The sequence below is a fragment of the Apus apus genome, chromosome 3 (genome assembly GCF_020740795.1).
Source record: "Apus apus isolate bApuApu2 chromosome 3, bApuApu2.pri.cur, whole genome shotgun sequence".
Taxonomy (NCBI): domain Eukaryota; kingdom Metazoa; phylum Chordata; class Aves; order Apodiformes; family Apodidae; genus Apus; species Apus apus.
This window is the reverse complement of record NC_067284.1, coordinates 62,681,132-62,747,342: the sequence shown is the minus strand read 5'-3', so window position 1 is coordinate 62,747,342 and position 66,211 is coordinate 62,681,132. Positions and strand designations below refer to the sequence as shown.

Here is a 66,211-nt window from a genome sequence, read left to right as displayed (position 1 = left end):
GCCTTTAAGTAGAACCAGTATTTATCCTTCAAAAGCTTCCTGAAGTGGTAGTGGCAGCAGCAGAATTTTAATGTACCTCTCATTCATCACTTGAAGCCTACAACAAGCAATGGATTTTTTATGAACCTTGTCAAGCTTCCTTCAAATTGTAACAGCAGTTTTCTAAGTTTTGAAGAAGTTTAGAAACAGTTTGTTATGACTGTATCTACTTTTTTTTCTCTTTGAGCACTCAGCCCAATGCTGAGCACTGATACTTCACTGCATTAGGAGGTCTTGTCCCCATGTTTCTAGTGCAAATGAAAACCTAGCAAACATTAGAGGAGTATTTTCCAGAGTAAATAAGCCAATAAGGCTGCCAGACTACAGGAATCCTTTAAAAGATTATTTTTTTCTTACATTGTGGTTGCAAATGTAATGGATCAATTGACCACGTCTAGGGGCAATCTCTTAACTCTGTGCAGTGGGAGAAATTATGGTGATTTTTTTTTCATGCATTTGTTGGACTCTTGTTTTCTCTCTGCAACACGTTTTAACATCCATGAAACACATTTCTTATCTCCTGCAGATAGCTTGCTCCCAGAGGTTGGTACAAATTTTGTCAGGAATAAATAGTATGCTCTCAAATGAGATGATTACTGTTGTCATTTCTTGGTTTGATACCTTGTTTTTGTGCCTCACCTTGCTAGAGACTAATCTACTTCACACAAGCACCGAGAACTGAAAGAGCTAGCAATGTGTTTATTGTTTGCACAACCTTTGCAGTCACCAACATTCGTGGCTACAAAAACAACCTGCCCTTTTAAAAGTTTGCCCTGGAACTCTGACTTGCAGAAAATCTGGATAGTTTCCCACTTGTATTAAGGCATCTCTGTATGACTGCCTTGTGTCAAGGCTTTCATAAAGACAGAACAAGCGGTCAACAAAAGATTCTTAACATCTTGCAAAGCTCAAATGGAGCAGAGGTGCATTGCCATTTCCTTGCTGATGATCAGGAACGATGGGCTCCTACTAGGACTCTGTTCTACCTTGCTGATTCTGACTGCTGGAGTGGTCCTTGGGAACACTAAGATCAGCTTTCTTATTATGTTCAATGATGGGCTAACTCTGCCAGTTCCAGCTTCATTTCTCTAGTGCTTCAGTTCAGCAGTCCACTAAAGTGACGCAATAACCCTGGAGAGATGGAGCAAAAATATAGAAGTTGTTCAGAGGCCTTCTGCCAATTGGTGGGGAGGCTACAGACTCCTGTCAGGGTCAACAGGCACTTCTCAATTTGTATATGAAAATTTCAGTTTCAGTCACTGATGACTTAATGTGTAGCCTAAACGTGCAGAGGTGAATTCATCAGGACCGCTTCTTCAGCTTCTGGCAAAAGAGGTTACCACATGATATTGGAAGTGATATGTTCTGCTCTTTTAAGCTTGATTACTGAGTCTGTGTTTTCTCCTGTACATTCAGAAAACTCTCATAATATTAGTTGGTGTCATTCACTTGCCTGTGACTAGTGACTGACCCTCACAGAGTGATCCAATTCACTGGTTGGATTTTTGATTCACCTAGAGCAGTTATGCTGGTTGAACTTCTAGCTGTCTCTCCATGTTCCTTCTTGGAAGGCCTCCTCCATTGCCTGTCTTCTCAGTTTCTGCCAAGTGGTGTCGGGAGCTACAACTATTCACAAAAATGGGAAGTCTGTGTATTTACATGAGGTGTCCATGCAGGGCTCAGACAGCAGCATCCTGGGAAACTAGAGTATGGATGAAGTGGCTGATCTTTGTCTTCTTGTGGTTTAAGTGACCCTGGCAAGATGTTTGACACCTATAAGAGGAACTAGAGAGAAGGTCCTTAAAACACACCCTGAGGGACCCAGGAGGGTTGGAACAGGGAGGGGTTGGTATTCCCCCCACTTCCAGCCATCCTCTGTAAAAGCCAGGAGACCCAGCAGCTCAGCCCCCCTTTTTTTTTTTCTTTCTGCACTTTCTCCCTTGCTGCTGCTCAGAGGTTCTTCAGCTCACCACGTGCTCTCCAGAATCCAGCTCCATCAGGTCCTGTGAGGAGCCCAGGACCCCTCTCTTGAGGCGGCCTTGCCACAAGGGGCGCTCACCCACCTACTCCTGCGATCATTGGGATCGGTTTGGGATGTATTTGTGTGCGAGTGTGTGGATCTGTTCTTTCCCCCACGTGTCACTCCCTTTTCTGTATCACAGCAAATGGGTTCTGTTTCACTTTCCAACCCGCCCGTAAGTCTTTCTTCCTTATTCCCCTTCTATCTTCCCTTGAGGAGGTGAAGGGGGGGTGTGGGGAGGTGGTAATAGGGAGCAATTCTGCCTTCTGGTTTGCAGCTCACCCTTGCTATTTAAACCAGGGCATTCTTCACTGCAGGCAAAGGAGGCTGACCTCATCCTGTGATAGATAACAATCTGTGGTAACTCTAAACCCTGCAATCTGCAGAAATAAAAGGATGAAAGTAATGTAGAACTGGATTATGCTACCATTATTTCTTTCACCTGAGTTTTATGGTTGCTATTAAGGATTCACAGCAATGAGTAAAGGGGCTGGTGGGGCTGGTTGCAGCTAGGGGACAGTTGAAAACCAGACCCAAGTCTGTAGGCAAGTGTTATTTCCCTGTGACTCTTAGGTTATTCTTAGGCACTTTATTTTAGGCTGCTGAATCCCCTGGAGCTGCAAGGATCTAGTGGAGAAGTGTTGACATTGCCTGGTTTTCTTTTTGCACATATTTCCATCAGGGAGAGAGATAAGGCTGCTCTGTGTAGCATGCTGGAGGTGTTGATGTGTCTGCCAACTGAAACCTCAGCAAAGTGTTGAAAGTTTGCTGAGATAAATCCAGGCCTGAATTTCCGTCTTGATCTTCTGGTGTAGATTCAGAAGCACACTGGCAATACTTGTGTTACCACTGTCATCACTGCAGATGTGACCAGAAGTTTCTGGCCCCTTGGGCTCTTCATCTGCTGTTGACTTCAGCTCTGACTTCTGTTGAAATGTGAGGTGAGAGCTGGTGTGTCTGTACTTAGGCATGCAAGGAGTTTGGTTTTGGAAAGATGAATGCCATCCATAAAAATGTTCCCTAGGAGTTTTTTGGGGTTTTTTTAACTGATCAAAATCGACTACAGAAAATCAGGTTCCACATCTCTTTAGAACAAACAGGTATAAATCCAGCTGTAAAATGATGGTTTGTTCCAAATGTTGTTCTCCATGGGGCAAGATTGCTATAGCCCATAACTACATAGCCAGGGTCTGCTGTAAATTCCCTTGCCACACAGATATATGGCAGCTGGGAAAATGCAGCATGAGTTGAATATTCCTGAAAAATTTAGTCTTGCAGAGGCAAGTCTTAAAGGGGGACTTTCTCCATGTCAACTGCTTTGCCAGCTCAATGTATTTGCTGCCTTTCTGTGTTGTAAGCATAGGGTTGTTCCTGATCATACAGTAGGGAGAAGGGTTTGAGCCCTGTACTGCTGTTCACCCTTACTCATTTTTTGTGATGCCTGGGAGAATGTTAGGGAAAAGCTGCAGAATCCTCTAACAGAGGATGTGGAAAACTGATCCCTTCAGAGTTTTGTCCGGAGCTTTCTGTCATTCCCCTCTTCCCAGTTCTGAGTGAGCACATCTTGCCCCATTGCTCTGCTGAGTCTCAAATTGGAAGCAGAAATAAAATTTAAAAATGGGGAGGTATCAAATTCAACTTCTGAAGCTAAATATGTTGAAGCAGCTGCTTTGTTATTGCAGGACATGAACTGTGGTACTAAGAAAATTCCTTTGGAAGTGGACCTTGCTGTAATTCTTATTGTACGGGCAGAAGTCCCTGGGAAGTCGAAGACAGCTGAACCTGTAAGCATTGATCTCAAACCAGAAACAGGTCAAGTAAGAATTAAGCAATATCCTCTAAAATAAGAAAGTAGACAAGGGTTGGTACCCTTTATTCAAAAATGTTTAAAATATAATTTATTGGTCAAATGTGAGTCTAAATATAGTACTCCTATCCTGACAGTAAAAAAGGTAACAGCAAAGACTGTTGGTTACTCCAGGATTTAAGGGCAATAAATCAAATAGTTCAAGACATTCATCCTGTGTTAGCAATTCCCTATACACTATTGGCCACTTTCACAGAAGAACAAGGTTAGTTCACAGTACTAGATATAAAAGATGCTTTCTTTTGCATTCCTCTTCATCCTAAAAGCCAAGAACTGTTTGCTTTTTAATGGGAAAATCCTGAAACACAGGATTTGGCACAGTAGCTGGGGCCACAGTGAAGAGCTGTTGCCTATTTCTTGAAGCAGTAGGACAATGTGAGTCTGGGATGACTGGGTTGTGTGAAAGCTGTGGCAGCAACCGTGTTATTAATCCTGGAGGCCTGCAAATTTACCTTAGGATAAAAGATTACAGTTTATGTCCTACATATGGTAGTCACTGTGCTGGAACAAAAGGGAGGATGTTGGCCGTCTCCCAGCAGAATGTTTAATATCAGGTGGTGCTTTAGGAACAAGATGATTAACAAGATGTTGTTAACCCTGTTGTGTTTTTATCCTCTGAACAAGTTAAAGGGACACCAGAACATGATCGTTTACAAACTTAAGGATACCCTGCTAGAGGATCCAGACTGGGAGCTATACACAGATGGAAGCAGCTTTGTTTGGGAAGGAAAACAAGTGTCTGGATATGCTGTAACCACTACTGATAAAGTGATTGATTTGTGGCAGATAAAGCTGCAAGAGAGGCTGCAGAAAAAGACATCCTAGCATTGATACCTGAGAAATAAATAGTTTTGCCAAATATGCCTCCAAGGTATGACGAAAAAGATAAGAAATCCATAATTAATTTACAAGCTAAAGAGTAAATTAAGGGGTGGGCAGTCATGCCCACAGGACAGGTAATTGTTCCAGCCTCAATAATGAGAGAGATTGCTAGGAAGGAACACAGCAAGATACATTGGGGAACAGAAAATCTGGTAAAACATCTTCAAGAGATGATTATAAGCAGAAGTATGACAGGAATAATTTCATCCATTACAAAAAAATGTAAATCTTGTCTAAACATTAATCCAAATACCAGGAATAGAGTGGGTTTTGGAGTTACTGAAAGTGGACACTCCTCTGGAGATTATTACCAAATAAATTTTACTGAATTACCTAGAAAAGAGGGGTATTGATACATTTTGGTTTTGGTATATACCTTTACCAGGTGGCCTGAGGCCTTCCCTTGCCACACCAACAAAGCAAAAGAGGTAACCTAGAGTCTTGTTGAAATAACTCTGTTCATGTATCCATGTACCTTGGGGGGATGTCATCAGATAACGGGCCTCATTTTATTGCTAAGGTAGTAAAAAATTAAGTAAAAATTAAGTAAAGCTCTTTCTTCTATAACTTGAGATTATCATACTCCTTACAGACCTTAGTCTAGTGGTGAAGTGGAACAAATTAATTATACCCTTAAGCAGCAACTGGGCAAGATTTGTCAAGAAACATCCATGACATGGGTACAGGCTTTGCCCATAGCATTGCTGCGAATCAGAATTCAGCCTCATGGAAAAGGTAACTGGAGCCCCTATGAAATATTATACGAGTAACAATATCAAATTCCACATGTGCTATGTACCACCCATATTATGGGAGAATTAGATTTTAAAATGTATTTAATGAAACTAGGAGATACTTTGCAGGAACTTCAGAAATATGTCACAACAAGCAAATCACTGGAACTTGACGCACCAGCTCATCCTTATTAGCCTGGTGATTGGGTGCACATCAAATGCTGGGACAAGTACCTTCTCACTGAAAAGTGGAAAGGACTCTTGCAAGTACTGCTGACCACATACACTGCACTCAAGGTGTGGGGTAAAGGTCCTTGGATTCATTTTCTAGAGTCAAGAAGGCACCTGCTCTGTGGACTGTAGATCAAAAAGCTCCACAAACTTTGAAATTTTCCAGGAAACAAGAAACGTAAATGTACCGGTACTTAATTGCCATCTTAGTAGTTGTATCAGTAATAGCAGTTGTCTGTGTAGTATTTTGTTGTCGCTCCAAAAATAAGTGCTTTGTACCATTTTTATTGTGATTTGATTTAACCAGTAATTATGAAGCCTGTTTTAAACTTGTTTACTCTGTCTCCAGGAGTGGCATAATTTTTGTTTCTCCAATGGCGATCGTAATCAAAACATATGGGAACTTAAAGCTCGAGAAGTGAGTAATTCATCTTCTTTTTGTGTGGCAACAGGAAATTCAGTTGGAAAAATGTACAGCTCTTGCTTGATAGGGGTTCCCACCCCTATATAGCTGCTCCAGAATTATTAAATGTTTAAATATTGCAGTCCACATTTTTCATTTTCTTATGTACAAATATATAGCCTAGGGAAAGTAGTAAATACAAAGGAATGCTAAAAATACGAGTTAGATTTTGCTTCCCTGCACAAAAAAATATAAAGTTTGAAAATTGTTCCAAGAATTCTGTGGATCTCTCGCAGTTTACACTGCCCCTGAAATGTAACCAAACTGAAGCGATTAGTTACGCATGGGCACATACTAAGCTGCCATTAGGCTGGTTTCTTTTATGCAGAGGAGTAGCTCCTACGTTATTTAATACAATGCTTTTAGACATGAAGCAGCCACTAGAGAAATTCACCAAATTCCAGAAAATTGTGAATCTGAAGTAACCCTACATAGTGGAAGCTAGATGGCAGTGGCAGCCTTCCTAACCCCAGGGACAGGCGTGGCAATGAATTACGATAAAGCGACTAGCTTGTGCTCTGAAGACATCAATTACACCTCTCAGGCTTTAACAGCCTCAGAACAGAAATTACTCAGATAAAAGAAAGCGACTTTAGAAAATCGACCTGGTATTGATTACTTACTTCTCTGCCATAATCACAAGTGTGCAGAATTTTAAGGGGATGTGTTCTTTCAACCTTAGTGGTAATTCACAACTATTGGAAAACAAGATACAACACTTGAAAGAATTAGCCTCAAAATCTGGAGAATGAGAAGGAATAGATTTTTCTTAGTTAACTTCATAGCTTCATAATTTGAATTGGTTAAAGCAACTTTTTGTGATGATAATTTTAATAGTAGCTGTTATCACAATCACTTGTGTCTTAACACAATGCTTGCCTTTGTGCAAAACATCAAAATCGTAAGTTCATGCATTGAAGACAACGAACTCTCAAGAAAAGGGGGGATTTGATACCACGTAGATGATACTGACTAGGTAGTGAGTGCTTGCAACGTGCAGAGATAAGATGTTGAAATAATGCAGAGCTAAGGAGTAGAAATAACTGTGTGCTCAACTCAGTTCCGTATGAGCTTGCTTCTTGGCAGGGTGTCATAACCTTACATATATCTACTAGTTGATCAAGAAACAATAGTGGACCCATGTGGGAAACTGTTCATTTCTTCCCCACACAAGTCTAAACAAAATGCCTTTTAAGCCAGCGAAGGCCTCTCCTGATTATCCCCAGCTAACGAACTAAGACAGACTTGCTTCTCAAGGACAACTGAACCCAAAACAACAGCTGTGGTCCGGGACAGAAAGGATGGGCGACAAGCCATCCTGTGCCCCTGGCAGTCACCGCCCTAACCTGGGGCTCACGGACGCTCATTGGCTCTGGGCAGTGACACTGACTGGACAGGTGGGTCAGGGGGTATCAAAGGGGCGAGGGCAGCAGGTGGGCCCTTCCCTCCTCCCTGAGGCCCGTTCGGACGCTTTCTGCGTGGGACACCCCCCTGCTGCGGACACTGGTGCTGGGACCCTGCCTGCCTGCCTGCCCCGGGTCCAGCCTGAGCCTCAGCGCCGAGCGAGCCGGGGTCCCGAGCCCTGGGGTCGGGGCCGGAGCCCCCCCGTGTTGAGGGGAAACCAGCGGCCGCTGCACCCGCTGCCGAGAGGCCGCCCCTCCGACACCACGGACCTGCCGTCCTGCCTGGCGAGACGGGGCCACCGACCAACGCTGCCGCTGGGAACGGAGCCGTCGGGGACAAGCCGCCGGAGGGTAACATCGCCTCACACAGGCACAGACACACGCACACGCTCTGCTCTCCTCATACTCGCACACACAGCGCGACCTCTTAAGGAGGACTGACGTCGGGCTTCCTTCCCTCCTCCCCTCCTCCCTTCGGTCCTTAACCCTCTCCCTCAAAAGCACCGGACCTTTTGCATTGCCTCCCTAAAGGACACTTTCTCACTATATACATATTTACATCCCTGGTAGCCGTTTACATTTGCATTGTCCCTAAACACCATCCCTGAGTTTGTGTTAACCCTTCATAAACCGATTAGTTTGTGGTGCAAACCTTGGCTTTAGAGGCAATTTCTGAGCGTAGTGGGGTGGGGGTGCTTTCTAGCTACCCCCCTGAAATACGGTCCCGCGGTGGCTGCTCCTCCGTGAGAGGCAGCGCCGCGTGTGACCCTCGGGCTCATTCACAAACCCCTCCACATCGGGAGGGGAGTCGCAAAAGCACCTGACAGCCGGGAGCCCCCCGGTACTGGCTTGCGACGTCTAGTGTCAGAAGCGGGATAACCGGGGTCGTTAGAAGCCCCCCACGCCCCGAAATAGCTTAATTTGTGAAGTGAAGTAAAAAAAAAAAAAAAAAAGAGAGAGAGAGAAAATGTCTACCAAGGGGTATATAGGTGATACAGATGCTGTAAGTGCTGGTGCAGAAAATGAAATTTGTGAGGAAAGCACTGAAGTTCAGGAGACACCATTTTCATCTCCCTCTAGTTTTGAGGAGGAATTGCAAAAATGTGCATTTGTGCGTCCCTTCTGGGAGCACCTGAAGAGGCGCGGGTACGCCATACAGAGGAGGCAGTACAAAGTGATTTACGATGCCTACGTGGGGGGAGACCTCAGTAGACTCGCAAATTACATCATGACTTTGGAAGATGGTACTTCCCTGTCTAAAGAGTTGAAAAAGGAGATTAAGAAATACGGACTTGATTTCATCAATGCCCAAAATTTCTTTGTCCTGGCCATGGTTGTGTGGCAAGCAAAGGAGGGATTACAGCAAAAGGTTGCAGAGCTACAGCAAAAGAATGAAGGGTTGCAGCGAGAGAATGAAGGGCTAAGAAAGCAGGTTGGTAGGAGGAAAGTTGTGGTAGTTAAGGAAGTATCTTACACACCACTAGAATTGGTAAAAATTAAAAAAAAATACAGCAGGCTTCCATCAGAGACGGAAGCTGAATATGTAATGAGAGTGTCCCTCACAGGAGGAGACGATATCATGTTAAGTGAACAAGAAGCTAGAGGGTTCTGGGGATCCAGAATTATCCTAATGACTGGAGATAAGGGGCACCCCTGGTCCCTAACCCAGCGAGCAGCTTTTTGTGTTGGCTCAAGTGATCCCCTTAGCAGAGGAGAGCCGAGGGCCCTGCGAGGGGCCTATTCTAACCTTTTGGACAATGTCCAAAAGGCTGCTGTAATTCAAATGATTTATGACCATGATTTAATACCAGGTCAAGAAAGTCCTATGAATCTTCGAGTGAAACCAGAAAGAATGAAGGTTTTAATCAGGGGGCTCCCTTGGTCATGTAAAGCTGTAGCCATGCAAATCAAATATAAACTCGAAAATGGAGATCTGCGAGGATTTACATGGTCTGATTTGGCCAAAGAATTGGTAAAATACGGCAAGGAATATGAGGATACATCTGATTCTGAAGATGTTCCCAAGCCTTCTGCAGCCAGACAGGACACTCGACCCTCCTGTGCTGACGTGGCTGCCAGGCCACCCCAGGATCCTCCCAAGCACTGGGAGAAAACACGGGGTGACTGGACAGTCGTGGGTAGATCTAAAAACAACAGAAAGCCAAGCAGCACACGTAAAAGCCAGTACCCTGAAAACAAAAGTGCTTCATTCCAAGGTGATAACATGGGGCCCTATGCTAGGCTTAAGGAGGAAGCCAGGAGTATGGGTATCCCATCTGAGCTTTTGTCTCAGAATTATACCTACCATCACCTAAAAACACTAATAGAAAATTGGCCTAAAAAACCCAGCTCAAGGTCTAATTCAAGAGAGAGATCCAGGGAAAAACCCAACAAGTTGGGAAACTAAATAGCCCTCCTTCTGCCAAGAAAAAGAAATCAAAAAGGACAAAAAGACGGGGTGGGGGGGAGAGAAAAAACAAAATCTTGATACAGAAAATGAAAATGATTGACAGGAAAATGACAGACAATCAGGCCCTAAAGCTTCCAATCCTCCAAAAGATTGGCAGAATGTACTAAGATTAGTTCAAAACAAAAATGGGGACTTGGAGCTTACATGTGCTGTTGGGCCAAGACGATATCCTGTGACATTTGTGGTAGACACAGGAGCACAAATTTCCACACTGAAAGCTGATGTAGCTAAACAATGTGGTATTAAACCAGCTAAAAAGCCAATATATGTAAGTGGAGCATTTGGTACCTCTGTTTTTACAAAAAACAGCTAAAGTCACTTTAAATCTACCAGGAGAGGAAGAACCGATTTGGACGGAAATGATTGTGGGTGACATTCCTTACAATTTGTTAGGAACGGATGTTCTTGTGGGCCGAGCATGGAGAGATAACAAGGGTCGCTACTGGAATTTTGGCACACCCACACTAAAGCTGAGGTTGCTACAACGTGCTCCCCGTCTGCCACAAAGCAGGATCACAAATGTGAAACAATATTCCATTCCTGTTGCTGCTAAGGAAGGCATAAAATAAGTAATTTCTGATTTAAAACAAAAGAGCATTATTGTGCCCTGTCATTCACCATTTCACTCCCCAGTTTGGCCTGTAAGAAAACCCAATGGTAAATGGAGAATGACAGTCGACTACAGGAAATTGAATGCCAATACAGATGCACTCACAGCTGCTGTACCTGACATTGCTGACTTGGTGTTAGAAATCCAGGAAGCAGCACATCCAGTGCTGGCCTCCCTGGACATACAAGATATGTTCTTCCAAATCCCTATTGATCCTGAGGACCAAAAGTATTTTGCCTTTACTTGGGATGGGGTGCAGTACACTTTCACAAGGTTGCCCCAGGGATATAAACACTCGCCCACACTAGCTCATCACACCCTTGCGTGTGAACTGGAAAACATTCCAGAAATCAAAAATAATTCTAAGGTAAAAGTCTATCAGTACATAGATGATGTGCTGGTAGGGGGCCAGAGTGAGGGGGAGGTAAAAGCAGTTTATGATGCCATAATTAATCATTTAATGGGCATGCAAATAGAAATCCCTGAAGAGAAAAGGCAACCCCCACCCCAAGAGGCAAAATTTCTGGGAATAAGGTGGAAGGGGGGGACCTGGAATATTCCTTCCGATACTTTATCTTACCTAGGAGAGATAAAGGCACCCACCAATAAGAAAGAACTACAGGGAATAACAGGAACCCTTCAGTATTGGAGAAAGCATCTCCCAGATCTATCCATCATAGCACATAATCTTTTTGATCTATTAAAGAAGAATAGTTGCTGGGAATGGGAACAGTCTCATGATGAGGCCCTTGAACTATTATTATTATTGGGGGCGCAGACATACCCTTCACCCAGAGGCTCCAATAATAATAGAGTGGGGGTTTTCAGCCAGTGCCTTATCATATCATTTTTGGCAACAGGGACCTACTGGGAGTACTCAACCAATTGGCTTTTACTCTCAGTCATTGAAGGATTCAGAAAAACTATATTCTATGCTGGAAAAGGGATTGCTAACTAAAAGAAATTGGCAAGATCATTAAAAAACAAAAAGTAATTCTTTGAGGCCCTTTCAAGGTAGTTAACCAAGTACTATCTGGAAAGGCCCCTCCAGAAGGAATATCCCAAAAGGGGACAATCAGAAAATGGTGTAGTCAAATTGAGTACTATTCTGCACTGTTCCAACTTGAAGAAGGTCCAAATAAACAATTAAAAATTCAGGAACAAATTGAATTTACAAATGAAAAGGTTTTGATAATGAAAGCTCCCAGTCCTATCAAAGAAGCCCCAGAATATAGAAGTGAACTGGTTAATGCTTGGTTCACAGATGCTTCATCCCAAAGAGAAGGGAAAACTTGGTTGTTCAAATCTGCTGCAGTTAAACCTGCCACAGGCGAACAAATCATAAACCAAGATAAGGACAGTGCCCAGGTGGGAGAATTGGATGCTGTTCTTAATGTTTTCCTAAAAGAAAAGGCCTCCAAGGACACTGTGTACATTTACACAGATTCCTTTGTGGTTTTTAAAGGCTGTGTGGAATGGATTACTTTCTGGGAAAGTAATAATTGGGAAATTAACGGAGTGCCTGTCTGACATAAAGAGAAGTGGCAATAAATTCTGAAAATTGCCAAAAAGAATCCTAATTTTCATGTAGGATGGATACCTTCACACCAAGCTGCTCTAAAGGATGAAGCCAGTAAGTGGAATAACTATGTTGATGAGCTAGCTAGGACTGATGTGAAGGAAATCCAATTAGCTATCACAGAAGAAGGAAATCAGGAATGGAAAAGATTGCTCGAATGGCTTCACTGTAAGAGGGGCTGTGGGTGGCCTGTCACCCGTGAGCAGTGCAAAACAGTCATCTCCTCATGTGATCTTTGCAAAATTAGACTTGGGGAACATCCCGTAACAGCTGACACTCTGCGTATCAGGGAAGGAAAACACTTGTGGTCCACATAGCAGGTGGACTACATCGGTCCCTTCCGAAGATCAGGAAACAAACAATATGTCATTGTGATTGTGGAAGTGGTGTCAGGATTGACCTGTGCCAAAGCTGTTTCTAAGGCGAATGGTGAAAACACGATTTGCTTCTTAGAAAAGGTCTTTGGAATTCTACCTAAACCCACAAATATCCAGTCTGACAATGGAACTCACTTCATCTCACGCCTTGTACAACGGTGGGCTAAGAGGGAAGGTATTAAATGGACATTTCATGTCCCATACTACCCACAAGCTAATGGGATAGTGGAACACACTAATGGGTTAATTAAAAGCCTTATTCACCCACAGGACTCAAAATGGGATGAAAGGTTAAGGTATGCAGTCACTACTATAAACAATAGGTGGGGAGTGAATGGGTGCCCCCACCTGAATGACTTTTTCCCTGAATTACCCACTCAAGATCACAGAGAAAATAAAAGGTCTTTTAAGCAATCTAAAACTCCTCTCCATCCTGGACAAATTGTCCTGGCAAATTTGCTGCACATTGGTAAGGTCAAGCTCACCTTACAAACACCGGTGAATTCAAATACAAGGGTTGCATCCAATTTCAATGACAACATAAAATCAGTACAAAATGGATAATTCATGTTGAGTAAATTCGGTGTTTCATTTTTGTGTGTATGTTTGCATTTCTGTGTATTTATGTCTAGTGATGTTAGTTAATATATTGCAAATCATGACAGCTTAAAGAGCCAGAGACATCCTGGTGACAGTACCAGGCCTGATCAACCTGCTACTGGACTCCAGAGGAGTTACTTTGTGACCTCTGTGGGACTGATCACCCCATGGCCTAAACAAGGTGCTCTGTGACATTGTCTCCTTCTATACTTGCCTTTGAGTTGTTGTTTGCAATATATTATATTGAATGGAAATAAGTAAGAACATTATTACAGAACTCACTGAAGTGACAAGAACTTGGTTCAAATTTGGGAGTTCCCTAAATGATCAATTTTTTCTTTTCTTCTTCCTTGAAAACTGAGTTTGTGTTATAATAACTGCAATTATTCTATTCCTAATCTTATATCCATGTATAGCCAGCGTATGACCTTCGTGAATGAACTGTGCTCGAGTAAGACGACTTCACTAAAGATTCCCACTAGAACAAGCACCTCAGGATCCAAGGGTGAATGATAGTATAAATGCTCTCGTCTGGTTCAAGAATAACAATTGAGCAATCTAATAACTGTCAGAAGTAATAAGAGTCTGCTATGTTAGTAAGAAGGTGATTTAGACTAGATGATTGGTAAATTTGAATGTTTACAATGTTTTATTAATACTGTGTATTACTTGTTTGTTAAAAATAGTAATAATTAGTAGTCCTGGAGCTTTCGAAGATATGTTAGATTGTTAGACATATCATTGTATACACTGTATGGGAATTGTTCCCTTGTTCCTGCATATATATTCCAGCTAACACCCAAGGAGGGGAAGGACCAAATGAGGAGGAAAAGGATTTGGGCAGGAATCCAGATATAGTATATATTAATGCACATAAAACTTCACAACTTGCTGCCTTAAAAGCCACGGGGTGAGATGTGGGAAACTGTTTATTTCTTCCCCACACAAGTCTAAACAAAATGCCTTTTAAGCCAGCGAAGGCCTCTCCTGATTATCCCCAGCTAACGAACTAAAACAGACTTGCTTCTCAAGGACAACTGGACCCAAAACAACAGCTGTGGTCCGGGACAGAAAGGATGGGCGACAAGCCATCCTGTGCCCCTGGCAGTCACTGCCCTAACGTGGGGCTCACGGACGCTCATTGGCTCTGGACAGTGACACTGGCTGGACAGGTGGGTCAGGGGGTATCAAAGGCGGCGAGTGCAGCAGGTGGGCCCTTCCCTCCTCCCTGAGGCCCGTTCGGACGCTTTCTGCGTGGGACACCCCCCTGGTGCGGACACTGGTGCTGGGACCCTGCCTGCCTGCCTGCCCCGGGTCCAGCCTGAGCCTCAGCGCCGAGCGAGCCGGGGTCCCGAGCCCTGGGGTCGGGGCCGGAGCCCCTTCCCCGTGTTGAGGGGAAACCCGCGGCCGCTGCACCCGCTGCCGAGAGGCCGCCCCTCCGACACCACGGACCTGCCGTCCTGCCTGGCGAGACGGGGCCACCGACCAACGCTGCCGCTGGGAACGGAGCCGTCGGGGACAAGCCGCCGGAGGGTAACATCGCCTCACACAGGCACAGACACACGCACACACACACGCGCACACACTCCTCTCATACGCGCACACACAGCGCGACCTCTTAAGGACTGACGTCGGGTTTCCATCCCTCCTTCCCTCCTCCCTTTGGTCCTTAACCCTCTCCCTCAAAAGCATCGGACCTTTTGCATTGCCTCCCTAAAGGACACTTTCTCACTATATACATATTTACATCCCTGGTAGCCATTTAGATTTGCATTGTCCCTAAACATCATCCCTGAGTTTGTGTTAACCCTTAATAAACCGATTAGTTTGTGGTGCAAACCTTGGTTTTAGAGGCAATTTCTGAGCGGGGTGGGGTGGGGGTGCTTTCTAACTACCCCCCTGAAATACGGTCCCGCGGTGGCTGTTCCTCCGCGAGAGGCAGCGCCGCGTGTGACCCTCGGGCTCATTCACAAACCCCTCCACATCGGGAGGGGGAGTCGCAAAAGCACCTGACAGCCGGGAGCCCCCCGGTACTGGCTCGCAACAACCCATGACTAAAATTAATTAAACCCAGGATGCACATCCTACTAGATCAGCGGACCATATATTTGGTTGGAAGCCAGTGGCTTAAAGGAGTTCTGAAATGAAGCCATGCCATATAAGGGAAATTCAAGGGAGGGCATGGTCCACAACCAACCACCCAAGACCACTGACCCAGCCAACAGAGCATGCGTTGCAGGGAGGAGACTATGTTAATGATTTCCTGGAATTAATTGTAATACGTATGATTATTCTTGGAAATGTAATACAAATGTATGAGTTAGTAAGATAAAAGTGTTGTATCTCTGTTGCATCAGCATGCACACTTGATGGAGCGATCCTCTGTGCATCCAGCAGTGCAATAAAGAAATGCCTGCCTTCTAAAACTTCAGTGCAAGTCTTAAAAGGTTCTTTCAGCGACCAAACTTTATGGTAAAAGTTCCAGTATTTAAATACCCTTTAAGTGAAGAAGTTTCTTCTAATATATAATCTAATACAATCTAAACCTCCCCTGGCACAACTTGGGACCATTTCCTCTTGTCCTGAAGGAATTCATCCCATGCAGTGACCCCATTTGACATTCCTTGGATTAAACAGCAGGTAATGGAAGAACTAAACAAAGTAATCAACTATCCATTAGTATCTGTTTTCTCCTTGCTGGGGCTTGGGTGTTGCACACCAGGGTTTACTGCAGAGCAGCCATAATCCTGTTATCAGCATGCTACTATTATTAGGAAATTGTTGAGAAAATATTTTTTGTCATATTTGCTACATCTTATGGCAGGGACTACAACCAGATCATATTCTCTGTTACCATTCATTGAACTCCCTTAGAACTGAAAATATATCCTACATCTGAGAATATAGTATCTCCATTAGATTGCTGATTTTTCAGCGTTGTATCTCCAGATTTGGGATTTGGGGTTGGGACTAGGGGATCTTTAAAGGTCTCTTCTAACACAAATTATTCTGTGATTCTATTATTAGATTGAAGACTGCTGTGTTTCTCTAAGGGTTTGATTAGAGTTTCTTTCTAATCCAGCCCACCAACAGGATTTCAGTCTTACGGGAAATCCTGTTTACTTCTTACTAGGAAAGTTTTTTATACCAGTGTCAAATTTTTCTCATCTTCACTTGCCTTTCTGATAGCACCTGTTATTTGCTTGAGAAGGGGAAAAAACCAAACCTCTGATAGAATATTTTCTTTATACTGTTTCTTTAAGGATGAAGTAACTCTCAGGACCTTGTGCTTGACTGTATTCCAAGTAAGTCACAAAATTAGTTTGCCTGTGTTTTCTTCCAAACCTGTACAAAACCACTGCAGGAGCTTGCTGTCATATACAGAGTATTAGTTGTGCTTTATCTTTTCACACCAACAGGACAAAATCCTTTAAAGGCATTGCTTATCTTTCAATGTCAGATGGTGAGAAATCCCAAGATTTACATATTTCATTAAAGAGAATATCCTCCTGATGTAAATGACTTGTGCAAACATGTTATGAGATCATTCAAAGATAATTCTTTGCACAGTCAAGACCCATTTAGCAAGAGCTTAGGCAAAAATGGTATTATGTTTTCTCATGGAATATGCCTGCAGTTGGAAATGGCAAAGCAGCCATTTGAAACTTCAGTTAATTTGTGGTATGTTCCCCCTGAGCCAAACATGAACTCACAGGACTATAGGCTTACCCTTTGCTCTGGTGTCTGCCTCACACTGCCTGGATGTTTTATTTTCAGTGTTAAACCACTCTGTATCTGTATGTAACACTAGGAAAAAATCCCACCAGTAGAGTTAAAAGGCCACACAGAGGTTTTGTGGGATGCTCAGGAAGGTTCTGTCACTTCTTCAGACCTTTTCCAGCATCAGCTTAAAACTGGGTGGCTGTACACTAGCTGTGCTAAGGTACCTTCCACAGCCATGTCTGCTCATGACCTGCCTAAGGACATGAAGTGTTACTTTCTTATCTGGCTACTTAAGGCTCATTTCCCAGGAAATTTAAATTCACTTATTTTAGCCTATTTGGGCAATCCCTTCATTCTTACTTCACTTGTTAGTATCCTTTCTTGATGCTACCTCATTCAGAGCAGTAAGAAACATGTCAGGCTCCTGTTGCCAATCTGGAGGTTAAGGTTATTCTTAATCAGGAATGAGTTTGCTGGTAGTCTTTCTTGGATCTTATACCATGAAAGCTCCAGTGTCTTCTAAGTTACTCAATGTCAGATATTCCAAATCATTCTACTTGTGAAGTAAAAAGGCTTTCAGCATGACTCTTTGCTGCATTGTCTTCATAGACAAGTTATGGATGTGCATGTGTATGTATATATAGAGATATATAGAGATATAGAGATAGGCAGGTAGATTGATTGATTGATTGATATATTTGTATATATATATGTGGGCATCCAAATACTGATAGCATGTGTTCATTTTAGAGGCCAAAATCTTCTAAGCTTTGATGTTTTTATTACATGTATATTATTCCAGCATGACAAGATTCTTAACTGTTACAGTAATACAAACGCAGTGAGAAATATATCTAGTCAAACGGAGGGGTTTTTTTCATTAACATTAATATTTCTGACATGTGATTATACTTGCCTGGAGTGGGAGGATGTTTGCAGGACACTTCCTCACACAGCCGCTGAGAATAAGCCAATTTAACAAATCAGGTGTGAGGTAGAAAAACATTTATGAGGAGAGACAGACTGGGAGAATCAAGCAGATACCATATCTCAGCATCTGTTTCACGTGTCACTTGCCACTTGCTGTTTTAATTCATTATTACTTAAAAGTTGGTTTCATTGATGGGATTTTTTTAATCCTATTTTGTTATTTTCTCACTTAACATTTCACTTAGAAGAAGCTGTGAAAATTATATGTATTTCTATAATAGCATACACAAATGACACATTACTAATTTGATGGAAGAAATTTTAGGCAAACGCATTTATGAAAGAGTTTATGTATCCCTAATCTAGTATTCTTTTAAGTCTATAATAGAGAGACTTACAACAGTCTAAAACATAGTCTTGAAAATCATACACTATTGTAATTCAGTAAGTTATAGTATCTATAAGACTGTTACTATTTATATGTGAATGGTGACATAATGAGGTCATAAAGAAATACTTAATTTTCTTTCAGTTCCATTTTATGACAAAATGACAACAGGTACACAATAATAGAATACATTGAATTTTTATATTACCTTTATTGTTTATAATTACAACAATCCCTGAATACAGACATGCTATCAGAAATATGAATAATTGGAGTATATATTTTACATATATGTAAGCTATTGAAGACATACGGATAAATGGTGAATCTTTTCATTATGATTGTATAAAGCAAGCATTTTCAGAAAGATCACATTAATTTAGGATACCTCTTAGAGCTCAGGTAATGGCTCATAAAAGTGGTTGTAGGCTGTTCACACCATCAGCTGTGCAAAATATTAACTGGGGGAGCACTGCAGCCGAAAAGCGTGTAAATCAAATGTGACTCTAATGATATAATCAAGCTTCTACGTCAAAAGTTAATGAGGTTTGTAGTAAATGGCAGTTTAGATTGCTGAGAAAAAATATAAGGACATTAGGAATTTTCTTTAATTTGCTAGTACTTTCTAAAATATCACCTGCATTAAAGGAACACACAAAAATACTAGAAAAGCATGGAGGTGAGCAATGAGATTGGAAATTTGTGTTTGCTATTAAAATAATAGAGACCTTTTTGTTGTTGTATTTAACAATGACATTCAAAAAGCATCTTTACAGTTAGGCGAATCTGGGAACATACCTATATAACAATAGATTTTACATGAGGTTCTGAGATGTAAGTTTGTATTTGCATCTTTGTCCACAGCTGTATTCAGCAGTATGTGTCACAACGTGCTTCCAACTGCAGCTAAGTGCTACCACACGTTAAATGACTAAGATCTCTTCCAAATATGCTGTGTCACTCTACACATTCAAGAGCAATCAGAGAACATTTTGGATTGTGTCTGGACTGAAGAGGAAAAAAACAGGAATTGTAATTTTACTTCCCCAATTGTCAAGGTTGTTCAAAATGTGTTATTAAATGCAAAAGGAAAATGGAGGACAGGAGAGCTTCAGAAGCAAGTCCCTGCCCCATGGAAAGTCCAGTGAGCACAGGAAGTGAGTGGGAATATTCTCTCCTACTGCCATAAGTGTCCTGAGTCAGAGTCCTAGGAACCAAACACTTATGGTGTCCTCTCTGTAGGCAGCCACTAGAGGACCTGGGCCCATTTCAACCTCAATCAGGTGCCACTGCTGGAGCTTTTAATCCCTGGTGAAGTCGAAGCTGTGTGTAAATGACTGCAAATGTTTAATATACTTCTTCTCATATGATAGGTGTAATGCACAAGTCCTGTAGCAGGATCCATTTTACTTGACTGTACATTAATGTGGTCAGTTGTACCTAACCTCTATTTTTATGGGATATACTGGGGAAAGTGGAATATAGTGAACTATAGCATTACTAATTATATGGTGATACATCATAGGATATTCGTTAGTAAATTCAATAGAAGTATAGCCTAATAAAAGTTTACTAAAATAATGAATTTGCTATACTAAGGGTTGCTTTTAAAACAAGGTGCTTTGTGAAACTATCAGTCAACTATGCCAAGCATCCTGTAGGTTGTGATAACACCAAGTCTTCTAAGACCCTGTGGCAGCCTACAGACAACATTTATGTGGACTCTGACCCACCTGGGCAATCTACCAGCAGGAGACTGGAGACAGGACCAGGACGAGAGACCAGGACAAAGACGAGAAAGGACTGGAATCAACAAAGACCCCCACAGGAGACCCTCGAGCATGCATAATTACAAGGATAGCCAATTCCAGGAAATGAAATGACTATGTAAAATAATTCTGGGAACTCATTGACATAAAACCAAATATGCATGTTTTGGTGTATATTAGTTGGGGTGTTTCACTAACTCATAGGAGCACTCATGGTGGAGAATCCCCAGTGCTGCCCTGTGCTGCAATAAAGAATGCCTGCTCAGTAACAGCTTGTTTGTTGTTATTGGGTCTTGATCTTGGAACCCTTACCCAGCTGCACCCAGCCTCCCACTGCGGCGAGGAGTGTTAGAAAGCAGGGGGGTTTGGAAGCTCCGAAATTTTTGTTTCAATGGTAATTATATACAGGAATATAATTCACATTTTCTTCATATGCAAGAACAAAAAGACATCAGCTGACACTTCGGTCAAAGGAGATATAATTATTTAAAGGTAATTTTCCCAGGGTTTTTAACAAGAATATTATTTGAAATAAATATTAAGGGTCTTTTTAAGATTATAATTTTTTAAATATTAACTTTAAAATATTAATTATATGCATACACAAAGAATTATAGTTTGCTCTTACATTCAAAGAGCTGTATCTGAGAAGTTCCTACTTCCTAACCTCAAGCAAGCAAAGCAACAGCAGAAATAGCTGCTTCAAGCAGATGCAACTATTGCATGATTAATGCCCAAATTATCTATCCTAAAACCTGTAGTTGGGACTTTTGAGAACTGCGATCCTAGAAGACCCGTCAAACCCACCACTGTCACCTCGCAGAATCTGGAAAACTGAAAATTAACACATTTCACACACAAATCCCAATAAATAAGCCTCTTCAGCACCACATTAGAGGGCGTCGAATTGCAGGGGTTAAGCATGTTCAAAATTCTGCCTGCCAGTCCATCCGCCTGCTTCTCCCCAGCTGCACATTTCCTGGCGCTAAGTGTCTGCACGGGGCTGGCAGCATCGCTGAGGCTCCGACAGAAGAAAGGCACAAGCTAGGGGTCGAGACTTGTTCTCCACGGTTTTGAGAGACAGCCCAGAGCTTTCACGGGCGAGCCCGGAGCGCGCCCGCCCCGCCGGGATGGCAGCACCAGCAGCTGCCCCGCCCGCCTTCCCCGCCGCCGGCGGCACAGCCTGCTCGACGCTTCCGGGCGTCGTGGGCGCTTCACCCGTCTTTCTCTGCGTGATTATTCTTCTGGACAGCTTTGAGAGAGCCCTCGCCCCCTCTGGGTGAGCAGTTCTATCTTCTGGGTACCCCTTAGCGAGACATTTCCCTTCGGCGGGTGAGCGTGCCCGCCCCGTGCGGCCGCTGCGCCCAATCTGGCCGCGGCGCGGGGCGGGACGGGGCGGGACGGGACAGCCTGGGCCTGGAGAAGCTGCCAGAAGCTTCTTCGGCCTCGTCGGACCCGCCTGCGGCTGAGCCGGAGCGGGAGTCTGTCAGCCGTGGTGCTTGCGCTGTTGCGGGAACGTATCTCAGACGGGACAAAAGAAAACGCTGAGAGACCTGCAGGGGAGAGTGGAGTGGGATGTGAGAGAAAACACCCGTGCAGATACCAGGGTCAGCGAGGAGGGATGGGCAGGAGGTCTGCCGGGTTGCCCTGCAGCCCACGGAGGAGCAGGCTGGAGCAGATGTGGACCTGCAGCCCACGGAGGAGCAGGCTGGAGCACGTACGGACCTGCAGCCCACGGAGGAGCAGGTTGGAGCAGATGTGGACCTGCAGCCCACAGAGGAGAGCAGGATGGAGCAGATGTGGGCCTGCAGCCCACGGAGGAGCCCACGCCGGAGCAGGTTGCAGCGCCTGAAGGAAGCAGTGACTCCGTGGAAAGGCCGGGCGAGGGCCGTCTGCTCCAAGAGCCGCAGCAAGGGTTTTTCAGCAGCCAGGTGACCACACCGTGCTGGTAAGAGAAGCAGACGTCTTCTGAATTACCTTGAAAGTAAAAATGTGTGATGTCTATGAAAAGTTTCTCATTCATAATCCTCGCTTGTTATGGTTAAGGTTTCTTGAAACTTCCTCTTTGCAGCCTGCCTATTAAGTGCGTCTCAAAATAATTGAGCTAATGTGAAAGTCGTCAGCTGCTTCATCCTAACAAACTGAAATTTCTACTCTAAAAGAAATGAATGCTAAATAATGTTATAAATTGATTTAAGTTTTTCATTCTGCGTTCTTACATTTCGAGCAGGGTGTGTCCTGAAGAGCTCTTGCTTTTCTAAGTACTGAGCACGTTTTAGGAAAACTAAAGCTGGGGATCACAGCCTCGGCTTCTCTTCTTTTGCACAGTAGCAGGTCAACAGCTCCCCTCTTCAAAACAGTTTTCTTTTTAAATATGGCAAATTGTTTCAGAGGTTTCTCAGTCCTAATGTGTTCTCAGGGATGGGAGGATGATGAATTAATGTCCTTCACTAGGAGTGTTTTTTAGGAGATTTAAGTTGCAGTCTGAATTTTGAATTTTTGTGAGGACGACGAGTTGCGTGATACTGCTGTGAAGCTTAGAGCTGTTGCTGAAAAAGTTAATTAAAAGCCGATAAACTATTAGCTTTTCTGCAGGTTGGTTGCTAAGTATTAGTTGTTTAAAGTGTTGAAACTTCTATTTAGGCATTTATAATTTCTCAGAACAAAATTAGTCTGTGAAGTCAGTTTTCTCTGTCTCATTTATTGAAGTGCAAGCTGAGTTCTGTTGTAGCCAAAAAAGTACCTCAGCTTAGGCTACTTGATATTAAGCATTTTATATTATAGATGTGTTGGGCTTTTTTCTTCGTGGGAAAAACAAAATCGTGGTCTGCTAATAAACTTCACCTATAACTAAGGTGAATTCCTAATCTTTTTAGAAATACGGAAAAACAGTTCATTAAGACGGATGCCCACAGAGGGGGCTGCAGGTTAAAATAGTGCTAGAAGAGGAAATGTTCCTTAGCATTTAATACATGTAGTTTTTCTTTTAATTAAGGTAAATAGTGTTTGAACCATGGGTAAGAGTGTAGGATTTAAAAATTACCACCTAATTTTGTAAATTGTTAATAAATGAACATTATTAAGGTGGTAAATTTACCATACTCTCAAAAGCAGCTGACAAGCTGTTTTGAACCTAAAGTTATTTTATGTGACTGCTGTGCAAACTGGCTTGAAAAAGCTACTGTATGTTGCAAAAACCTGCCTTAGCTGTGGCTGAGTTTTAATCAACTTGAGGAACTATAACTGAAGCACATCTTTTCTGTTCCTGTATTTTTTTCCTTCAGTTACAGTTTCTCACTCATGATTAGTACAAAATTCAGGCCTAGAAACACATAGAATTTTACAACTACATTGAAAAAACTTGTTTAAATGGTAAATTTTACTCTTCTTGCCCTGATTACATGAGTACAAATCAGAAATGACTTAGTGGAAATCGATGTGGCTCTGGTAGTGTAATCTCAATAGAACCTGGAAGATGCATCAGCAGACAGAATACAAGCTTGGCATAAACATGTTTGTCATTTAAAAAAAAATCAGGATAGAGAAGCTTCTTACTGGAGAAAAAAACATTATTTTAAAAGTATACTTACTGCACTTCCAAAACCAACAGTGAGAATGCTTTTATTTTTCAACATGGATGCATATTTTAAACAAAGCTAAATCAGACTTTCTACACTATTGTAATTTTACATTGTTTTTATCACTTTGTAACAGAGACAGAATTCAGCAATCTCAGCCTTCTTGTCAGTAATTGGACCATCCCAGCATATTTTAAAAGATGTGCCAGGCTTCTTACTTGGTTGGCAGTGAGCCTGTTGTGCATGGAAGTATAAAGGTAAGCTTTTTCATATCAGTAATGACATTCTACTGCATAGCTAGCAGTGAGTTTTGTGTTCCATACATGAAAATTCATGGGGTATAGAAACAGTTGTCCCTTGGCTAAGGTATTCCCCATTCACAGTACTTGAAGGTACTTCCTTCATCTGGCAATTCAGCATTAGCTGTGCATGAGCTATGATTTATTCATAGCAGCACAGAGTTAGCAGATAGTGAATTTGTTGTTATAGAACAAAACACAACATCTGTAGCTTATTTTTCGAGTTGAACTAGGTGCACAGTTGCCTGTATTGGTAGCAGCAGCCCTTGTATGTGAGCAGCTGTAGCTCTGTGGTGTACATTTTAGGAAGTTCCACCTCAACATGAGGAAGAGCTTCTTTACTGTGAGGGTTACAGAGCACTGGAACAGGCTCCCCGGAGAGGTTGTGCAGTCTCCTCTGGAGACTTACAAGACCTGTCTGGATGCCTGAATGGTCTCTCCTAATTGGTGGGGTTTTTTCGTTGGTTGGGGTTTTTTTTTTGTCCTGCTCTGGCAGGGGTGTTGGACTCTGATCTTCAGAGGTCCCTTCCAACCCCTAATACTCTGTGTGGGAGGCGACGGGAGAAATGCAAACGACCATGATGAGTGATCAGCAAGTCTCGTTTATTGACTCCAGTCAGGCAGTATTTATGCTCTCAATAATGAAGCTCATACATAGTGCAAAGCTAAGCTCACCATTGGCTAACTATTAATGTTAACCACGCCTTTGATTACATTATTGTAGTTAGTGTTCCCAGGCTGGCTTTCTCACTCTCATGCCCAAGTTCCCTCTACCATATCTTGTTATTGTATAGCAGTTTTTGTGCTCAAGAACATGCTGTCCTGGTTTCTTGCAAAACTCCCTTTTCTCAGCTCTTACAATTAACAAGCTGTATCATGTTTACGTGACCTTTCTGACGCAGCCAGTCTTCTCCAAGACTCTCCACACTCTGTAATTGTGTTAATATATACATAGCTATATGCATGAAAGCTTTATAAATGCAGATAGGTTGGAGGTGCTTTTATAGTAATTCAATTTAAATGTATTATTGGTAGCATTGAAAAACTAAGGTATTCAGATTTCTTGGATTTTATAGAGGCCTTCCAGTACCTGAAGGGGCCTACAGGAAATCTGGGGTGGGGCTTTTAACCAGAGAGTGTAGTGACAGGACAAGGGGTAATGGTTTTAAACTGGAAGAGGGGAGATTTAGGTTAGATATTAGGAAGAAATTCTTCACCGTGAGGGTAGTAAGGTACTAGAATAGGTTGCCCCCTTCTTTGATGTATTTAAGGCCACATTGGATGAGGCTTTGTGCAGGCTGATCTAGTGGTAGGGTTCCCTGCTCATAGCAGGAAGGTTGGAACCTGATGACCTTTAAGGTCCCTTCCAACCTTAACCATTCTGTGACTACAGATATGAGAAAGTAAACCTCTGCACAAGTGGCAAACCAGCATCATTGACTCATTACATGCGTTGTGTGGAGCAGTGTGTGGTACCACAGTAGGCAGGTCTGAACTTTTAACAGAGGAAATTTCTGCTCATGAAATGCACCTGCACACAAATACCAATGTTATGTACCAGGGAGGAGTAATCTACAGTTTACTGCAGGTAACTACACAGTATAAATACCTCCCATAGTCACAAATTGAATGTCTGTTTCTTTCCTAAAATACCCAGTAACTCATCTTTTTATTCATTGCTTCAGCTTTATATTCAGGATTATCCCCTAGTGATACCAAAACCAGCCGTAGGGCATTTGGTAGGTAGAAGTAGTTAAGCTTGTGTGAAGTGTAAATTTTATCTCCTTATAATTGGAGGGCAGGGGCACACACAATTATTTAAAATTTTGACTTGGTGCAGTAGATCAGTGTCTTCAGTTACCTCTGCAGGCCACGCTGCATGTGTGCAGCTGAAAGTGCCATCCTGAGATGATGGAGGGGAAGTTTTGCCAGTTTTCCACTGTCACACATTCTCAGCTTCTATCCCATCAACAGATGTTATTTAGTATTAAAGCTGGTCAAAACAGCGAGATGAACTGAACCTGGGCTATTGTTTCTAATAGCAAACTTAAAGAAATACAGCTCTGAAATGCACATTGCAATTAATTTTATTTTTAGGGATTGTTTTCATAATGGCCCAACCAAGCATAGAAGCAACACTTCTAGGTGCAGAAATGCAGGATTAATTATTTGTCCATGGTCTTAAAATTGAACAAAAATCAGTGATAGTTCAAAACATATTGTTGCTTTTATTCTGGATCTTTCTGTATCTTTAATATCGTGTTGTATTACTTCACCTCAAAATCTAATTCTTGTATGTAACTCTGTGGCTTGCTCTTAAAAATTAAAAGCCTTCCCCTACCTCCTTTATTTTGGTGGGAATTGAGACATTTTAGTCTGGCAAAGTTCCATTCCCTGAAGGCTGTGATAAGCAGATACAAACGCATACGAAATTGCCATACGATTCCAATGTCTTTTGTCTACAGTATCAGTTTGCTTTTAAGAGGACTGCTGACAATATTACAAAATCACAAATAGAAAAGAGCATGAAATTGCTCCTTTGATTCTTTAAATCATTCTTTTATTTGAAAAATTTTGCATGAGCTTCATGTCTTATCAGTAGAAATGCTTTTTTATTAATAGTTACAGCACAGGTTTTTTTAAAGCTGTGTTGCCAAAAGCAAACTTTGAATTTTAATGTGGCTTTGAATTTAACTTTTTTTTTTCCTTTCTCTGCTCGTTAATTTCCATTTACATAGCAAAGGATCTACCAGGACTTTTCACAGGACTTCACCTGATTTTAAGCTTTAGATGGATTCTGTTTCTGGTTAGTTGACGTGAAAGTTTCTGCAGTTTGAAATACAGAAGCAAGAAGGTCCTTAGGCAGGCTGACTAAAACTTAGCAATATACAGCTCCAACAGGGAAATACGAGCACTGTAAGGAAAAGTCCTGAGAAGCTTATCCTGGGAAGCATGGGCAAGCTCCTGTGTGCACATCTGAAGTCTTTGCGATCTCAAGGCAGACCGGTCATATTAATAGTTGGTTGCATTGAGCAAACGAGGCATTGCGTATCTGTTAATTTAAGTGTCAGAGTGTTTCCAGTGGTGAATATATGATGTCTCTCAACGTTGTGATCTCCGTTAATTTGTCCTGCATATCTGCAGACATTTCCCACAGCTGCTGCATGAACTGAAATTCTCATAGCATCCACATCTTCCACAAGAAGTATTTTACAAGAGAAACATTATTGGCTCAAAATTTCCATTTTCAGGTCATTTACATTTAACACAGGTCCCAGGGTGAGCTTGTGATCTCAAAGATGTTCTTTGAGGCATTTAACTGCTGCATGTTCAGCTTTCCTGTCTTTGGCCAAGGCCAAAGGGGAACTGTAGAATACACAATCCTCTATGCAGATGACAAGCTGGGAAGCAAATGGTTGCACTGAAAAAATATAATCTTCTGACAGTAAAGCATGCTATTCATGAACATTCACGAACTAGTAAATCACCTGCTTCACCAAGCATATGTAATTTGATGTGCAACACTGCAGATCACCTGCCTGTGACCACAACTGAATTGTGTAATTTCCTGTCCCTGTGCAGATGGCAGAACAGACTCCTCAACGTGCAAACAGAAAATTACTTGAACATTAGGCTACAGTGGCATTGGATAGTCTTCTGAGGAGAAAAGCAGATGGTGTGTTGGCATGATGGGAATGACAACCACACACACACAAAAAAACCCAAACCTGGAGTACCAACCCAGTTTGGCAGCTTGTCTTTTCTTCAGAAGGTTTACCTATGCCATGTGATGGGGCATGAAATACTTTTCTTCCAGAACTTGTTAATGCTTGTATGTACAGAAGGGTAGAACAGATGCTTTAAAAAAACTTATGAAAAAAACAAAGCTCAGATTTTCTGAAACAGTGACAACATAAAACTACTATTATTTATTTTAGGGATCGTCCCCACCAGAAAACAGTGTTGGGAGTTTTTGGTTTATATACAGACAGTACAAGCCATTCTCCATCCACACACTGGAGAGGTTTTAGACCCACTCCCCAAAACAACTTTCACACACAAGAGGTAAGGACTGTACTTCTGATAAGGTTTTGATGAGCTGTTCTAAATGTAATTTAAGCAATCATTTTTATTACCTGTTGTAAGTAAATTTCTGTAGGGAAAATGAGCATTAGTGTTTCTTTAGTCGTGGATCATATTTCCACTAGAGTCTTGTTCATATAAGGTCAAATCAGCACAAAATTTATTTTCTGTGAAGTACTCCTTAAGCTGTAGCCCATGATATACAAGTCTGCAGTTGTTTTTTGACTTCTAATAGAAGCTGTAGGGTGAAATACAGTATAATATAGGGAAGACAAGTGTTAAGTTTGGTGTTTCTACAGTTAAAATTTGTTTTTGGATTAACAGAATGGAAGAACAAAAAGAGGACATGCATTTGCCTTGCCCACTGCACTGGACTACGTAGACCGAGGATAGCATCACCTTCAGGGTTACCAGTTCACTCTGCAACAGGAACCTACCGTGCAAGCAAGGACAAAGGGTCAAAAAAAGCAGGTGCCCTGCTGAGCCAGCTCCATGACTGACACTGCTCAGACATGAGTATTTAATTTCTCTAAGCCATAGTCTTTTGCAGTAAATACGGTAACTTTTTCCTAACTTAGTAACAACTGAAGTTACTATCCACTGAGGTTTTGATCCTCATTTTCCTTCCCCTGCCATGCCACCTGCTTCTTAGCACTTGGGATTTTCTTCAGTCCAGCTGGCATAGAGTTGATGCAAAGAACAAATGTGTTTGCAGGCTTATGGTAGATCTGTAAACTTCAGCTTAAAGAGAAGCATAAAAGGGAGAACTTGAGGGACCTCCCTTTAAAATTCCCAGACAGGCTAAGAGAAGAACCACAGATGCCCACAACCACAGATAAAAAGAACTTTTAATTAGTAAGATAAATTGATGTCATGTTCTTCAGACACCACCATGAATTGGGAGGAAAAAAAATATGGCACTACTTTTTTTTTTTTTAAGCAAAAGCTTTATTTTAGTTTATAGGCTTGTTTGTATTAAAAACAATTACTTCAAAATCAAATTCACATAAAACTTAACATGTAAATAAACTAAAATTATCATTGGTCAGGATCTGTTTCTGAAAGACTGGGGCTCTGAATTACACTTTAACAACCTTCTGTGGCAACAGATAAAACTGGGATGGCAGTAGCATCTCCTAGTTTATAGGCTGGGGAGTTAAACTGTCCCCCTTCGGTTCAGTACATTTAAGACACCAGCTGCAAACTGGTGCTGTTAAAGTGATTGCTCTGTTTCCCAAGAATCCATTCAGCAACCACTGAAAAAATATCCCAGTTTAATCTGCTACTTCTCAGGAATAAATGCCCTTCAGTGTTGTTACAGCCACTACTGTTTTCTTCAAGGAATTGAAGTACTTGTCTTAAAACATTTTCCTTATAACACCAACATACAGAGTTTCTGAGGAGACACTCACAAACTACATTATATACACTTCAGATGTACAATTATCTGTAAAAATGTCTGTGTACAAAATAGAAGGTTGTTTTATTAAAAACAAACAAACAACCCTGCATGCTAGATTTAACTTACATTAGCATTTTAAAAGAACAGAAAATCGATGAATAATAGCAACATTTTGATTCATTAGGAACTTTCCTGAAACCAAGTGTGGAGGCATCTGCACTATATTTAATATTCTAATAAGCATTTTTGGACAATTTGTGCTATAAACCCCATGTATTAGGTATCTGAAAAGCTATCAGTTGTGACAACATAACAAAAAGCTGGTTAATGCAAGATTATTTCGGTAAAATAGAAAACTTCTACTTACGAAGTAAATGCTGCAAGGGCATTTCATTTACAGCCAGTTAGACAACACAACTAGTGACTAGAACACATACCTTAGTTAAAAAGTAAAATATATACAAAAATATATTAGAAAGTGGTAGAGTTTAACCACGAGCTCATGTAAAAAAAGTTGTTTTAAATAGCAATAGCAAAAAAATAGCTGTTTTCTCTATCTGCAACAGTACAAAAGGCAAAACCTGCATATGAGGTAGCAATGCCAAATTTAAAAAAACAACAACTTTGGATTGAGGAGCATTTCCTACATTTTCATAGCATATCTGCAATACTAATACTTAAATGAACACTTCAATTGTATCAAGAATTAATACATTAATTTACAAAAACCTTTATTCGATTCACTTTTTTTTAATTCCTGGAAATGGATTTAGTTACGGTTTTCTCCTGTTTCTAAAAAAGCTATTGCATTTTCAAATCCAAACACTGTACAGCAAAAACATGGAGGCTTTATTTTACACACTCAGTAAATGCTATGTTACATTAAGACACAATTTACAAAGACCAGAATAAGCCAACTGTGGTAGTTTTCTGTCAAATATGCATACACTGCACCAGTTGCTATCCTGTGTTGAATGCTAGATGCAGGACTGAGGTTTACTACTCACTTCCACAGCCCTGCCCACAGCTGAAACAAGTGTTTGTATCATTGGCATTCAGCAGTCTGAGCCAGAAGTGTGGCTTCTCTCTAAGGGTCGGATGCTGCCAGGCAGCAGCCAGGAGTACCCCTTGGCCCATGCTGAAAATGCCCCAAGGATGTGAAGATGGGATGGAAGGGGACATTCTCCTTTGTTTCTCCTCTTGATCCCATCCCTTCATCCCTCCTGGAGGATAGGATGCCTGCCTTAGCCTCCCTGATAAAAAAATCCCATTAATGAAAAGTCAGAAGGCGGACAACTGGCAAGCTGAGTGGTGCCAGCTCTGCAGCTGCAGGGCAGCAATGCCAGCAGAACAGATACTTCATACGGGCAAAATCCTCTGCTTCCAGCTCCACTGACCAAAAAGACCCTGCTGCTCCTTCAATTCAGGCAACTAGCATCCAAGATTAGATGGTATAGGTAACACTAAAAAATTAACTGGATAACATTTCTGCATTTATTGTATTAAGAAAATATACTTTACATCACAGTGCTTAATTAAATGCAATAAAAAATGTAAACTCAGGATTCTAAATAAAATTTGACTTGGAAAAAAAATGAGGGCTCGAAGACCTTTTAAATTTCACAATTTTTAAAAAATTGAAGTCACAGTCAGTTCACATAACTCAAAATATTTTAAGATTACTTGTAAATGATGCACTCCACTGTGGTCACTTTGTTGTTGTTTTTTGAAAAGCCTAAATAACAAATAGACCAAGTGCAAAGGTAAGAGGTATATTTTTATTTGCAAAGAAACTAACTTGAGAATTAATTTGCAAATCAGGCATCTGGAGTGCTCTAGTAGATGTAAGGAAATATGCGGTATGGTACACGCTGACAATACCTTTCCCATGCCAAACCATATTTTTGCTTACAGTGATGTTCATCACGAGCTTCTCTATGAACAAGCAAGCAGATGAAATACATAATGTAGAAATATGGTAAAATGTGATTAAAACCTGTAAAAAGTAAAGTAAGAAAGTTAAAATACAGCAAAAATCCAGCAGTCTTGGCTATTAAGTTGTACTAAGCTGGTGACATATACTAGTTAGGGACTGAGATAACTTAACACTCATAATGAGCGGGACTTTAAGAGGTACCTTCCAACCCAAACTACTGTACGATTCTATGATCCCCTGCCCCCCATCTTCAAGCCCCATGTGGTTACAGCAACACCTCCACTTCTGCCATTACGATCCTGATAGAGGATCCAAGTCTTATATTTTATGGGCAGAAGCCTCTTCCAGGATACTGTCTACAAGTGTATATGCTAATCCAGTATCGTCTGCTTTCAGTGAAATCCAAAATTATCCCCTGGAGGGATACCTGAATTTCAGCATCCTGTCTCAGCTGATGCTCCTGGTCAGGGCATCAAGCCCTTAGTGACAAAATTCCACTCCACCAAAACACCCCATCTCCCATAGTCAGCAAAAGCCACTGTGCCACAGGGTGCAGAAGCAGCATCTGTCACACATTTCTGTGCTTTTACAGAAGAGAAACACCTTCTGGCAAGGAGGGAGGCCAAAACCAGTTTTCAAGCTTGAATGAGAGGTGGCAAGACTCTTACAATGTTACTTTCTGAAACTCTCACTGCTCCTTTAAGCTCTTGCAAAGAATCAGGACTATATAACCCTGTTAGACAAAAGGCTCCCTAATTTCCTCCAAGTGTTAAAACTTCATGAAAACAAGGAAGTATTTAATTAACAAATAAAACTGAACTTCGAAACAGATTTGCACTCCTTTGTGTTTGATGATTCTTTTTTTAAAATATATTTTCCTTAAAGTCCGTTTAGAATCTCAAATAATGATCACTTTGCATTTCAAACCCAGACAGATGGCAATATACAGAAGCATTTTTGATAAAAAGTTACTTGTGTTTCAGGAACTTACCACAGGGTAGAGACCATGCTAGAGCCATGATGATATCACCAAGATAATTAGGATGACGAACAAAACCCCACCAACCCGTGACAAGAAGCCCTTTTCCAGTTGCAGTGGGTATAAATTTCAGATCTGTGAATAGAGTATTGTAGTCAATATAACAATTAGAATGTGTATTTAACAAAGACACACAGTATACCGTTGAACAAAAGAAAAAAAAAACACTTACAGGCCAATTTGGGATCTGCTGGATTCCTTCGGAAACTATTTTTCTGAGAATTTGCTCTACGGAATATGTAATAACCAATACCTGAAAAATATTGTTTATTTTGCATTTTCAGTTTTCTTCCAGCTTTCTTTCCTTCAACAAAAGCACTCAATGCTCTCTGACACTTACTACATCAAAGTCTTTTCCTCTGAGTTAATAATGGATATTGTCCAGTTTGCAGAGGTCTAACAAGGTAGAAATGCTATTGGAAACCTATGTTCCATTACTTCTACACATTACTGACTAACTTTTTAAGATTTTGGAGAAGCTTTACTTTCACGTTTACTTTTACATTTATAGCTGAAATAGTAAGTTTTGAGTTTGAAATTCATGTGAGGTGACATGCAGCTTATAAGATCATAGATCTTTTAGTAGCCCAGTATTTTGCTCCAGTACCTATACCATAAACTTACCAACTATTTACAAGTTCACAATATTAAAAAAAAAACCTGACAATGAGGTATTACTATTACCTTTATCCTCATAATTTTTACAAGGCAGCTTAAGTTTGCTTTTTCTGAGGCTGTATTGAAATACTTGAAATAAAAATAAAAATTAAAAAGCAAAACAAAACCGAACCAAATAAAAAACAAACCACCAAGAAAAAATATTAACTGAAATAAACAAAAGATTGTGTATTTCTCAGGATTGCACATACTAAGTTGTACACCTTCATATTATTTCCCGGTGTTTTAAGTTCTTTGTCATGCTACAAATACTGTAAAGTTTACTACTTAGATAAAAGGGATCAAGGCCTTGTCAGTGCAAATGTAAGGTCCCCTAAAGATGCAAGATCTTTTTTCAAAGCACTCATCTAGAAAAAGATGTCTTTTACTGACAAGTTTGTAACTGTGGGAGGTACCTCTGGGGAGGCCTTATAGCAGCCTTCCAGTATCTGAAGGGGCTACAGGAAAGCTGGGGCAGGACTTTTTGCAAGGGCTTGTAGTGAGAGGACAAGAGGTAATGGATAAAAACTGGAAGAGGGAAGATTTAGGTGACACATTATGGAGGAAGTTCTTTAGTGTGAGGGTGATGAGACACTGGCACAGGTTTCCCAGGGAAGCTGTGGAAGCCCTATCCCTGCAAGTGTTCAAGATCAGGTTGGATGGGGCTCTGAGCAACCTCATCTAGTGGGAGGTGTCCCTGCCTACGCAGGGGGGTTGGAACCAGATGATCTTTAAGGTCCCTTTCCAACCTAAACCATTTTACAAAAACCTCTTTTTCTCTAGGTTCAGTAAAACATAGCCAAAAAGCTATTGACTTCCTATTTAGAAGAATCACTCCATCACTCAGACTAGCTTTCAAAGGTATCTGCTACACTCTTTCAAGTGTTTTAAATTACTTCTGCAACTCCAAACAGCATCCATCTAAAGATGCCACTCAACAGAGCAATTAGGTGTCCTGAGTCTTTTACCCTTCATTTAATAAATGATAATTTATTACTGAACAGTAGTCAAACACATGCTTCCAACAGCAGTGGTAGTACAAGAAATATGACAACTGCATCTTGGCTGAAGCTTCACCTTGCAACTTAAAAAACACAAAATCAGTACTACACTGTTACTAGCAGTAACAATGACATTTATTATAACTTACCATTCAGAACAGTAATTGCAGCAGCAACAGGCCAAGAAATTGCAATAGGATGACCAACTAAATAAAAGGCCTGCAGACTATACACAAATGGAACCCACACCAAATCTCCGAATGCCAGCATGAATCCAAATCCATCATGGGTAATATCCATTGTAGTCAAAATAGCTTCCTAGAAACCAGGAGATAGGAAATTAGAATTTATAAAGCTTCATTCATTTAACATTATAATTAGAAATTATAACAGTTTAAGGAGTGTTGTTTACCTCATTCCAAAGAGCATCCACTACATAAAGAAGCTGAAAGCTGTTCACAAGTATCATTGACAGTGATGGCATACTTTGATTGTGTATCTTCATCTCAGCCAAGAGCATTGCCAAGTTTATAACAACCTAGTTTAGAAAATATTTTATAACAAATTTTCCTTGTAAAAGAAAGGGGTCTTTCCAATTACACTACAGGACCTTTTAATACATACAGTTTTGACCTATGTTTAGGTTTAAAAAAAATAATAACCCACTTCACAAGCAACGATTTGCAACATTTCTGAAGCTGTGTAGCTTCAACAGTTGAATACTTTTAGAAGGGTTTTCATTTCTCACAAAGCAAAGAAGCTGGAGTGTAGAAATTATCCCAAAGGGAATAAAAAGATCTTTAAAAATCTCAACATGAAACTGTAAGTACTTTTTTCCTGTTTATAAATAGACATTATATCCTTAATACAATTTTTATATATATATATATAAACCATTTATGTAATATTTAAGTAAATAAAATAACATTACTGACTCACCCAGCCAATTAATCCCGGACGCAACTCACAGAAGTATTTGAGATCAAAACTGCCAATACGGGGGTTTAATTCATGTCCAGTAAAAAAATCATAAACAATATACCCTACAGATAAAGCATACTCTTTGTTAGCAACACTCTTTCCTTTATAAGCCACTACACTCCTTCCTAAAGTTCCCTCATTATAAATTAAAAAAAAAAAAGCCTTTAGGTTGGCAAGAAAAATGTGAGAGTATATGCAAAATGCAAAGCAAAACCCACATGGTTTATATTTTAAGAGGCCCAAATATTTTGTTTATTAGGAGGACGAAACACTTTAGAAGTTACTGTAGGCTTATTTCTCCTTGACACTTGTTTCTTCATTTTGAGCCTTATGCTAGAGCTCACATCGGTTTCCATGAACATGATCTTACAGTAATTAATTTTATTTTTCCTCCTACGTCATTGCTCTTCTCTGGCAGCAAGAATTTCTCTAGCTGTGACAATTATCTGTCCATCAAAAGACATGGACAAGAGATGAAAATACAACAAGATCTATGTAAGTAATACTTTCTAGGCAGTTTCATGAGAAGGCTCCACGGAGACCTTATAGTGGTCTTCCAGGGCCTGAAGGGGGCCTAAAGGAAAGCTGGAGAGAGACTTTTTACAAGGGCATGTAGTGAGAGAACAAGAGGTAACGGATCAAAACTGGAAGAGGGGAGATTTAGGTGTCAGACATTCGAAGGAAATTCTTAAGTGTGAGGGTGGTGAGACACTGACAGAGGTTGTCCAAGGAAGCTGTGGAAGCTCCATCCCTTAAAGTGTTCAAGGCCAGGTTGGATGGGGCTCTGAGCAACCTGATCTAGTGGGAGGTGTCCCTGCCCATGCAGGGGGTTGGATCTAGATGATCTTTACGGTCTCTTCCAACTCAAACTGTTCTGTGATTCTATGACTGAATCAAATTTTCTTTTTTTAAAACTGAGTTTAACTAACTAGATATAAAAGTGTGCAGCAAAATATAAATTTAGAAATAAATAATTATTTCAAGTTCTGTGACTGTTCCTTGAACAAAAGTTGAAATTGGAAAGGAAGGAACCGTCCTCGTTGCAAGGGGACTAGACCAGCCAAGATACTTTGTGCAAGCTATTCAAGATAATCCAACTAAAACTTTAAGCATTTTTCAGTATCTGAGTGTAACCAAAAATTTTAATTTAACTTGCAACATAAATTTTACATTGGTAAATAGTAAAAATCACGCTATTATATAACCCACACCTAAATCTAGTTTTTAATTCATAAAGATGAAACTGTAGCAAACAACTGGAACAAAATTACCCACATTTTTATAACTCACCAGAATTTCCACCTGGTGCTAGTTCTTCTTCAGGTGCTTTAAGGGACCGAATATACAGATAAATGCTCAAACCCAGAGAAAAAAGTGCAGCTGACACTGCAAACTGCATGAAGTGTTGATACACATAATGAAGTTCAAATCGAAAGTATAATAAAGTTCCAATAACTGCAGCAGTCAAAATAAAAGCATAAAACCCTAAAGGATGTAGAAGAAAAACATGTTAGCCAAAATATTCTAGAAGAAACGTACCCAGTCTAACCTTTCTGCATTTTTACTTCTTCCAAGATTTGTTCATATTCCTACACATCCCATGCTCCTGAGGGTCACGCCTCAGGAGCACAGCATTATACTCAAGACATTATATCTTTGCCCTGAAATTTCCTATGCTCCTCATCAAAAGGACAATATGCAGGAACACTCTTGAGCATTCCTAAATTTTTTACAACACGGGACCAAATTTCAGATTCTAGTGGAAAATGGACAGACACTGGATAATGGTAGCAGGTCACAAAATCTTGTTATGTTGCATAGCTCAGAAAACCACATTTTCTTCCAAGGATTTATCTTCATACACGCCTTGATACAGATACCAGTAATTAAAGCATTAAAGTACCTGTAAAGCCAAAAGTGGAACAGAAAACTTTTGTACTTTCAGAGTATAAAATCACATACTTTGAATGATGTCCAAACACAAACAGGCAGTTCTATGTAGCTCTCACTTAAGTACCTTCTATGAACACCTTCAACAAAGTCACAAAGGTTGAGGTTAGACAGGACCCCCAGAGCTTATCTAGTCCAACCTCCTCTGTTCAAGCAGTGCCACCTAGAGCCAGTTGCTTATCACTATGTCCACATGGCTTCTGAACATCTCCAAGGATGGAGACACGACAGGTTCTCTGTGCAACCTGTGACACTGCTCAGTAAAAATAAACAAACCAACAAAAAACATTTCCTAATGTTAAGATGGAACCTCCTGTATTTCAATTTGTGCCCGTTGCCTCATGTCCTGACACTGGTCTCCCTGCTTTCCTCAAGAAAGCTTTCAAGGTTACTTTAAGAATTAGCCCTTGAAGCAGCAAAAAAAAAAAATGACTTCTCCAATTTATTTATTTTTTTTAAACTCTCCAAAGTCAGTAGGTTAATTCCTCTCTTCATGAGAATGTGGAAAATAATTACCAGACTATGCCGCTACTACAGACAGAAGTCCAAACCCAAAAAAAGGAATAAGGCATCCTCAATATGAATCACTTCTACAGGATGCAATTCACCCTGCCCTATTCCATCTTAAAAATGTGACTTCAAAATGGTCCATCTTACCAGAGTAAGAAAACCCCACTCAGCTTTTTAATATAACATTTGGATTCCATTACCACCCGATAGTGTCCTTGAACTGACTAATCAATTAAATAGGTAATCTGGAATACCTATGAAGCATAAAAATACAATTTTCCATTTAGGCCAGGAACTCCAAACTTGGAGGATAAACTTGCCTTATTCATAGGCAGTGAAATGAGATCTGAGCAAGAACTTGGAAATGTTCTGTGCCAGGCAAGAATAAGAACATCTTAAATAATTATTACACTTCTTAGTTTGTAAATCAGAGACATCCAAGATTATAATAGACAAACGGGATTAAGATCTCTTCAGATCACTCCTGAACATGTCCTCCAGAGCTACAGTCCCTGTTACATGAGCATCACTAACACTTCCAATAGGCAACTGTCCATTTAGCAAGTATGCAAGGAATATGACAGGAGTCACCAATCACAAATGGATACAGACCAGGTGGTCTGTACAATGTAATGTCTTGCTCCCGGGGCAGTTAGTTCTTATTCTTTACTAACATTCTTGTTCCAAGGAAAGGCTCATATTTTATGAAGGATATAAAACAGATACCTAGGTTTGACCACTGAATGTTTCATCACTCATCTTGTACTGAGTGCTGCAAATCAGACTGTGGTATCACATTTCAAAATAAGCAACTGCAACATGCTTACCATTTATCCGGTAATGCAGTTTTCTTCCATTTGAAAGCGGCAGGCCTTCTACAACCTAGGTAGAATAAAATAGTGGTGTTTCAACAAAGTACTTTCTGGGAGCACTGGTAAGGGAGGGAAATTAAGCACATCTCCACCACAAAGACTTTCAATCAAGGTAACCAGCTGGACACATTCCAATCTGAAGATCATGCATTGTTCTCAAAAACATACTTTGAGTATTAAAAGAAAAAAGGTAACAGTTTCAAGTAAAAACTTTTTTTTATTTTTTTTAATCTCTTCCTAACTAGCCTCAAGAAAACAGAACAGCTCCAATCCCTGGATATATGTATAGCAACAGAACATGGTTGAAGGATTTATTTATTCTAGTGTTCATTCAGATTTTGGAAGTATCCTTCAAGTCACAAAAAGAGGAAAACGGAGCATGTGCCTGATGGCTAGAATGGTTTAAAACCTCCCCTAAGTGAAGATTACATTCCAAAACACTAAATATCAATAAGAAACTGGATACCAAACAGTTTGTCAGTTTAAAACTCAAGATACTTGAGAATTTCTAGAATTCTATCAAGCAAATATTATCTGTGCTTTGATTTTTAAATCCTTTATAAAGGCTTCGGCCTTTTCTACTGTAGGGCTGTGAAATATGTGGCCATTACATTCTTAGCAAACACTGCTGTTTTAAGTTTACAGAAATCAGCAGTAGCTATATTCCAAATTAATATGGAAAACTGATTAATTTGCTTTCAAATTCACTGCATTAATAGCATACCCTGCCTTCCAGCCTAACACACATATTAATATCCATAAAGACCCAATTACTACTGAACAGCTTACCTTTCCAATTGGCAGCAAGTAAAACATAGCTTGAAGGAAAAACCAAAGAAGGAAAAGACCAAACACCCTAGGCTCCCAAAGACTTTCAAGTGCTGGGAAAGGAGGGATGTTCAGAAGACTGGGATCATCTTGTTTGCACATCAACAGCAAGTAGAATACAGTAGCAGGCAGGAAAAATATCAGCATAAAGGTCCCTGTAAACAGACATCATGCCATATTAGCAGATAAATACAGAATTTTTTTAAGTTGTTTTCATCCCACTAGTAAAGCCTGATGTAACTTTAGTAACAAAGAAGAGGCTGTCATTACCTATTCCACTGTCATATGACTCTGGATTCTGCAACCAGGGTCCAAAAATTGGAAAAACAGTTCTTGATACGACAGTATGGTCAGTAAGTAAAAAAACATAAAAGTACTGATTTTAAACTATCATGACAATTTGGACACATACCAATCCTTCCACCAAACTCTAGCTCCTTTGTTTTTGATGAGGGTTTCTCAACTGTTTTTACTGTCTCAAAAATCTTTTTCTCTGAATATATCTCTTCTTTTTTCTTTTCTTCTTTTCGTGGACGCAAGCTGTACTGTTCAAGTACACGCTCTATTTCCAGATCTGGTTTCAACTTTTGCTGTTAGTGAATAAAAAAAAATTGAATTTACTACAAGAGTTCACAGTGATTTTACCTTATTTTACTCTGATAATTTAAATGTAGGAGGGCATTACTCACTATAAAACACCAATATACATTGTGTTCTTCCTCCATACAGTACTTGAGTTCATGCATTTCGAAGAGCCTGCTACAACCAGTTTCATTGTGGTCACTTTGGACATTATTACAGATCAGCAGCAGCTCCAGTACAGATCACCTGTTCCCACCCTCCTTTCTGCAGTACCTCTGGATTAGCTAACAATCAGGACTAAAGAAATTATTTGGAAGAAAAAAAAATTAAATTCCTTTCTATGGTCAAACATTCCCACTGTAAACACATGGGAATAAATACAAGTAACCAGTGAGGATTTGCTGGCAAAGCAGACAAGAAAAATTTAATGTTACTCTCCTGACATCATCATATCCCTAGATCTTAGTTATCTGAACAGTTAACTCCTTTGGCCTCTAAGTTTTATGTTACATTCTCTTTCTCCTTCATTATTATATTGCCTTTTTCTAGGGATTTCTGAGAAATCTAAGTTAGAAAAACTAAGAGAAAATACAATGCTGATACCTCCAAGACACTGCAGGATGTGTCATTCCTTTCTGTACTTTCAGGTTCACCATTGTACCTTCTGGTGTTATTCTCACTTGGTTTCTGGTTAAAAGAAAATATATAATTTTAGTTTCCTGAAAATAACAGCTGGATTAAGTATATAACCAATAGAAAGGACACTAATTATTTAGTATTTTTTCAACTGCAAGTGCTCCAGGTTTCCCCACAGGAAAACAAGTGGATTCAGTATCCAAAGTATGGAGAATTTAAGCTCAAAAATAAGGGAAAAAAACTCACTTAAGAAAAGGAAATGGTTACTAATTTTATTTAATTAACATGGAAATTAAGAGAGAATAATTTCCAAGTTATTTTTAACTCATCATTAGGAACTGCCAAGGACAAAATAAATGTCTATTTAGTAATTCAATAAGAAAAGCAGGGGAAATTTCAGTGTCCTATATATTACACTGCTCTGCAGGACTGAAAGTTTGGTTTTCCATTAAATATTTAAGAAATAAATTACAAAAAAATTATTTTAATAAGCCTAGCTTAGACAATTCTGGGAAGACACAACTCATCTGTTTCATTTTATTTGAATTTAAGCTTTGTTGAAAAGGACCAGGTCATTCCAGTCATATAAGAACGAACAGGTAAACCATACTACTCAATTCTAAGTCAGAAGAAAACCACCAAAATGAACATTTTGTCTAAAGTAAAATCTGACTGCTGGCTTCAAACTACTTAAAACAAGCATATGGTCCACAGGCTATGCACTGGGTCACACAGCTCAAAGTAGTCCATTGCAAAACAAAAAACACAGCCATTTCAGTGCTAGAGAATGCTTTCAGGTAGTAGCAATTTACTAAACTAAACCTATCTATTTAGTTTAGATTGGTCCGGTTTAATTGAAACCTAACTAAAACTTATCTATGTCAACAGATCAGCAGAAGGCATTTTCAATTCAAGGGACTGTGTCTCAGACAAGTATCACCTGCTGCTATTTCAAGAGCACAAAAAGCAGATTGTTTGCCTTAATAGAGAAATATTGCCTCTGCTATTCTTCACTTACAGAACACCAGAACTGTTTTTAGTACTCAGTATAACCTTCACAGAAAAGGCAAGAGCAGACATGATGAATTTCTGCTAAAAAAGTAATATCTGATAAATTCACAAATCCTTACAGCAGTTTTTATAATGAAAACAGTTCTGCAATATTACCAGTCAGCAAGGCCTTATATATATATGTTTATATATATATATTTATTCTTTTTATATATTTATATATATATTTACCTGCTATGTATTGATTGATAAATCTTAAAAGTAGGATAATTTCCTTTGGCCCATTTCACAAGTGGGAACATATGGCTAACAATTACTTAAATATTAAAATAATAAAGAATTTGTGTGTGTTTGAATCCTGAGAACTTCACAGTACCAAAAAATTCAAATGGAATTTAACAACATGCATTTACATTTCAAGAATTTCCTCACAACTCAGCAAGCTAGAAAGCCTATTCTCAAAGAAAAAAAGGCAGTTCTAAGATACACTTTTGCAGTTAATTATGTTGTTTAGGGAACACGAGCTACTGCTAGCTTTTAAAATAATAAACCCAGTATGCATAAAACCAATCTTCTGCAAATAGCAAACATTCTAAGAAATATCCAACAAACCCACATACAATGAACAACCAAACAATTTAATACCAGTAGAGCTAAGTTGGTTTCCTGAATGGTTTTCTTTTTGTCATCTTTAGGTTCTCTGCTTTGGGAAGAAGAACGACGTCTGCCTCTTGCTGGCCGACCAGGAGATCTAGATCGAGATCTACTAGTACTTCTTCTGGAGGGAGAACTTGAAGAGGACTGGCTCTTCCTGTGCTTGAATGATGACCGTGACTAAAAGAAAGAGGGGAAGAAAGTGAAACGTTATTTTAGACATTCCAAAAAACAATTTTAGAAACTTAAGGTTTTTCTGTGATGAGGTCTCTGGAAACAGAGTTCTACAGAACTGAATCTTACTTCCTTTAGTGATGCTGTACAAAGGCTATTTAGAAAAAGCAAGGACAGTATATTCACTTTGCTGGTTATCACCAAATAATCATGTCCCATGTCCAACTGCTGACAATTCCTGTCAAAACTACAGAAATCAGGATACAAATTTAAGATATCAACGTGAGCACAAAGCTCTTAAGGCTTTGCAAAAATAAATGAAATGATAGCCATCTGTTAAGCCTGAAGAAAGGGCTGTATTTTCAGCTACTCAGCTTTAATGTATTTGGCATGTCAAGATGCAATGATCTGTTTAAGGCAATACAGCTTAAATGAACATTAAAAAAAAAAAGTCAGCTAAATCATTAAATTAGATGTGATGACTAATTTCATCAACAGTTTTCCCCAAAAGCACTCAGTTCTATTTCTCTGTGAACTATACAAAGTAGAATTTCCAGAACATGACCTTTCTGAGGCACACATGCTTTATGACAAAGGTATTTTGTCAGCTGGAGTTTGCTGACCTGCAAGCATGAAGTAAACAAGTTAAAAAGTCTTCAAGCAGTGAAAACAGTTGTGTAGCTCAAAGCAGAAACATTTTTATCCCAGAAGAAAAGGCCAGTTTCAGGGCACATACACTGCCACCAAAAGTGAAACTAGAGTTCACAAAGACACACAAGTTAGCTTTGAACTCAGGCAGGTTTCAGAACAGGCCTTGAAAAATCAACTACCAAACTTTCAAATAGCTTTTTGTCTCATACATTATCACATTTTAAACTGAAATGAAACTTGTATGCAGAGATTCAACAGCCTTTATTAGTAACAGAAAGAATAAAGTTTTGTAAAGACAAAGGGATGTGCTCATATACATGACATGACTCTCTTTCAAAACTCCCTAATTGTCACAAATGCAGCAAAATATCTTATGAAACCTTTGGGGACCTAAAACAGCTATTCACAGATCTTTTAATTATGTACTTGAAGGGCATGCACTATTTATATTTACAGTGCTCCTAAACTACATGCTTGCATGTGGAAAAAGTCAAATTAGTATCAACCCTCAGATTAAAAGCTGTATAAGCCACCCAAAAACAGTTTTTCATTAATAATCATGCTACAGAGTTCCTGAATAATCAGACCCATATTTCTCACAATGTATCACTGTGTTTTCAACATAAAGAGGGTCAGCATTCTGATCTTCTACCTGAGATGTCACGTAGGAAAGAGTTATTATTTAGCATCAATTCTTTGAAGGCAGTTAAGGAAAATTTCTAAGTTGTATTTTTAACTACATGACAAATCAATATAACCTTCCATGAGAAATACTGACAATTATATAAATGTGTACTCACCTTTATATCACTTTCTTTCAATTCAAGTTCAGTCCCATCTTTGTACTTCACAGTATAAAGATGAGAAACATCATTGTAACCAGTCACTTTTACTTCATAGTACAGGACACTTCCGGGCCAACGGCCCATCACCACCTCACCATCAGCAAACCTCCGGCTTGGCATTTTCCAAACGGAGTCCCTAGAAAAGAAATAAATCAGTATGTATGACAGCTAAACATTAGGCTATTCTCTTTCAATGTAATTTAGGCTGGAACAGGGAAACTTTTAAGCCAACAACTCATTACCTAAAATAGGCAGAAAGCTGCCTGGGAAGAAAAAAATATCTATTTGCCAAATCAATAGTAAACAGAAGATATAAGTTTAAAATAGAGCAAAAATTGACATTAGATTGTATGAAAAAATGTTCAAGTGTATTAGTAGTATATCTAGACCAGTATTCAGCTGTTGTATACAATCTACACTATCAGAGACCACCAAAATCAGGCAAAGCATGTATTTAGCAAAAATGACAAAAATTTAGTTGATCTGACCTAGACAGGAAAAAGTAAGTAAGATGGTATCTAAGTGTCCTCTAACCCTCATTTCCTGTGGTTCTACAAAATTACAGAAGTGATGATTTTCTAAACATTATAATACAATGTCCTAAATCTATTCAGTACACACAGCCACATTACCTACTTTCTTCAATATGCCAAACACTCAAAAGTTAGGAAATACTAGAATTTAGGCTCCTGTCTGGGTTTAATATTTTCTCTTTTCCACTTGTTTAGCACAAGACGTTAAATGCCTTTTGCAGGGGCCTGTAGGAAAACAAAGTAGACCATCAAAGCAATCACATAATATCCCAAAAAACTAAAGTATATCCTCCTGTCTGCACCTTAAGGTTTTTACTTGATACTAGCCAAACAGGATTTAAGTAACTACCACCCTTGGTCCACATTACCAGAGTGCTGGGAAAGAAAAACAACCAAAGAAGTAAAAAATGCTGCAACTTTAAATGCAAAATCCTGTATAACAGTTTTGAAAAGTGCCTTGTATTGCCATCTGAAAATATTTATTCATAGCAAGAAGATACTTCTAACCTGAGCTTCCGTAACTCAAGCCTCAACGTGTGAATTAAGAGTATCTTAAAATGCAGACTTACCTATGTACCATCCTCATTTGCATGGTTAACATAGGAACTTTGAATAGGGGGGACACAAACCAGCAAATCTCTTTTTCAAATAATTTTAACTTTTTTGTTATAAACAAGATGTGAAGTCATCAAAAAAAAGGCAAAAACAAATATTTAACTAGATACTCATTCATTACACATTAACTAACCTACAGTGAAAAGAATCTTTGGCAAAAAATACTGTTAATATGCAGTCACAGACCTTCGTAACACATAGGAGGAAGGGACTAAGTAACGCTTTTCAATCAACTTTCATTGTGGCATTTCCTGAAGCTGCTGAATGTTAGTAGAAGCTGCAACGCCTGTTGTTAGATTTCACACCTGTATAGCTCTCCAAGTCAAAGAAGAAACCAAAAACTGAGCAAAATTCCCTCATGTGGATTTTACTGCTAGTATTCCCAAATGCTTCAAAAAAGAAACATGTGGCCATCTTTGCTGTATAATATTTGAGCAAGTTCTATCATTTGGCTTCATTAGTCTATGCTTGTAGACACATGCTCTTCCAGCTCTTCTGTATTCTAACTAGTGTTTCTTGTCTCAGTCGCTTGTTACTTTTTTATTCTTTCTGAATTCCCACTCCTCTGTTTTATCCCAGTCAGTTCAACCCCTTCAAATGCATAGCCCTGTTTCTTATGACTCTGTGAAATACAATTTCCGTTTTTTCAATTAAAATTCTTCCCCATTCTCTCCTTATTCCCCTTTTAATTCCCTGCAGGTTTTCCGCCTTTGTTCACCAAACTAGTTCCAGTTCCTTTTTACCACCTCTAGGCTCAAGATCTGATCTCAGTCCCCATCTCTCTCTGGTTGTCCAGTTTCCTCACCCAAAAGAAAGTTCTTTAGGATATCCATGTCTACTACTGTTCTTTCCCTAACCTCTCACATAGTTCCACCTTCTTCCTCTTCTTCCATAAATAGTCTCACACCAGTCCTCCACCAAGTCCAACCACAGCTTTCACCAGATATCCTAACGTGATCTATAACTTAATTTTCTATTTGCTGTTGTACTTCCTACACTCCAGCCAACTGTTTCTCCTCTAGACTTGAAACACCTCAGGCATCATCTCTAAACTTGAAGCCTAACCAGAATAAAAGCTGCCAGGACAAACCTGTGAAAAAACAGCATCTTTGGAATTTAAGCCCTTTTTGAAAAAGGGGAACAATTTTTCACAGTTTTTACTAAGGACATGTAAACCAATTTTTATTATTTATAAGCTTTATTTATTTATTTGTTATTTATAAGTTTCAAAATTTACATAACATTTCATAGGGATGATAACATGCAATTCTCTACCCAATTTTAAAACCCAGCATTTTTGTACACAAACATGAGGACAGCCCAAAGAAAAGGTAACATGATGATTTGGTTCTTTATAAAGTCTTTTATAAAGGGCTTTCCCATCTGGAGAGGAGAAGACTGAGGGGGGATCTAATTAACATCTATAAATACATGAGAGCGGGGCATCAAGAAGGCAGGGACAACCTCTATTCACTTGTGCCCTGTGACAGGACGAAGGGCAATGGATTCAAACTTGAGGACAGGAAGTTCCACCTCAACATGAGGAAGAACTTCTTTAACGTGAGGGTTACAGAGCACTGGGACAGGCTCCCCAGAGAGGTTGTGGACTCTCTTTCTCTGGAGTCTTTCAAGACCTGTCTGGATGCCTTTCTGAGTCATCTGCCCTAGTTTTTTGTCCTGCTCCAGAAGGGGGCTTGGACTCTATGATCTACAGAGGTCCCTTCCAACCTCCCAACATACTGTGATTCTGTGAAAGGAAGAAAGACTTCCCCCTCCTCCAATCTTGTTGTCAAAAGGAGTTGGAAAATGTTTTAAGAAGTTGGAAAATGTGGTTGAAGGACCTGAAGCTAAATTAATGTTTAAGTAATCCAGCCTGAGGTAGCTATCAATGATCCGAAATTCCAGAATAATAAATAAATTTCAGCAAGTAGAAATACCTGATTCAAAAGTATTAAACAATTTCATTAATGGAAAGACCTATGTATTTTTCCTTTTTTTAACTTAAATATTAATAATGAGATCAAACATTAAACACTGAGAAACCAAATACTACTTCTATCAAAAATTACCACCTTATTCTGCACCTCTGTGGCTCCTATGAGGGAGGTCTGTAATCCTTATTCCATATAGCCCACTTCAAAGAGCTACACCTTTTAAAGGCAGCTTACATCTGTTAACAAAAACATTACTGGCATCAAGCAAAACAAAGATAGGAAGTCTTAAAAAAAATACAGTTTAGAAGTTACATTTTTAATTTACAAGCTACACACACACCCCTCTGACAATTTTCAGGGTATCAGCTGGCATCACATTAATGTTTACAGTAGTCCTATCCAAAATTTTTGATTCACAGGGCTTCAAAACATATATCAAGTGATCTCAGAAGAAAATTATTTAGAATCATAGAATGGTTAAGGTTGGAAGGGACCTTAAAGATCAATTAGTTTGAACCTTTCTGCTGTGAGCAGGGACACCTCCCACTAGACCAGGTTGTACAAAGCCTCATCCAACCTGAAACAACTCCAGGGATGGGGCAGCCACAACCTCCCTGGGCTACCTATCCCAGCACCTCACCACCCTCATGGTGAAGAATTTCTTCCTAATATCTAACCTAAATCTATCTTCTTTCAGTTAAAAACCATTACCCTTTGTCCTATCACTACCGTCTCTGGTAATAGGAGTATGGTAAAAATTTAATAGAATTTCACAGAATGAACCCTGTACTGTGCAGATTTACCTGGTTGCAAGTACATTCACTTACTCTCAAGATGAAATTTGTGTTTTCTGCATTATTACAATTTGCCTTAAGCAAAGTCGACTCCAAGTGAATGGCTCTAAAGGATTTTGTATCCTATACCAAGCAAAGACAATTAATGAAAAACTCACTGGAACTCAAAAGTTGATCCAGAAGAAGAGGTACTGCTGACTCAACCAAGAAAAAACAGTTACAGAGAAACATGACAGAGAAACATACTCATTTCTGGATTTTTTTTTCTTAATAACCCCCTCACTTGATATGTAGAAAGATATTTCACTCCTGTCAAGAAAACAGTTAGAAAAAGACTTTTATAGCCAATAGAAGATCACACCACATCACCAGATGTCAGGTACAAAGTTTTAAGTAAATAAAAAAAAAAAACAGTAAACAGAGGTTTTTTTCTTTCTTGGAAGAGCAAAGTTCATACCTATCCACTGATTCTATTTACTAATTTTGACAACTCACCACTGGTAAGTAATGTTGTGTATGTCAGAAAAGGGAGCCAGGTGAATGCAAAAAAGATAAATATGGTAAGTCAAGGCTAATAAGACACAGCTTCCTACAAGGAGAGTTACTACTGAATTCACCAGAGACAGAGCTGTGCAGGACTTTTTCACAACCACCGCTCCCCATTTCTAGCTCTTCACCTCCATACTGGTGGAGGCATCTACCCCTGTTCAAGCTCGGCTGGACTAAAACAGCCAGATTACCTTCATCACTAGAAACAAGCACACAAAAAAAAACCCTCAAGGTAACATGTAAGCCTATCGATCCTCGGGGAGGGAAACGAGGTTTCTTCCCTTTTCACCAGCAGCAGTGAAGGCGCAGGGAAAGCCTCAGCAACTTGAGCTCCCCACGCAAGGCCGCGGCGGGGTGAAGGCCGCGGCGGCGGCGCGGTGTTGACAGGAAAGGCCCCACGTGCCGAGGGCGGGGACGGGCCGGCCCCTCGGCCCCGCCCCGCCCCCGCTGCCGGCCCGGGCCTGGCACGGCGCCCCCGCCGAGGCGGGAAGGGAGGGGCCGCACCGCGCCGTGCCGCCCCGCCCCGCCCCTCCGCACCGCTCCCGCCGCACCGGCGAGGCCCCAAGGAGCCGAGGGTGAACGGCGGCGTCCCGAACAAAGCGGAGGGCCCCACCCTCCCTACCCATAAGGCCCAAGCAAGCGGTGCGGGTAGCGGAAAAGGCTGCCCCTCGTCCGCCCACCGGGAGAGGCCCGAGCGGGGCCGCGGCCCGGCGCTCGCGATTGGCCGGAGCGCCTTCCCACGGGAAGGCCGCAGAGCGGGGGTGTGTCCCGCCCCGTGCCCGCCCCGGTGCCGCCGCGCTCCCTTACCTGGCGCCCGCTCCCACCGGGCCGGGCAGGAGGTGCTTCCGCGGAGCAGCGGGAACCGGGCCCGGACTCGGCGCTCTCCGCGGCGGGGAACAACCGCCCTCCGCGACGGTTACGGCGCCCCAGCCGCCCGGCCCCCGGCCCCGCCCCTTCCCGCCCGCCAGCCGCGCCCATTGGCCGCGACGCGCCGTTCGAATCGCGGGTGGCCGCGCGCGATTGGCTGCCGCGCGATGGCGCGGGCCTGACGCCCGTTCGGCGGCGGCCGCCCCGGCGGGGGAGCGGGCGGCGGGAGGGAGGGAAGGAGGGAGGCCGCGGCGCCTCCCCGGGCGGCCTGCGCCGCGCGGGCCCCGCCGCCGGGCGGGCGGCAGGAAGGGTGGCTGGGGGTGTGTGTGGTGAGCGCTCGTGGTGAGCCCTGGGGCGGCGCCTGGCGCTGCGAGGCCGCCGGGGCTCCTCCTCCTCCGGCAACGGGCCCTGCTCCCGGCGGCGGGGAGCGCGGCCAGCCTGAGGTGTGGCGAAACAAACCAAAGCCAGCCAAACCAAACCAACCAACACCAAGCGCACCCCCGCCAAAAAAAAATAATAAAAAATCCAACTCTCTCTCCAAAAGAAAAATGAAAAGGGGCAAAAGAGCAGCGGTGTGTGTGGTTCACGCTGCTCTCTTGAGGTAACTTTTCCAGAAAGGCCATTGAAGTTACCGGCAGGTTTTGAAATCGGGAAGTCAGCCGCGCTCCAGCAGGCCGAAGAGGAAAAGGAGGTTGTGAAAAAGTCGAACGTCATATGCAGTGAGTCTTAAGGGAACGTGAGTTGCCTTGTTTCAGGTGCTTGACTCTTAAAAACGTGATGTGCTCTGAGCATGAAATAACAGTTGTGTTTGTACAATTAGTTTTGTTTATGTCCCCCTAACTGCCTGAATTTGGACACAGGTGGACATGTCATCTTCTGGCCTAATAAAGCTTCCAAAATGAAGGAAAATTCCTGAAAGACAAGACCAACGTTTTCCAACACACAACACTGGCAATACCACACAGACACAGCAAAAATGCCAGATGAAAAAACAACAAAACACCCAGCACCAAAAAAACCCACCAAAAAAAAACCCCAAAACAAGCAAACCAACCCTATAAAATCACAATCAAAAGTGATCACACATAAATAGGACCTATGGTAACCATGGACGTAGCTTGTCTGAGTCTTATTTATTTGTTTACAAATTTGTTAGTTGATTGTGTATTTATTTTAAGTTTCTAGCTATAATGTTTGAATTAAGAGCATGTCAAGCTCTTCATCTAAGTAAATGAATGCAGGAAATGGGCCTCCATATGTGAATTATTTAAAATTTTTTACTATTTATTCTGCTTAGTTTGGCCTTGAACTTTTTTATTTTCCTAAGTATTTTTTTTTTATCCCCTCCTTTTAATTTTAAAATCAAAGAGGTCAGGTTATATTTTCTTATGCTTCCATGATATTTTTCACTCTATGATAGTATAAGAAGCATCTAAGTGAGATTAAAAGTTACTCAGTCAAACCAGAGTAATCTTCAAGCACAGATTTCTTTAAATGCAGTCAGAATAAATTTGTTCTTTAGTTCCTAAGTTAATCAGCTTTTATCTGAAAGACATTTGATAACTTACTACACAAAATAATGCAACTGAAGCTTCCTTTCTGGCTTCAGATAATTAATGTTCTTGGTTCCAGCTGAGATTTTTGGTTTATTGCTGTTGCACAGTTTACAATTTTAATGTTAAAAATTGGTTTTGGTAGATGTCTTAGTTACAGTAACTAATGTTTGGAATGATCCTGGAACAGATGCCTACAATTAATAAGCTTAAATATGAAGGTTTTCAGTTGTAATCTCATTTAGAGAATAAACATACCTTCAAAGTAATGGTTTGCGTTTGGGATTGTTTACTGAACCTGGGTTAGAAAGTTATTGGGTCATTAAGAACTGTTTATTGCAATTCTGCCAGTGAACTTGTTGATAATAGGTATATGTTGGAGAAATTATTTTGGAAATATTTATGGGACCAGCACAGGTCAACTATTAAATGGGACAAATGTGAAACCTAGTCACACCATCACCATCACAATTATACTACCTCTGCACTGCTGTAAATTATATTTTCAGTATCTTTATAAAGCAGAGAAATTTCAAAAAAAGAACCTCAATCCTACAACATAAGACTGAGAAAATAATTCTTCAGATTTTAATTATAAATATTAAGCACTACAATATCACATCTACAGAAAAATGCTACCAACAGTTGTGTCCCAATAAGATGTTGATCCTTCAAAACTCAACCCTCCATTCTCCTTCTGATTTCAGAAGCATAAGGGGGCTCTGGCGCCAGAGCTGGTTTCACCAAGGCTGCCTCACCCCTTTCCTTCTCTGATTCCAGTCCCTGGAATACTCTTCAACTGGCGGCAGAAAGAAGGGCAGGGGGTTGGGAAGAGAACATGGAAAAAGCCCACTGGACAGTGGGTGTTCACTGTCCCAAGGCTCAGGAGAATGGTGATAACAAGACTGATAACACAAAATTAGCTTTACTGTCCTCCAGCAAGGGTGAGGAAAAATTGCTTCAGATGTAAGTTGTGATTCTGAAGTCCCCTCAGGACACACACTTAGCAGTGAATAGTGCTTGAGTTTAAGAGAAAATATAAAATAGTTGGCTGTATAGAAATTTAATATGAATAATATTATCTGTACTTCTGTAAAATCTGAGTGTTGTCAAGATGGAATATGAGATTGTCTGCACAACTGAAGTCTCCAGTAGCTCTAATTAACAGCTAGGAAGGCCCCTACAGGCTATGCTTGTTCCATGAAGTTATACTTAAGTAGTCCCAGGAAGTTCAGTGTTAGAGACTGGCCTTGGGAGAACAGGTTGGATTTACAGACGTGTCTCCAAACCATGAACCCCTCTAAGACTGGCAGCACTGAATTTAGGATCCCAAGATACCAAGTTTAATTTAATAAAAGGTATTTTTAAAAAATTATATGACTCCGATTAATATCCCAAAACTGACAGCTTAGAATTGGTGGCCATTCAAGTGCCCTGAATTGTTATTAGCCCAGTTATTGCTGCCCGGGATATTATGAATTACTGGTATTACTGTATGTACTGATATTTAAGCTAATGCATCTGGAGAGTCATAACTGCGTGCTTTCTGAATGCCATATGAAAACTCAGGTCTCACAGTAGAGCTCTCAGATTAGTGAAGTCTATGGAACTAAATTCAGGTTATATCCAAACTGTCCTATTTAATTAATGATATGTTAACACTTCCTGAAGCATGATATTTTACTATAAACCGTTTTAACTTCTGTTTTTCATTGTTAAGTAATAATGTGTGCATACACCATGTCTATTTTGCATTTTTTTCCCTTTCTCTTTTTCATGTGACTTGAAAATGTTTGTGGCTGACACATAAAGTAAAGCCCATCTCAGAACTGTTCCAATAGAGTTTGAAGACCAAAAGCTATCAAAACTTTAACTGGCCAAGCAACTAAAATTCTTACATTAAATTTTACAGTGTTGCTGTCTATCTGCTTGTTTCTTTTAATGCAATAAGACATAGATTTTTGTTTTCTAAAATACAAATATTTTTTTAAAATGCAATTGTATTACCTCTGCCCCTATCTTTCCCAGAATTAAACCCAGTTTACATTCACCAAACTACTTATGCAGCATTAAGTGAAAAAGTACACAAATATTGCCAATGTTCAGGAAATACAACCTGAACACACTGCAGCAATAAGAGCTGACCATAAGCTCCCCTAAACTTGTTTAACTCAGAAATACATTATTTGTGGTCAGAGTTGGTCTTTTTCAGTCCCACAGCTAGATCTAACAGCCTGTCTGTTCAGGGAACTCCTCCCATGTATCCATACCATGCCCAGCCATCTCTGTGCTTAAGACAAGTATTATTACTTTTGGGTTACTTTACCATTATTTTTATAGGTGCTGTAAAAAGGTTGCTAAAACGAGTCCTCCTATAAAGCTGCCAACCCAAGAAAGTTGAGAAATATGATAAATGGCTTTAGCAGAGCCTTTGGAGGTGGGTGGGGTAATCAGCTTCTATTTCTTCTCCTGATTAGCCCTTTGCTTCTCTGAAAAAAAAACCCATAAAAGTCATAGTAAGGTAGGATTTTTTACAGTCTGTTAAAAAAACCCATTTATTTATATATATGTGTACTATATACATATACTATATATGTATTTGCTATATATATATGCATATACTATATAGACTATGGTCTATATAAACACATTATATGCTTTCTCTTTCACTCTATTATTATATTTGATCAAAGCATTGTAATATGTCTAGTGAGAAGACCTCAACTGTTAGCATGAGAAGAAGAAATCTCCTGGTTGGCAGCTGTCTTCACACTACATGCATACAAGCTTTTACCAACTGTAGCCAAGCAGACGGTGATGAACACATGTTGCCTATTTTAGATCTCAAAGTAAGAGAAAAGACAGACTGAATTCTGCACATTGGCAAATAACGTCCCCTTTCTGCTTCTCAAACTGTTGTTGAAAAACTAAGGACAATTTGCTTTTTTTAAGCTGTTGTGAACATTAAAGAATGCAAGTGTACTCAGCATTTTGGGGATTGTTTTGACAAGTATATGTAATATTATTAATATTTTTTCAGTGGTATCTCCTTCTTAAGAAAGGAACTGGAGATTTGGGATTAACCTCTGGATTTTATTAAACTAAATCAATAGCAGTTTTGTTTGCACAGACCTCAGTAATGCAAGAATTCCACCCTTGACCATATAATAAGTTTCTCCTTATATATTAATTTATGATACCTCAAATTGGCACTTAAAACCCCCTATAAAGGAGCAGCCTGCTAAGAAACAGAATGGCTCTGGGTAAATTAAGTTGAACACTTGCATTCTGGGAATTTTTGCAAAATTTTATCTTTCAAAACAGCTTTAAAAAAATGCTCAAGGCTATCAACTGTGCTGGACTCAGCAATAAGGAGAGGGATACAGATACATGTAAACAGACTTCATTCCTCTAAACAGGAGGAGGAGGAAAAAACACACTGACACTTTGATCTCCACAATAGTGCAACAAGCTTCCTTTTTGTATTGTATGTGAATTTATAAATAAGACTCATTATTGACTAAGGGAAGTTGATGCAATTCTCCAAGTAATGGGTCTTGAGATAAGAGTTTTGGCTACTGTATCTTCTGCTGGGCTGCTTACCTTCCCACTTTTGCAGCATGAATTTTAAATTACTCCAGCAGTAAGCCCTTGAAACAGTTAGTTTTCTGAAGGCTTGTGGAAAACAGACTACAGTATTTCTAAGTATGTGTAAGATGTGGCAAAGGTGTGTGCATTAAAGAATGTTAACTGCTTAAATAGAAAAGTGGGGTTAATTCTAGAGAAAGATAGAAAACTTTAAAATACAAAGAAAAGCCACTGTCGCCTCCCAGGCACCTACTGACTCACAAGCAGTTTCACAGGAGGCTTCTAGCTTTTGAACCAGTACCCTTTTATAGCACATTACAAATCTTATACATCCCTGAACCATGAAGGCACCCTGGTGACTTGATAAAAAAGGCAAACACAAACCTTGGCAAACACAGACCATGCAGAACCCAAAGTGACAAACCAAACAAATACACACATAGACCTGTGTGTATAAATATGTTATACATACATGTATGTATAAAGAGTGGACAAAAATTTTAGCTCTCCAGCCTTATTTTTTGCAACCAGTTTGTGGATCTTATGCCTGTGGCTGGCATGCATGACTCCTTACAGCAGCTGAAACTGAGGCAGCTTTGCAATACAAGCTGAAGAGAGGCCACACACCTCTGGTCCAGAGCAAGCCCGCGGCAGGGCTGCTGGCGCTCAGTCAGGCAGGGCTCAGCAGCACAGCTGCTGGCCTGCACCAAGGTAGAATATTGCACCCAGGGCCAGTTTTCAAAACTGTATGAAAAATCCACCATGATTATTTTAATGGAATTTAAAAAAGGGAAAGCACTGTATTTCTGGGATGAAGTATTTGAGGAAAATAATTTGGGTAAAATGGGGCAAATCTTTGTACAAATATTTATAACAATGTGATATGTAGAAAAGATGGTCAATTTCTTACCAGAGTATAGACACCAAAGAATTGATTTAATTTAACATGGTGCTCATATTTAGTCTCTTGAATGTGGTGCTACTGCTATCCTCACACTTCTCATCTTCTTATTCTAGAAAAAAAAAAAACAACAACCAGTTACTGAATCATGCAGACCTAAACCAGGAGCAGTAAGTGAAGAAATCAAGTTGATGTGTTGTGCAGAAGATGAGCACACATGCCTTGGATTTAGGAGGTGGTCTTATTGCATATCTACTCTCAGTTAATTTGACTTCTTCTCTGATTAAACCTGTTCAACTAGTCCTGTTGGGGTGTTTTTTAAACGCTGTAATTTAACTTTTAATTAACTCTTTGAACATCAATGGCTATATTTCTACCAACATGTTAAAATAGATACATGTACTTAATTCTTCCACTGTGTTTTCTCAAAATGGTGGCTTTAAGCAGATTCTGCCCAGAAACAAACAAAAAAAAGGATGATTCATTCAAATGCGGCCACCAAAACTGTAAATCCTGCACATGGCATTTGGTCTGGGTTCACATTATTTTTTTTCATATCTGCTACTGCAACTGCCGAATAGAGCTGGGCAAATTAAAAGATTTCTAAACCCCAAACTTGTATACATGCATCAAGTTATGCATTTTAATAAATATGAGTAATAACTAAGCATGAGAGTGGAGCTTCAGTGTGTTCATGTTCCTAGGCATTTTTCATTGTTCAACTTTTACAATTCTTGTGACAAAAGATATACACATAGTGTTAGTTTCATTAGGAGCAATTTCAAGTAAGATAATTGGAACCCTTCAGGGCAGAATTTGCTTATATAAGCCTACCCAACCCTCATTTCCATAAATCTTTCTTATTTTCTTTCCCTACACTTTAAAGTATATCTATACTGTGGACATAATTTTATACATGTCCCATTTATAACACAGTAACAAATTGATCTCCACATTCTTAGTTAAGCAGTGAGCAACTAACAGCTGGAACAGCAGTGATGAAAGACAATATTAATGTTAAAAGTTTCAGTGAGCCAGTACCTGGAGACAGATAAGCAGCAAAGACAGTTGCATACTTCAGAGTCTTCTCTTTGTCTCCCACTTCTCTCTGGTTCTCCCATTTGCAAGGCGGGACATGCTGAGCCCAAAACATGAGTTATGGAAAGCAGAGGCTGCTGTCAGGCTTCTCATTTAATTAAAGGAGAAAGGATAATTAGGATGGTTTCTAGCCCAAAGTATACTAAGAGGTGAATTCAGAATTAATTCTGGCACTAGGCAAGCTGCTAGTTTTCAGACACTTCTTTCTTATGATAAATTTTAAATCCAAAATAATTCCTGGCTGTTAATGCAATAGTTGTCTGTTGTCTGTTCCCGCCATGGATGCATCTGTAACTTCCAAGTTCCTGATGGCAGTTGCAGGCATTCCCAAGCAATAAATTGGTCAGTGTTCTGAAATAAATTACTCAGATATTAATAATTCAGTAGTAATTCTGTTGTGACCAATTCCCACACAAGGTTTATTTGTTCAGCGCTACTTAGTCACACAGGCACAAAAGGAAACTACACTTTGTTCTCAGAGAAGGCTTGGGTTTCCACAGACATCAGAACATGGGCTCAGAGTCCTCGTAGGGCAATTCGGGCAGCTCACAAATATTTTTCGCAGCCTGTGAAGGGCTGATCAGTCCCAGAGAGCTTGGGCCAGGTTTTTAAGAGGCCAGACTGCTGAGCACACGACACATCTGGCATTTTGGCGGGCAGTAGGTGGCAGGATTCTGGTTTAAGATTCATCATTGTTAAATACAGCAATAAACACTAAAAAAACAGACGCAGGTACCTGGTACTGAGCTGCATGATACTGCTTCCCCCCCCCCACCAGCCAGCATGATCGCACTTCTGGAGCAAACCATTATTTCAGTTGTCCAGAAATGCACCTCAGCAATAACCTGACCTGAAGGCACTCTCTGGTGCACAAAACCAAAGATGCTTCCTGCTCCTACGTGCTTTGTGTTTATGCAAACAGGCAACATGACTCATTCTATTTACTTTTCAAGTGTGCTTTCCCTCCCAAATTACTCTGGCTTACCTGGCCTAGATGGATCCCTCCTGCTAGGACAGCCAGGGCCCATGTGCTGTAAGACCCACAGATCTCAGCAGCTTGTAAAACTAGGTTGTGCTGGGCACATTTTCCTTTTTACTCTGGTTCTGTAAGGTGGGCTGGGGTTGCATGGCTTGGAGGTTATTCCTGTAAAGCATTGGCATTGTTCATCTCACACACACACAGACCCTCCTGATGAAAGCACATGGCAGGAGGACCTGGCAGTGCAAAGGGGATTGGGGAACCCAGTCTGAGACACACGCCACAATCTGAAAGATACACAATTTGCTCTCTTACTTCTCTGTTCCTTTCCTGCCTGGTATGTATAAACATCTTACCTGCAGCACAGTTCCCTCAGTTACGACCTTCACTGGTATTGTGCTGTCTTTTTGGTGAGGCTGTGATGGAGCAAGGCAGGTGGCTGCAGACATTTCCTGACAAGGTGAGTTCAGTCTCCATGGAGGTGCAGCATCTGCCCCGTGTTTGCTTGCCACTTTGGCACTGAGACACTTTCTCAGCTTTCCCCTGAAAGAGGGAGAAAAAAAAAAAATCCAAATGGAGTCGTGGCACAGCTACTGATGGCCAAAAAACCAGGGCTGCTTTTGCAGGCTTAAGCAGATAAAGACTCCAGCAAGGCTAAACAGAAACTGGGAGATCACCAGTGCATCCTCAAGTCTTGCTTCAGAGCTGGGGTTTTAAATTTGAAGCACTTTCAAGTTTGAAGTAGTGATTTTTTAATTATTTTTTTTCCCGTGCAAACATAAGGGGATAAAACAGCATTAGCGGAAGTGAAATTACATATTTCAGTCACAGTGGCTGACATGGACTTGGGTGGCAAAATCTTTCCTATTCAAGGTATTCAGAAGCACTTGGAGGTGGCTGTTGAACCACGCTCACTCACAGTCTCACCTTCCCCCTGCAGCCCTCACTTAAAAAAGGTCTAATTAATCTAAATAATGATTCTGTGATAAATGCAGAAAATCTGGGGAGGCGTCTCATATTGCTTCAAAAGAAACATTCTAAATGCTTTCTTACCTATGTATTTACATTTCAGTGGCAAAACTGTACAGGTCACCCAAACTGTAAACTTCACCAACCCTGCTGCTGCTGTAATGTTCACTTGAAAATTAGTTTTTCTTTCAAGTTCAAGATGAGAGGATTTTCTCTTCCTGCACGAAGCTGCCAACAGCTTCTTGCGCCTTCTCAATCGCAGCATGTTTCCTTCACTGGGAGAGAATTTCTGCTTTTCAAAGAGCTGAGACTGTCCCCACACCCTGGTCTGTCCCCCGGTTACTTATACAACCTCTCAGAAAACCATTAAGGAAAAAAAAAAAAAAAGCGAAGTTGTTTGGCCTCTTTGTATTAGTTCAGTTGCTTTGTTCATTAGTGTCTAAACCCTCCTTTCCTTCCGGGAGCAGGCATAAGGAGGTAACATTAGCACTTTGCTGCAAAAGGGAGCCCAGCTGCCTCCTTGCTTCCCTCCTTACTCCCCAGTTCTCAATAAATCAGCACCAGTGATTGCCGCTGACTTTCCTGTGCAAAGTGAGAGCCCTGCTAGTCTTGAGAGACGTATGTCTCCTTACCCTATATAGTTTATCTTATATTTGGTAGTATAGTAGAGCTGGAGGGGGGGGGGGGAAGGGCAGGGAAGGGAAGAAGGAAGATTAAAAAAAAAAAAAAGAACAGAAAAGGAATAATTAAAAAAGAAAGGCTCTTTTCGTTTTTAAGTGGTTTCCTTTCTTTCCCTCTCCGCACATGCACATTGCTTCCGGCCTCTCTTTGTTCCATTGCAAAGCAGGCGAACCTGCCTAACATCTATGCTAATGGCAGGGGAGCAGAGCTGAGTTTTGACTGTTGCTCTCCGGATCAGTGCAGCTTCCTGTGGGGAACCCTCAGCCATTTCTGCTAACTACATTTCATCCTCCGGAGGGAAGGAGCAGCACTGTGCTGTTCTCAGAGCAGCATTACTGCAGCAACACCACAAACATACAGACTTTATTTCCTACTCCTGAAGTATCAAGGGGCTTGGAATTGGGGCCTGGAAGCCCCACAAGTTAGAAGAGATTTTTTTAAACGTATTTTTTTTTTTATGCAGCTTGTTAACTTTCAGTAGAAACACCATTTTTAGAGATGTTCTCACAGAAACCACTGGCACCACTGTTATGGTGAGCTGCCTCTGGACTTCACCTTACGGTCTCAAGTGTAGGCTTACTGCAGGATCATAAAGGTGGGGAAAAAAATGGGACAAGGCAGAGAGGAGAAACTACAGTGAACTGTACATCTTATGCACAAAATAGCTAGTTTATTCACAGCTGCAGACTGTAAGGGTACTGATTTATGCAATTTAATTTAAGATGTAGTTGCTCTCTGATATATATGATACAGAACAAAATCATTTTAAAATATTAGAGGTTAAATTAGCAAGTACACAGATCATTAGGGAAGAATAAGAGAATAAGACTTTCACCTAAATGGATGGAAGCTGAAGTCTGCTTATCATGCTGCCAAGAAACACAGAAGTATTAACCATATCTGATAAGATACTAGGGCAGTGGGCTACTCCATGCCACACTGGTATTACAATTTCACATTTTTTGAAGCACATTTTTCAAAGAACATTTTTCAACTGCTGTAGTTTACACATGGTGATTACTGAGCTGGATGCCAACAGCCCCCTCAGCTGTCTGCTATATGTGCTTACACTGAAGTCCTTTCTTGGTGACCGGCTCCTAGTGGACATGAGCTACTACAGGCTGGGAGGTTATTTTAGGGATGAACAGCCCACACAGCATGAAAGAAAAAACATTTAGAAGTTACCCCAGTTTCTTCCCTATGCTTCATTGAAAGTCTCTCTTCTTAGCTGTCCCCTCACATCCTTCTCTACTGAAGCCCGCTGACAGGTGATGGATGATGCAGAACACTTGCATTCATGGCCATCATGCCTGTGTGAGCACATCACCACACTCTTTCCCAAAAAGACGTTGGACAGCAAGCAATGACAAACAAATCCCCTCCCCAGTTTTCAGCCCAACCAAACAGAATCACAGAATCACAGGATATTAGGGTTTGGAAGGGACCTCCAAAGATCATAGAGTCCAACCGCCCTGACAGAGCAGGACAAAAAAAAACAAAAACAAACAAACCCAACAAAACAAAAAAACTAGGGCAGATCACTCAGAAAGGCATCCAGACAGGTCTTGAAAGTCTCCAGAGAACAAGACTCCACAACCTCTCTGGGGAGTATGTCCCAATGCTCTGTAATCCTCACAGGAAAGAAGTTCTTCATGTTGAGGTGGAACTTCTTGTGCTCAAGTTTTAATCCATTGCCCCTTGTCCTATCACAAGGCACAAGTGAAAAGGGGTTGTCCCTGCCTTCTTGATGCCCAGCCCTCATGTATTTATAGATGTTAATTAGATCCCCCCTTCATCTTCTCCTCTCCAGACTGAAAAGCCCCAGGTCTCTCAGCCTTTCCTCGTAAGGCAGGTGTTCCAGTCCCTTTATCATCCTCGTAGCTTCCATTGGACTCTCTGGAATAGATCCCTGTCCCTCTTGAACTGGGGATTCCAGAACTGGACATAATACTCCAAGTGAGGTCTCACCAGGGCCGAGTAGAGGGGGAGGAGAACCAACCTCAATCTGCTGGAGACACTCCTCTTAATGCACCCCAAGACACCATTGGCCTTCTTGGCCACAAGGGCACATTGTTGTCCCATGGACAAACCCAAGGACTCTGCATGATCAGGTGGCTATGGGTGCTTTTGTGAGTGGTTTGCAAGCCCAAACTGATGGCTCTGAACTGGGGAGTCACTGGGCACTGGGAAGGGTGTTTCGATCTGTCGTGGTTTTGGCCCAACACAACAACAAAGAACCAGCACCGTAGCTGCTCACTCAACACCCCCCCAACACACACACTCTGGGATGAGGAGGATAAAGCTCCTGGGTCGAGACAAAGGACAAGGAGGGCTCTTCACTGATTAAGGTCCCAGGCAAAACAGACTCAGCTTGGAGAAAAATAATAATTTAATTTCACACTAATCAAACACACACAGGACACAGACAACACACAGAGCAGGGCTTGCATATGTTACCCCCACCCCTCCCTTTTTCCTGGGCCCAAATTACTTTGCTCCCAGTTTCTCTCCCTCCTTCCCCCCAGCGGCACAGGGGGACAGGGGATGGGGTTTAGGGTCAGTTCACAGGCTGGTGGTTCCTGCCACTCCTTCCTCCTCAGGGAGTATTCCTTACAGTCCTCCCCTGCTTCCCCATGGGGTCCCTCCCATGGGAGAGAGTCCTCCACGAACCTCTCCTTTGAGTTCTTCCCATGAGGTCCAGAGCTGCTCCAGCCTGGGCTTCCCACAGAGTCACAGGCTGCTTTGGGAACAGCCACCTCCCCTGGCACCGAGGTCTTCCAAAGCTGCATAATTCGACTCCAGTGGCCATAAAATCCAAGTCCACTGGCCAAGTTCACCCCTCCTGGCACCTTCAGGGAACGTTCCACCATGTTCCTCCATGAGTGCAGGGGGACAGCTGCCATCTCGCCATGGGTTGCAGGGAAACTTCTGCTTGGGCACCTTCTTCCCCTTCTTCCTCACCAACCACCAGCACTGCTCTACTTCTCCATCACAGCTCTTCTGTTTTCCTTAAGTGCTCCTTTGCTCAGGTCTTATCTCAGTTCTTTCCTATGTTAATTGCTGAGGCATCTATTGTCCCTCTAATGGCTCCTTGGCTGGTTTTGGAGCAGGGGAAGCTTCTCATCTTGTTACTGGAGCCACTCCTGGGGCCCTTCCCCCACTACCAAAAAACCCACCAAACCAGCATAGGATCTAGCTGGGTATGTGTCTTTCCACCACCACAACCAGCTCTTCTTCTCCTGTGCTTTCTGAGGTCCCTTGTAAAATCTTTCAGGGAGGCAGAAGAAAGAACAACTCTTATGCCACAGTTTACTTGCTCCAGTATCTTCTCAACCCCAGGACTTGTTCTGACTTTAAAAAAAAAAAAAAAGGCTTTGTTTTGCTAGCTTGATAAATCAATTTTATCTAATGCTTACACAAAGTTTCATCTAAATTTTGTCTATTGAAATTGTAGCAGCAAATTCGGTCTGCTACAGCTTCAGTAGCCATTCCAACGCTCCATTTGAAGAGCTTTCATTACTGGTGTTTGCAGGGAAATGTCTAGGACTGGGTAAAAATACACAATTCAGTGACTGCAGAAGTTACCACTTAGCTGAAGCAAAATTACATGACCGCAAGATGCAATTGCTTTTGAACCTGCATCTACCACCCTCTCAATACATGTATGTCTTTTTTCTCTCTTTTGAGGAAGCCCTGTGAAAGCTGTCTCAAGCACAACTTGAAATAGACACACACACGGCGGGGGGATGATACTTGGTATACCTATTTTTCCACATTCAACCTGAAAATTAGGATGTATTTGCCATAACAAGCTGATAATGTGCCATCATTAGTTGAGCAAGGCTGCCCTGTGCCAGTGTTACTATTATACTCTTACCTAGACGGTATTTCTCACTTAAGTCAGCCCCACTGCTCTTTTAAAATACTTATCTGGGGATGAGAGATGGGCTCCAAGGGTTTTTGTGTCCAACCATACTCTCTGCAGTAGCCTGCAGGTCATACCAAGCAGGAGGTTGGCAGAGGGGTGTGCAAGTGAGCTCCCTTCTCTCCTCAGCTCACTCCCCTTGTTAAAAACCAGCCGAAACAGCTTTTCCCCCGCCATGCACACAGCCAACCTGTACACACCAGGGCTGGGGAAAGGTTTATCTCCATTAGCTGCCCTGACAGACTGCTTCGCTCAGCAGAAGTCCTAAGCTGCACGCCTCCACAGCAACCTCATTTACAAAATCAGAGAGAATAATGGAAAGGTCCATTTATTGGTATCTCCTGTGCATGTTAGAGTATGCACTGTGAATATGTGATTTCTGGTTTGAAGTGGTGCAATTAAAGCAGGGAAAAGAACAGCAATCAGTGTAGCTCTGACCTCTCACACCTACATGTGTATTAAACACATTTCAATTAGCTTGACAATTATCCATGAGAAAAAATGGCCTGTAAAGCCTCCATCCCTGTCTTATCCTTAGGAGGGAAAAAATATAAACTTACTTCCCATCAGCTTGTTAGACTTTGCCTGTATTTAAAAATATTCTGCTCTTTTTTTCCTGTTTGCAGACTTCTAACAGGTTATTTTGTGGTGTACCTTTGCTAAGCAGCTCTCCTGGACAAGAGTCAAGAAGGAAAACAGGGTTACAAGACAGTGAGAGGAATACCGAGAGCCAGGGTGCCTGTGTGTGCAAGCACGTTTGGAGGCCAGGGTTGTGCTATCTTCCCCACATGCAGCTGTGACCTTGTCTTGCCCTATTTAGATGTCATTTTCAGGCTCATGACCTACTTACCCACGTAAAACTGGGTGTGATTTACTAGATTTTGGCCTTAAACAGGCTGTCCAAAAGAATTCTTTAGACTGAGACTCTGCTCATCGCTGCTCTTTCTCCTTCCCCCACCCTTGTTCATGGGACAAAACTGACTCACAGCATAAAATCTTGATCTGATGCTTTTTTTGTAGTCTCTTCCTTGCCTGTTTTGTGACCTGTACTTGATGCCATGTAGAGGCATCCAAGAGCGAAGACCACATTTGCTGTGCCACAGCACTGGTGGGTTATTAACTGTATTACACTTCTGCAACAGGAGTTTAATAAACTGAAACACAAAAATATTTCTCTACCATTGAACAAGTAATTTCAAGCTGTGGTAACAAGGTTTCAGTTTTTTATCTGTGATTTTGACATAATGAGATTTACTATTTGCTCATAGACTAATTCACATACGAAGATGCTGAATAGCACAGAAAAGATTGATTTTATGCTTACTGGATCCACCATCAGCTTCCAGATCACATGGAAAGCTGGGAAGGCTGCTTTGGCTGGTAAATTGGAGGAACTAATTGGTTACACTCTTTCATCAGGAAATAGCATCCAGTTCTGAGCATTTGCACTTTGAACCAGCAGCTGAATTTGAGTTGATAAAACCACCAACCCCAAAGGAGTGGAACTCATCAGAAGCTGCAGGTGGCATGCAAATCAAAAGCTACAATATTAACACACAAGAATATGCTTTTTCTGAAGGCCTGGGAGACCCTAAGGGACCTAACAAAGTAAGTTGTTGTAGACTCAAGGCAAAAACTCCAGCCACTTTTAAATGCCCCCATGAAGCAGTCCCTAGATGGGTCTGACCTACATTGCACTTGCCAGCCACACTCCAGCTTCACTTGGGCTCCGCAGCAGCCAGGACGCAGCCCTCACCTCTCTCTCCAGCAGCCGATGTCAACGCAGCATCATTAGCAGGTCTGGCAGCCCACAGAGAAATAATTACATGTATTAAGAAGCAGCAACAGTGATGACAGGCTCAGAAAGCAGTCCCCTAATCAAGCAAATGTATAGATAAAAACAATAATAGTGTACTGTAACTCAGAGGAAGATAACAAGCAGGTTATTGAAATATGCTTTGAGGAGTAGAATGATCAGCTCAGATAGAAGGGAATCAAACTGGCATTTCTTTTGATTCAAGCTCAACTGCAGCTACAATCTATATTTTCAGGATTAGGTCCAATGCAGACGACTAATGGACACCCCTCCCATACCACTTCATGTACTGAATTGAGCTAGATTGCTCAGCTTTATTAGAATTTTTTTTAAATGGGAAGCTTTATGAAGATCTGAAAATGTTCAAAAGCTAATTTTTCTGTAGACCATTTTTGTGTTGCTAAGCAAAACATGTAGGAATCATTCTGATTGAACCTTAGACCTAAGGGGCAGAATGATAATTTAAATATTGATTATTGAAATATAGATTTTTATAAGATATTTTAAAAGTATGTGTAATCTTCAGAAAACTGAAAGTTTTAACATTATAGAAGTTACGGGTGAACAATAAGTAACATCTCTTTAATGTTACAACTAGCCTCATTAGCTGCAGTTAGTATCAAGTCTTGCATTTTGATTTTCAGGTGAGATTTCAGGTGAGATACAGCATTTTATGCTAAACCCTGAAGCCCATCAGTTTTCAATGTATCCTGTTTACAATGGTTATTTCTAGAGAAACACACAGCAAACCAGATCAGCTCTTGCAGTACCTGCCTGAAAAAAAAAAAATAAATAGAAAACTGCAGTGTCCCTGTTGACCTTCTGGAGCCAGCTATGCCTATAGTCCTCTGTAGATACCTGGTCACTTCTCTCCCACCCTCCCCTCCCCCATTATAAGCAGCACACACTTTGATGTCATGTATTTAAATTCCTATAGTTCCAACAACCAGGACCTTCCCAGCAACAGGGTATTTTGTGTTGTTGTTGTTATTTTCCTTCTAAGTATTGTGCGATTTAAAAAGTAAAATAAAATAAAACAAAGTCTTTGGTTTGGGTTCAGCATGTTGGATAAAATTCAGATCATCCTCCCCTAACAGAATGTCTGGAAGCTGTAGGTGGATTGTGGGACACTGGATGTGTAACAAAAGCACCGGTAACTCATGTGCAGGCACCAGCTGCACATCCAGGGCTCCTGCTCCCATTTCCACACCGAGGCTGCAGGAAGTCAGACCCTCTCCTATAGGACCAGGATTAACAAGAATGACCTTACAGCCTGGGGTCTTGTGCCTAACACAACAAAGAACCAGCCCCGTGGCCACTCACTCAACTTCCCCCCCACACACACACAGTGTGGAATGGGGAGGACAGAGGCCAACTAGAAGCTCGTGGGTCAAGACAAAGGACAAGGAGGGTTCTTCACTGATTAAGATCATGGGCAAAACAGACTCAACTTGGGGAAAAATAATAATTTATTTTCACACTAATCACACACACACAGACAACACACAGAGCAGGGCTTGCATGTGTTACCCCACCCTCCCTTCTTCCCAGGCTGAGATGCTCTAGAACTGACCATGACTCAGGGAAAGACAATCCTTAAAACAAATAAATAAATAAATAAAAATCAGTGAGTTT

The 66,211-nt window shown here is 40.9% G+C and overlaps 1 protein-coding gene and 1 long non-coding RNA gene across 2 annotated transcripts; one reads left to right on the top strand and one right to left on the bottom strand.

Annotated features, from left to right (window-relative positions):
* Nucleotides 1-31,211: 31,211 nt before the first annotated feature.
* LBR (lamin B receptor) lies at nucleotides 31,212-44,977 on the bottom strand. Its single transcript, XM_051614251.1, has 14 exons — nucleotides 44,877-44,977; nucleotides 43,730-43,910; nucleotides 42,096-42,284; nucleotides 40,407-40,490; nucleotides 39,634-39,811; nucleotides 39,183-39,376; nucleotides 38,349-38,403; nucleotides 36,352-36,546; nucleotides 35,020-35,123; nucleotides 34,493-34,618; nucleotides 34,230-34,398; nucleotides 32,595-32,675; nucleotides 32,375-32,497; nucleotides 31,212-31,443 (listed from the first exon to the last, which is right to left on the bottom strand). The coding sequence occupies exons 1-14, from the start codon at nucleotides 44,906-44,908 to the stop codon at nucleotides 31,283-31,285; spliced, it is 1,872 nt and encodes a 623-aa protein (XP_051470211.1). The 5' UTR covers nucleotides 44,909-44,977; the 3' UTR covers nucleotides 31,212-31,282.
* A 4,336-nt stretch (nucleotides 44,978-49,313) lies between these two features.
* Nucleotides 49,314-53,468, top strand: LOC127383208 (uncharacterized). Its single transcript, XR_007889128.1, has 2 exons — nucleotides 49,314-49,802; nucleotides 53,330-53,468. It is a non-coding gene; the product is annotated as an uncharacterized LOC127383208 (long non-coding RNA).
* Nucleotides 53,469-66,211: the final 12,743 nt, after the last annotated feature.

What these genes read in the sequence shown, in the direction of transcription:
- LBR (XM_051614251.1), bottom strand. Translation starts at nt 44,908, where the DNA reads ATGTTAACCATGCAAATGAGGATGGTACATAG. An exon ending in AGCAGATCCCAAATTGGCCT is followed by an intron (nt 32,498 to 32,594) that starts GTAAGTGTTTTT and finishes CTCTATTCACAG; the next exon opens with ATCTGAAATTTATACCCACT. An exon ending in AGCATGGTCTCTACCCTGTG is followed by an intron (nt 31,444 to 32,374) that starts GTAAGTTCCTGA and finishes TACTTTTTACAG; the next exon opens with GTTTTAATCACATTTTACCA.